Here is a 72,089-nt window from a genome sequence, read left to right on the forward strand (position 1 = left end):
GGAGACATATGCAAAAGAAATTTTTAAGAAATACAATATGACAAATTACAACCCGGTATCAACAGCAATGGAACCAAGTGAAAATTTCTCGAAGTTCGATGGAGGGGAACGTTTCGATGCAAGTAAATACTGGAGTTTGGTAGGAAGCATTCACTATCCCATATGTACAAGGCCGGATCTTTCGCTAAGTGTCAGCATTGTAAGTCGGTTCATGGAGGAGCCAGTTTATTCACATTGGAAGGTTTTGAAGAGAATCCTACGGTTCATCCAAGGAACGGTGTGAAGCAACCGACAGCGATTGGTTGGGTACTCCGAAAGCGATTGGTGCGGAGACATAGACGATTGGAAAAGAACATTGGGATATGTATTTTTTATGGGAGATATTGCGTTTACTTGGCTTTCAAAGAAGCAACCAATCGTGACGCTCTCGACGTGTGAAGCTGAATATATGGTAGCATCTTGGTGTGTATGTCATGCGATATGGCATAGAAATTTGTTGAGCAAGATAGAGCTAAAGCAACTAGGTGCAACCGTGATTCATGTTGACAACAAATCAACAATTGAGTTGGAAAAGAACCCTGTGAACCATGAAAGAAGCAAACACATCGATGCTCATTTTCACTTTATCTGAGATCATGTGAAGGAAGGAAGTGTGGAATTGGTGCATGTAGCAAGTCAGGATCAAGTGTGGATATTTTCACAAAACTGCTACCGAAAGTACTTCTCGACAAATGCAAGAAGATGACTGGCATGACGGATGGTAGAAACATTTAAGTTTATGGGGGAGTTTTGTTTAATAAACTTAAATGTGGTTTTTAGTGGGTTTCCTTTAAATTTAGAAGTTAATTGGAAAATAAAAGGTCAAGAGTTTTAGTAGGTGAAAGGCCAAGGGGTGATATAGGAGTTAATGGTCTTTTATGATTTTTAATAGAATTTATTTTTTGTTTTTGGTGGAGTAGTACCTAGTGGCTATATAAAGACCTTGTTGATTTCAATTGAAAACAACTCAAAGGAATAAAAAATCACTTGAAAATAGTATAGTAGTTGTGGGTTAATTTTATTTCTATTTTACAGAACCTACATTACACCGCAGCTTTACTTGGGCTCGTTATTACAATGATACTCCCGGGATCTCTAATTCTATTATTGATGCTTCCGTTACGCCTATTCAATGGTTGTCTCCAACCTCACAAGATTGTTGCTTGAATGCCAATGGGGTGTTGCTCCCACTAGAATGGCTTACATTAGAGGTTTTTTGCGAGATAAGAGTGGTAATTGGATTATAGGTTTTGATAAACATGTTGGCTTCGTTCAACCCCTTCAAGCTGAATCATGGGCATTTTATACCGGTTTACAACTCGCATAGGAGAATAGCATCACAAGTCTACAGGTTCAATTTGATAGTATGGAGGCTCTAAAGCTCGATTCCCCTGGTTCGCGCTATTGATACTCTATAGAAAAAAAAAAACTCAGTTGATAAGCTTCGAATGGGTGTCGTGCGAAGCTAACAGGCCGACAAACATGCTGACCAAACTCACTTATCACTCAAGGATCACAACTACCGTCCTTAATACAGCTCCACCTGCTTTGTTCTATTTGTTAGAAAGAGATGTTCTTGAACAACCATACTTTAAGCCTAAACTTTAGTTAGGCTGGTTCTCTTTCTTCATTTGAAAAAACGGTTAGAGGAAAGTTGTGCGCACAATTACCACTAAACCAAACCTCTCATTTGTGATTTGGTTTACACAATCTTATATATAACTTATATTGTGGTTACTACCAAAAAAAAAGAAAAGAAAAGAAAACTACTTATTTAGTGACTTGAACATAAGCAAACTATATGACTAGGCAATACCAATACCAATACCACTGAAGCAAAACTCATCTGATGGTTCTTATGTAAAAATATTATATATATATTTTAATATCAAATTATAAAAGATTAAAAATAAAATAAAATTTAAAATTTTTATATTTTTGAATTAAACTTAATATTTTCATAATTATAATTCAATGATTTTAACTTTTATATTTGAGTTGAAAATATTTTTCAAATGTATTTTTTATCCAACAATTATAAATTTATAAATTATAAAATAAACACTTCGCATGGTAAATAAATATTAAAAATATAATTTTGATTCTAAAAAGAATTTTCAAATGTAAAAGTTAAAAATTTTAAATTTTTTTTAATTAAAAAAACGTGTATAAAACATATTTTTTATTTTAAATATTATCGTTTAGCATTGCTTATATTTAAAAAAAATATTTTTTTTAATATGTAATGAGGAATAGAGAGAACAATATAGAGAGAATTGGGACTTCTTGTTCCATGCGATAATTTGGTGTCTATGTATCCAACAAAACCGACAAATCTTCGACCCAGACCACCAAGAGATAGGTAACATCATGGAGCGCGCCAAGAGGATGCATATGGCGACCTACGCATAAACTTCAGGGAGTCTTTCCTAAACCCGAGGACGAAAGGGGCTAACCGAGTAGGTTCATGGATCCCACCACCAATAGGTTACTTTAAAATCAACATAGATGGAGTACGGAATAACACATCGAGACTTGTAACGTGTGGAGTCCTACAAAACGAAGATGGCAACTGGATATTGGGGGTGTTAGTATATGCAAACTGCATGAAGATTGTTCATAAGGGAGCAAAGCTGGAAATGTGAACTGCATGGGGAATGTTAGTGTATAAACGTTAGTGTAAAGGTAGTTGTAACTAAAGTTGTTAAGAATTGGTTGAGTGTTGTTACTAGTTAGTTAAGGGAAGTTGTTAATCAGCTGGCATGGTTAATCAGCTGATATAAATGAGCTGCCAAGACTCCATTTTGTGATAGCAAGATTTGATAAAATGAAATGCAGAGTTTTCCTTATTCTTCTCTACTGTTTTCTTTATACGTAACAGTTGGGTTTTTATCATAACAGGGGGTTCTCCAAGGCAATTGGGAAATGGTGTACCTTGGTCGCAGAGCTATAAGGTATTTATGTTGGCCTTTGTATGGTTGTGGGAAAGTTAGAGTGTTCAAATTTGTATTTATTTTGTTAACGATTATTTTTCGTGTAATAGCCTATTTTTTAAAATCAACCGTAAATAGGGTGAATTTTGTATATATTTTTTATTTATTTTTGAAATCATAGTTGGAGACATGAACACGATTTGAGACACAACGTGGAAGAATCCAACAATCCAATTAACAACAGTTTCTAGAAGGTTTAGTCAAAATAGTGGACGAATAGAGTTATCTTAGGAAGAGTTATCTTAAGAACTTAAGTTTAAAATTGAAAATACTTTGAGATTTATCTTTTGATATAGAATATTTTTTGTTTTGACTATTCATTATATCTTTAGGAAAATTTAAGATTATAAATACCCTTAGGGTAAAGCATGAAGATGTATTTTTCTTTTCTTTTTCTTTGATTTATAAAACCCTATCGGGTTTTTATTAAAGTTCTTTTTATTTTCTTTTACCTTAGTTTTTACTTTATTTTCAAAAAAAAACTTAACGATGACTCAATTCCATTTGTGAGAATTGAAAAATACTTAACATTTTTCGATAACATTATTGATTTTTTGAAATCTTGATTTGACAATTAGTATTTTCTTTAAAAATCTTTATAGTTTCATTTCAAATAGTGCATGTTGGCTTGAATGTTGTTTGATTTATTGTTGAGAGGAAGAATCAGTTGGTTGTAATTTGTCTTCCTATGAACAAACATAGTGGCGATTTGCTAAGGTGAACTGAGATTTAGTTCAATTCTCATTGAGACACAATAACTCGAGTCAAGCTTTTCTAATGTTTAAAGTTATATTGGCGCTAACAACGATAGTCGTGCTTAGTCCAACAAGGATTGAATTTCGGAGATAGACTTGAGAATATCAATTTACTAGAGAGAAAAATAAGTTACAAGGGATGAGCTGGCATGTTTCCTAAAGTAAAATCTCTTAAAATCTTTTTTCGATGATCAATTGGAATTGAAGTAAAGCAAAGCCTAAGGTTATTTGTATCTATTTGATTTCTTTTGAAAAATTTACCTTAGTTCGGAATCGAAAACACCAAAGTTCTTGTAGATCGATCATACTTCTCTATACTATCTCTTTTCTGTTTAAGGTCAAAAAGGGGGCATCGAATTCGGTGGATTAGGCATCGAATTCGGTGCATTTAATTTTATTGAATTTTTTGGCATGGGATAATTACAAATTTAGTCCCTGTACTTTAAGATAATTACAAGATTAATCCTTAAGCTTCAACAATTAATACCCTAACCCATTTAACTTCAAAATCATCTCAAATCATTTCTTTCTCCCAATACTAAAGTGTTTAAAGAGTTTTCTTGTGAGTTGTGAGTGTTTTGTAAACAATTGTAAATTTTCTCTCTTTAGTAAAAGATCTGCAGCAGTCTGGAGACGTAGGCATAATTGGCCGAACTCCGTTATGAATTTTGGGTATTATTTTTTTGCTTTTATTTTATAATCTCACTAATCTGGTTATAGGGAAATTACTCGTTGAATTTCCCAACAACTGGTATCAAGAGCTTTTGGTGGTGATTTTTTTCAGTTTTTCCGTAAGATTACTATTCATGTGAATTTCGTAAATAGTAAAATTTGGTCGGCTATACGAATTTATCGACGGAAGTGTTCTAATACACAATGGTTCGCATGAATTGTCAGAAACGACCCAAAAGAATCCAGATTCGAGTGGGAGCGATGGCTGTAGACGAAGGGAATGTGAAAATTGAGAAGTTCGATGGTGCGGACTTTGGCTTTTGGAAGATGCAGATTGAAGATTTTCTGTACTAGAAAAAACTATATCAACCTCTCTCAGGAAAGCAACCAGAGGGCATGAAGGATGAAGATTGGGCCCTTCTCGATAGATAAGCCCTCGGAGTTATCCGACTGACGTTATCCTGTAATGTTGCTTTCAACATAGCAAAGGAAAAGACCACGGCGGGTCTTATGGTGGCTCTCTCCAGTATGTATGAGAAGCCATCGACCTCAAACAAAGTTCACTTGATGAGGCGATTATTCAATTTGTGGATAGTGGAAGGGGCATCAGTGGCTCAACAATCACAACCCAGTTGAGTTCTGTGGAAATTAAATTCGATGATGAAGTTCGAGCTTTAATTATCTTATCATCTCTACCAGATAGTTTGAATTCTAATGTTACAGCAGTCAGCAGCTCGTCAGGAAATAGTAAATTAAAATTCGACGATGTTTGGAATATGGTATTGGGTGAAGAAATTTGACGGAGAGAATCGGGTGAAGCATCAAGCTCCTCAACCTTGCAGAAGGAGGCGATAGGGAGAACTTCAGAAAGAAATCTAAATCGTGACAGATCGAAATCTAGAAGGGAAATCAAGACTGTGAAAGAAAGATTTTAGTTGTTATAATTTTGGCAAGAAGGGTCACTTTAAAAGAGACTGTCGAGCACTAAAGAAAGATATCGACGCATAAGAATCTGCCAACATGACAGAGGAAACATGTGATGCCTTGATTCTAAGCGTCAACAGTACGATTGAATCATGGATCTTGGATTCAGAGGCATCTTTCCACTCTACCTCATGCCAAGAAATCATGGAGAACTATGTCAGTGGTGATTTTGGGAAGGTTCATCTAGTTGATGATGAAACCTTGAAGATCGTCGGAAAAGAAGACATCCGATTAAAGTTGCCAAACCAGACCACCTGGAAGCTGAAAGGAGTGAGACATATTCCTAGCCTCAAAAGAAATTTGATTTATGTAGGACAGCTTGATGAAGAAGGATATAGTACAACCTTTTCAGGCTGTGAATGGAAGATTACTGATAACTCCGTAAAAAGACTTAATTCCTAGTCTTTTCACTTAAGTTATTGCTTGTCTAGACAAAGTATGCACTGCATTTTTAGTTGCATTTAGTTGCATATAGGTTAAATTAGATTGTGGTGGATAAGTTTTGCTTAGGCAAGATTTATTTGGTTTGACTGATACTGCTGAAGAGAAAGGGTTGTTTGGGTTGTGTTTGTGCAGGAATCCTACATAGGAAGAATAATTCAGTCGTGAAAATGTAAAAGTGCAGAGGCCAGCAGAACATATGAGAATGTGAGGAGTAGATTTATCTCGCCAAGGCAATATTTATTTGAGGAAGTATGAAGCAGATGTGGCTAAACCGCATATATCACACACCAGCTGGATGACCTACTTCACGTGCAAGCAAGCCTCAATTATTCTGATAGCCACCAGTCACCTTTACTTTTTAAGTCCGGGCAATTAATAACAGCTAGTTAAGGAAACTCCAAAAGTAGACAAAGCCCTGGGAGATTTGTCCTTATAAATAACCAGCCGCAGCCACCAAACAAAGGAGGCAAGGAAGAAGAGAAAAGAGCTTTACCTAAGGCATGAGCAAGCAACTGCAGTGCTTTCCTACTGTCTACCCACCAACCTTCCTTGGTGTCCTCCATAGCCAGACGATAGCAGAGCGGTGATCACGTCACGAAAGAGGGTGATCACCAAGGCAGGTGCGGTGCTGATCAGGATTATCGTGATAGAGCCCCGATTTGTGGAGTCGTTCTTCATTTGTTTTTAACTCTTTATCTATTTGGGGTTGTATTAAACGTTAAATCTTGGATGATCTTTGATAGTACCATGAATGTTTTTACTTGGTGTTAAACTTTCTTTTGCCTGAACAATATTTCTATGTTTATGAATGATGAAGTATGTTTCGCTTATGACTGTTTTGTTCATAGTTTAAATATTTTACCTTAGCACTGTAAGAGCATCGAGAGATGGCCTTGGGTTTTGGTAAAAAACGTCTTGGAATTGTAAGAGCATCGAGAGATAGCCTTCTGTCTAGATAAGTGATTCTTAAATTCGAGAGAATTAAGATAGATCAACGTGAGCAATGGAATGAATACAGGATGGTGAAGTTCTAACTTGTCTACCTTAGAGATAAAGAGTGAGTTTCAAACGACTAAAAGGGATATATGCTAGAGTAGGAGAGACTACATCTATAGTTAACGCCGAGAGGTATTGCCGTAGCAATCATCTAAGAATACCTAGTAATCCTGTCGGGCAGTTTTAGTGAGTCATAATAAGTCATTCTAAACTGAGAATATTTGTTGTCAAGATAACGGTTTAGCATAAGTGCTCTGTGACACATCTGAATATTCTTAGTTCATTAATATTAGTTCTTAGGATATTATTTAGTAGAACTTAGCCTGTGACATTAGTTCTAGTTGTGGTGAAAATATATTTCTAATTTAATCCTTATGGAGACGATACTCACTCACTACTATATTACTTGCATCGATTGTATATACTTGCACAGATTTGCTTGCCTTAGCATATACATTTACAAGCGATCAAGTTTTTGGCACCATTGCCGGGGATTGGCAACTGACAATATTTTTAGCCATAACATGTTCTCTTTGTCACATTATATCAGTCTAACGTAGTTTACTATTTTCTTTTGTAGGTTTTAATTATTGCTTGACCTAGAGATCTTCTGGTAAGCCTTTGGAACCATTCGACCCTGAAATTGAGCAATCATTTAGACAAAGGTTGCGTGCCCAAATAACCAGAGAACAATCAAACCAATTTCAAATGCAACACAACATGGGAGATTTAGGAGATCCAGATGCAACAATTAATCTTCAAGTTGCAAGACTAAAAGCGATACGAGATCATTTGAACCCTATTCTCGATGAGCTCAATCCAGGCATAGTGGCACCTGAGATCCAAGCCACTCACTTTAAACTCAAATCGGTGATGTTTAACATGTTAAACTCTATTAGACAATTTGGTAGTTCACCCAATGAAGATGTGAGACAGCATCTTCGTGCTTTCCTTGAAGTATGCGACTCATTTCAGCAACAAGGAGTACATGAGGATGTGCTAAAATGAAGCTTTTTCCTTACTCCATACGCAATAGAGCAAGAGCCTGGCTCAGCGGAGTTCCTTCCGGCTCAATGGAGTCATGGGCATACTTATGCAAGAGTTTCTTAGTACGATACAATCCGCCCAATATAAACACTCAGCTTCGCAACGACATTGCTAGTTTTCGCCAAGGAGATGATGAATCAATGTACGAATGCTGGGATAGGTATAAAAGTCTACTTCGCAAATGTGTTAACCATGGATTTCACGATTGGACGCAAGTGATAATGTTTTACAATGGAGTTAACGCACCAACTCGAATGATGCTAGATGCCTCAGCGAATGGCACCTTACTTTCGGACAGGATAGCGAATGACATCCTCGACAGGATAGCAAATAATGATTATCAATTTCCAAGTGCAAGATTGGGAACTGGAAGAAAAATCAGAAGCATATGAATTAGAATGTAAGGATTCAGTAGCAGCTCAACTTTTGGCCAGAACCAATATGTTGAAAATTTTGCAACGTCCTAATAAGGTAAGAGAAGTCAAGGTGACCAATAATGTATGCCTATTTTGTCACGGCAATCGTCATGAGAGTGAATGTCCTGAAAACCATGAGTCAACCAATTTTGTGGGTAACTACAATCGGAACAATAATAACCCCTATTCGAGTACGTACAATCCTGGTTGGAGACAACACCCAAATTTTCATGGAGTAATCAAGGGAACAATAACAATCAAGCCACAAACTACAGGCCACAGCAAAATAATTTTGACCATCAACATTTTCAGAATCAGTATCATCAGCAGCCCTGACAGAACAATAAAGGTATAGCTTCTTCCTATAACACCAATTTTAATACTAATTCCTTGGAGTTATCATTGCAGGAATTCATGGCCTCGACAAAAGATTTCATGTCTTACACAAAGACCTTGATTCACGAGCACTCTGCAATAATTAAAAATCAAGGAAAATTTCTACAAAGCCAAGCAACGCTTTTGCAAAGCCATAGTTCATCTCCCAGAGTGTTGGAGAATGTGGGACAAATTGCTACGATATTACATTCTCGCCCACATGGAAATATCCCTAGTGATACTGAAGTCACTAAGCATCATGGGAAGGAACAATGCAATGTACTTACACTAAAGGGTGGAAAACAAGTCAACCAAGATGAAAAGTTTGGGGGCGAACACCTGAACAATCCTCGCCAAGGCGTAACACAACTGGATGATCAATCTAAGAACGTTGAACGAGAGGAAGTGCCTGAAGAGAAGAAAAGAAGTGAAGGCTCCGAAGAGCATCGACCGGATAATAAAAAATTTATGGTCAAGGACAGCGATTACTCAACACCATCAGCAGTCGATGTGAGACCTCCACCACCGTTCCCTCAACGGTTGAAGAAGCATGATGACGAAATCCAGATCAAGAAATTTGTTGATGTTCTGGATCAATTGTACATTAACGTGCCCTTACTTGAAGCCATCGAGCAAATGCCTTCCTATGCCAAGTATCTTAAGGAAATTTTTACAAAGTAAAAGAAGGTAGAACGTGTCGCCACGGTAACAAAAATCTGTTCTACAGTAAGCAAACTCCCACCAAAACAAAAAGACCCTGGCAATTTTATAATACCATGTTCCATTAGTAATGACTTCATAAGACGAGCTCTTATTGATTTGGGATCAAGTGTAAACTTGATACCAAAGTCCATATTTATGGAGCTAGACGGGTATCACGCCTAGCCCACCTTGGTCATCCTACAGTTGGCTGATCGATTTTATGTGCGACCCGACGGCAGAATAGAAGACGTCATAGTAAAAGTGGATAAATTTGTATTTCCAGTAGATTTTCTCATCCTGGATTGCGAAGCCGATAAAAACGCACCAATCATTCTGGGACGCCCCTTCATAGCCATCAGGAGAATCCTCATAGATTATGAAAAGGGAGAATTCACCATGAGAGTAAGTGAGCAAAGCGTCACTATCAATGTATTCAATTCCATGAAATACGTGGACAATTCAAAGGAATACCAATGCATTAACAAGATTGAAGAAATGGTAATCCTTGGACAAGGTGAATCCTTAAGGCTCGATGAATACAGTACATTGTACCATGAACCTACAACCGAGATACATGAAGCAGAAAACTTTAGACCAGATGAACTATTTTCAGAAGATTATCCTAAAAATCATGGCCTCGACCACATAAATCTAAGCAATGAACACCCCAAAAACAATATCAATGCATGATGCGGAGGAAAGACAATGGACCAATCGAGACTTCTTCATAACAGATTAGGTATGAAATTTGAACCCTTAGATTATGATGAATTTAAATCTCATGATTCATCTTCACAACATGCACCGAAGTTAGAACTTAAAACTTTGCCATCACATTTGAAAAATGCTTATCTAGGAGTTGATGAAACCCTACCAGTGATAATTTTTGCCAACCTAACCTCTGAACAGGAGAATAGTTTGTTGAATGTATTGTCACAATACAGGAAAACTATAGGATGGACGATGGCATACTTGAAAGGAATCAGTCTGACCATATGCATGCATAAAATCAACCTTGAATATAACCATAGCACTTCGGTAGAACCCCAAAAATAGCTCAACCCGATCATGAAGAAGGTAGTCATGAAAGAAATTATAAAATGGTTGGATGCGGGAGTAATCTATCCTATATCTGAGAGTTCATGGGTCAGTCCAATACAATACGTACCAAAGAAAGGTGGTGTGACCGTGGTTAAAAGCGAGCATGACGAGCTACTCACCACAAGAACAGTCACAGGATGTCACATATGCATGGATTACAGGAAGCTTAACAAAGCCACAAAGAAAGACCATTTTCTCTTCCCTTTTATCGACCAAATGTTGGATAGACTATCAGGAAAAGCATTTTACTGCTTTCTTGATGGATACTCGGGGTATAACTAAATTGCCATAGCACCAGAGGACCAAGAAAAATAACTTTCACATGCCTATATGGTACCTATGTATTTAGACGAATGTAGTTTGGGCTATGTAACGCTCCAGCTACATTCCAAAGATGCATGATGGCAATCTTTTCGGATATGGTGAAAAGTGCATGGAAATGCTCCGTCTCGAGTGATGATTTTTGACTGATGTCTCGGCAATTTATCTAAGGTATTGAAACGCCGTGAAGAAACCAACCTAATACTGAACTGGGAAAACTGCCATTTTATGGTGACTGAAAGAATAGTGTTGGGACACAAAATTTCATGCCATGGCATCGAAGTCGACAAAGAAAAGGTGGATGCAATTTTAAATCTTCCCCCACCTACTAATGTGCGAGTAGTACGCAGTTTCCTTGGACATGCAGTCTTCTACAGGCGGTTCATAAGAGACTTTTCACAAATTTCTAAACCCTTATGTCTTTTGCTTCAACAAAATCATCCATTTGAATTCACTAATGATTGTTTGAATGCTTTCACAGATTTGAAGAAAAAGCTTTCGGCCGCACCAATTGTTATCCCACCAGATTGGAATGAACCATTTGAGCTCATGTGCGACGCTAGTGATTATGCAGTCGGGGCGGTGCTAGGGCAACGAAAAAGTAATTTTTTTTTGACGTTATATACTATGCGAGCCGAACTCTTAATGATGCACAAGTGAACTACACCACTACTGAAAAAGAACTCTTAGCATTATTATTTGCATTCGATAAGTTTAGGCTAATCTAATAGGCACTAAGGTAATTGTGCACACAGATCACTCTGCCATTGAATATCTGATTAATAAAAAAGATGCAAATCCTAGACTAATTTGGTGGATATTACTACTGTAAGAATTTGATTTAGAGATCAAGGATATAAAAGGTATAGAAAATCAAGTGGCAGACCATTTGTCTAGGCTAGATAACAAACCTGATTGTCCTGACATCACAGAAATTAAAGAGGATTTCCCAGATGAGAAAATATTATTTGTCACAGATGCGCTGTGGTATGCTGACATTGTTAACTTTCTTGTTAGTGGTATTGTTCCTCCTTATTTATCTAGGCAGAGCAGAAAGAAGTTTTGACATGATGTGCGACATTACTACTAGATGAACCATTTCTATTCAAGCAATGCAGAGACCAAATAATCCGAAGATGCATTCTATAAGAAGAGCAACAAGATATCCTACACCAATGCCACTCGTCACCATATGGAGGGCATTTTGGTATAATGAGAACATCAGCAAAAGTTCTTTAGTCCGGATTTTATTAGCCAACCCTATTCAAAGATGCGCATGAATTCTACAAGTCACGTGATAGATGTCAACGAATAGGAAACATGTCGAAACGACATGAGATGCCATTGCAAAATATTCTGGAAATCGAACTTTTCGACGTATGGGGAATAGATTTCATGGGACCTTTCCCATCATCATTCGGAGATTTGTATATTCTCCTAGCAGTGGATTATGTATCAAAATGGGTAGAAGCCATTGCAACACCTAAAAACGATTCCAATACGGTGCTAAAGTTTTTGCACAAAAACATATTCACCCGCTTTGGACACCACGAGCTATAATTAGCGATGAAGGCACACATTTTGACAACAAATTGATTGTCAAAGCACTGAAATGATATGGAGTACGACATATGATAGCTATGGCATATCACCCTCAAACGAATAGACAAGCCGGAGTATCTAACCGGGAGATTAAATAGATCCTTGAAAAAAGTGGTCAACCTGAATCGAAAAGACTGGTCGCCGAAGCTAGATAAAGCACTATGGGCTTATCGCATAGCATTCAAGACACCGCTGGGAATGTCCCCGTTCAAGCTGGTCAACGGAAAGGAATGTCATCTACCAGTTGAACTTGAACATAAAGCCTATTGGGTTATCAAAAAGATAAACATCGTTGCTCATCTTGCTGGAGAAAGAAGACTCTTGGAGCTGAATGAGATTGATGAATTTAGAGCACATGCATACGAGAATGCTCGCCTTTACAAGGAGAAAACAAAACGATGACATGACAAAAAATTATTGCCGAGGTAATTTTATCCTGGACAACATGTAATGCTCTACAATTCACGCCTTAAATTATTCCCAGGCAAGCTGAAATCAAGATGGTCAGGACCGTTAATCGTTCACCAAGTCTATGACAATGGAGCAGTTGAAATTCAAAACCAAAAGGATGGTTCCATATTCAAGGTGAATGGGCAGAGACTTAAGGAGTAAAAAGGAGCCCCAATAATGCGCGACAAACCGACATCATTGGCACATGATGCCCAAGAATCTTCTTTACTTAGTTGAGCAAATATTCGTTGCCTATGCAACAAAAATCTGAATTTTGTACATAAATAAGTTAAGTTATTTTCTATTTTAATCCGTTTTATTTTATTATTTTCTTCTTTCTTATTGTAGGCAAGCAAGGAACACGTGACAACATGGGGAGTTGAAGCATGCATGAAGAAAAAGCCATTGGGCACAAGGTTTTTGCGACAGATTAAAGAGATCATTTTCCCCACTTTACGTCCAATCAGATATTTCTCATTTAATGAGAAATCTTTTCCCCACCATGAAAGGACTAAATTACCCCGAAACCACCTATCACTTTCCCAAGAAAAACTACTCAACCTCTTCTTCTTCATCGTGTTTCCCTCTCTCTCTACAAACAAGAAAAAATTCCTTTTTCTCAACAATACCTCCCCATCACCACCACAAAAGTTATCCAAGTACAATGGTGAGAACAAGAAAAGCCCCAGCCCCAACATAAAGTTTCGAACGCTTTCAAACAGCCAAAGTAGAAGCACGCTTCAAGACCTTGCAGAAACGCCAAGTATATTTGGAAGATGGATTCATTTTTCTAGCCGAAGAAGAGGAGCCATTTGGACCGGAGGTGATGGATGTGAAAAAGAAGCATAACTGGGAGAAGTTTTCTCGCAATCCTAAAGTTGTAGCACCGACGAATGGTACGGGAATTCTATGCCCATCTCGAGGACCCGTCTAGCCACATAGTTTATGTTCGAGGAAAGCTCATACGATTTTCCCCTTCTGGACTCGACCGATATTTTAAGTTGGGGAAATTTGAATAGCAACACAAGAGATTTGTGGCAGAGGCCAATCAAGAAACATACAATGGCGTACTGTAGGATATTTGCTTCGGGTGGGCCAAGTTTGAAGGGAGTGCCCTAACTAGGAAAAAAGTTGATCGTCGAGCACTAAAACGGCACGTGAAACTGTGGAACCACTTTCTCAAAGGCAAGCTGATGCCAACGTCTCACAACACCACTGTCCTCATGAAGCGATTGACGTTAGAGAACTCATTTTTGAGTAGATCTATGACTGTGCCAAGAGGAACTGGGGTAACCTTCTATTTCCCAACTTGATAACCGCATTATTCAAGGAGAAAAAGGTTCCTAAGGATCACTTCGAATATTACATTAAACCAAAGGAGGCTATCACAAAGAAAAAGGTCCCCCAGTTAGTGAGTTTCAATGACGACGACCAAAAGGAAAGTTTGGAGCGAGGAGCAAAATCGATTGTCGTGGCTAGAATGACTGTTGTGGTCACGCACAATCGAGAAACACATGAAAAGATCGGTCACCTGGAGGACCACATGGAAATTTACTTTGAGTATGTCAAAGTTAGGGATATGTAAATCAATGCCTTCTTCAAAGAGTTGCTCCCGAACTCAAACATCATACTACCGACCTTCCCCGCTGTCATCCTCAAATACAATGCGGGCGGGAGCACATTCCATGCCTCGACATCGTATGCACCTCCATACGTTCCCCCAAAAGTACACATTGATGTGCCACCACTAGAAAATCAAGTACCACCTGTACCAAAGGAAGGCCAAGGCGACACAGAAAAATTCCTCAGCTCTTCCTCCTCCTTTTCAACCTCCGAAAGTAGTGATGATACTCCACCTCACTTCTTCTCCGATTAAGATCTTACTCCAGTACCTCCGCAACCTGAGCATGATCCTACTCAGTCTCCTGTCCGTCCAACACCGCAAGTCCCAGCAGCAGCTATTAGTCCAGCACCAATCCCAATACAACCAACTCCTATGACCGAGCAATCCACTCCAGCACGAGCCTCATCGAGCAAGAAGCGTTACAAGAGAACTGCAGGCCGTATACTTCAGTCATCTCCTTCTCAACCAGCAGCATTAGACTCTGGATCCGAGAGTCCCTCTCCTCCCAAATGACGCCAAACGAGGGCGTCTAGTCAAACCACCCACCACAGTGAGTCTTTACTTTAGTTTTTTCCTTTTTTGCATATGCATTTAGAATTATGTAGTTTAGTTTTCATGCATTGAGGATAATGCATCCCTCAAGTTTGGGGGAGGTATTGCACCATATTCTTCTATACTTTGATATAAAGCAATTGAGGTTAATTGGTTGAGAATTTTGGTTGTCATGACATAAGCATGTTGAGATTATTGTTAGGAATGAATTAGGGATGCCTAATGATGAATGCAAAATTTTATTGCCTAGGCCAGAATTATCGTTAAGACTGTCTGAAGAAGGAACCATCCCCAGGCTTGATTCCTTGAAATTTATAAACACGATTGTAGACTGTTTTTGCTCGAGGTAATCTGTAAAATTTTTAGGAAAGAACTTTATATTTGCCGAGACTACAAAAATATTCTAAGGGTAAAGTAGAAACTCTCTAGTGTATAAAACTTGAAAAAATCGAAAATACAAAGGGACATTCCTCTATGCAAAGGCATGAACAAGAAAAACTCCAAAACAAATTAAGAGTAGCCAAGGCATATGAGTGAATGAAAGTAGTCACAGGATGACTCTGCCCGACTAGCTTGGGGGAAGGTATGCTCCCTTTCACCTAGAGTGTGGAACGGTAGTTTTGATGAGCTGACTCCCCTGAAAAGAAAGAATAAAGAGAATAAAAGTTGATAAATAATTAGAAGCATAAACTAAGCATGATGAATAATTTGTTGCCTTTACAAACCAGGATTGCTTACTTTAAGTTTTCAAATTACCTCTATGCATAAACTAGATACAATCACGCACACACAATAGCAAGGGATCTTGACTAGGGAAAGGACTTGACTGATATGACTGTCAACATGTTGAGGCCAAACAATTTTTGTTGAGGGCTGAAATCTCAAACCAGATGATTTTCTTAATACTATTTTGCCATGACAATTTTAATTCTCCTCTAACTAGTATCCATTGCTTGCGTACAAGCAATAACTTAAGTTTGAGGGTGTGCTAACTCCGTAAAAAGACTTAATTCCTAGTCTTTTCACTTAAGTTATTGCTCGTCTAGACAAATTATACACTGCATTTTTAGTTGAATTTAGTTGCATATAGGTTAAATTAGATTGTGGTGGATAAGTTTTGCTTAGGCAAGATTTATTTGGATTGACTGATGCTGCTGAAGAGAAAGAGTTGTTTGGGTTGTGTTTGTACATGAATCCTACAGAGGAAGAACAATTCATTCGTGACAATGTAAAAGTGCAGAGGCCAACGGAATAGATAAGAACGTGAGGAGCAGATTTATCTCGCCAATGCAAGATTTATTTGAGGAAGTCTGAAGCATGTGTGGCTAACAGCCTATGTCACACGCCAGCTGGATAACCTACTTCACGTGCAAGCAAGCCTCAATTATTCTTATAGCCGCCAGCCGCCTTTCCTTTTTAAGTATGGGAAATTAATAACATCTAGTTAAGGAAACTCCAAAAGTAGACAAAGCCCTGGGAGATTTTTCCTTTTTAAGTGCTTTCCCACCGTCTACCCACCAACTTTCCTTGGTGTCCTCCATAGCCAGTCGATAGCATAGAAGTGATCAGTCCTTGAGAGAGGGTGATCACCAAGACAGGCGCGGTGCTGATCAGGATTGTCGCGACAGAGCCCCCAGTTTTGGGAGTTGTTCTACCTTTATTTTTAACTTTTTATCTATTTAGGGTTGTATTAAACGTTGAATCTTGGATGATCTTTGATAGCACCATGAATACTTTACTTGGTGTTAAAATTTGTTTTGCCTGAACAATATTTCTATGTTTATGAATGATGAAGTATGTTTCGCTTATGATTGTTTTTTTCATAGTTTAAATATTTTACCTTGGCACTGTAAGAGCATCGAGAGATAGCCTTGGGTTTTGGTAAAACACGTCTTGGCATTGTAAGAACATCAAGAGATAGCCTTTTATCTAGATAAGTGATTCTTAAATTCGAGAGAATTAAGATAGAGCAACGTGAGCAATGGAATGAATCCGGGATGGTGAAGTTCTAACTTGTCTACCTTAGAGATAAGGAGTGAGTTTTAAACGACTAAAAGGGATAAATGCTAGAGTAGGAGAGACTACGTCTATAGTTAACGCCGAGAGGTATTGCCGTAGCATCCGTCTAAGAATACCTAGTAATTCTGTCAGGCAGTTTTAGTGAGTCATAATAAGTAATTCTAAACTGAGAATATTTGTTGTCAAGACTACGGTTTAGCATAAGTTCTCTGTGACACATCTGAATATGTGAGGTTGTTTGCATTATATTTAAATCATTACTTGTTTTATTAGTCTACATATTTATTTTTCCTCAACCAAACCTTTCTGAAATCATTGAATCATTTTCTTAGTTCATTAATATTAGTTCTTAGGATATTATTTAGTAGAACTTATCCTGTGACATTAGTTCTAGTTGTGGTGAAAATATATTTCTAATTTAATCCTTGTGGAGAAGATACTCACTCACTACTATATTACTTGCATCGATTGTATATACTTGCACAGATTTGCTTGCCTTAGCATATACATTTACAAGCGATCAATTACCAAATGAGAAATCATCATTGCTCGTGGTAAGAAGACTAGTACTCTCTATAAAACCTCAAACTTGGAGAATATCATTGCAGTAGTAGATGTTGATGGAAAATCAAACCTATGACACCAAAGGCTTGGCCATATGAGCGAGAAAGGGATGAAGACACTTTTTTCAAAAGGGAAGTTGTCGGATCTAAAGAGTATATATGTCGGACTATGTGAGGATTGCATCTTTGGCAAACCAAATAAAGTCAATTTTACAAAGATTGGCAAGACACCCAAGGCTGAAAAGTTAGAGTTGGTTCACACTGATGTATGGGGACCATCTCTAGTGACATCTCTTGTAGGCTCACTATATTATGTCACCTTCATCGATGATTCTATAAGGAAGATGTGGGTTTATTTTTTGAAAAAGAAATCAGAAGTCTTTGATATCTTCAAAAAATGGAAGGCCATGGTGGAAAATGAGACTGGTTTAAAAGTCAAGCGATTGAGGTCTGATAATGGAGGAGAGTACAGAAATAGTAGATTCAGAGAATTATACGCAAATAATTGGATCAAGATGGAGACAACAATTCCCATGACACTGCAGCAGAATGTCGTAGAAGAGCGCATGAACAAAACTCTGAATGAATATTCCAGAAGCATGAGGATCATGCCGGATTGCCCAAATTGCTATGGGTTGAGGCTATCAACACTGCAGCTTACTTGATCAACCGTAGGCCCTCAGTTCCCTTGGATGGCGGAATACCAGAGAAAGTTTGGATCAAAAAAGAAATAAACCTTTCACACTTAAGAGTGTTTGGTTGTATTTCTTATATACACATAAATTCTGCTGAAAGATGTAAACTTGACGTTAAGTCCAACAAATGTGTCTTTGTTGGTTATGATGGTGAAGAGTTTGGTTACCTTTTTTAGGAGTATGAAAATCGAAAGATCATCAAAAGTAAAGATGTCATTTTCAATAAGAATGTGATGTAAAAAGACAAATCAACCATAGAATCAAGTAGCTCCAATACCAAAGCTGAAACAAAGGAATTTGCTGAGTTTGAGGAGATTTCTGGAAATGATGTTCAGATCAATCCTGAAGCAGTTCAAGAAGAACCAGGCACACCAGAACTGAGACGCTCCTCCAGAATTCCTAAACCAACCCAGCGTTATTCACCTTCTTTGCACTAATTATTGCTGACTGACTATGGTGAACCAGAGTGCTATGATGAAGCAATGCAGGTGGAGGATTCAGTCAAGTGAGAGTGTTCCATGAAAGATGAGTTGGACCGTTTATGTCAAATCAGACATGGAAATTAGCTGAATTACCACCAGGCAAGAAAACGCTCCATAACAAGTGGGTTTATAGGATCAAAGAAGAGCACGATGGGAGAAAACGCTACAAAGCAAGATTGGTTGTCAAAGGCTTTTAGCAAAAAGAAGGTATTGTCTACAATGAAATTTTCTCTCCAGTCGTGAAACTGTCTACAATCAGACTGGTGTTGAAAATTGAAACTGCAGAGAATCTACATCTTGAGCAGTTAGATGTGAAGACAACTTTCCTTCATGGTGATTTGGAGGAAGAAATCTATATGAGGCAGCCAGAAGGCTTAATAGAGGCAGAAAAGAAAAACCTGGTATGCAGGTTGAAGAAAAGCTTATATGGTTTAAAACAAGCTCATAGACAGTGGTACAAGAAGTTCGATAGTTTCATGAGTAGTAGTGGTTTTACCAGATGCCAATAGATCATTGTTGCTACATCAAGAAGTTTGACAACAACTTCATTATTTTATTATTGTACGTTGATGACATGTTCGTTGCAGGCTCAGGCATGCAAGAGATTATAAACTTGAAGAAAAAATTGTCGAAGCAGTTTGCAATGAAAGATATGGGCGTTGTAAAGCATATTCTTGGGATGAGGATCAAGAGAGACACAAAGTCGGGGAATTTGATGTCATCACAGGCTGAGTACATCAACAAAGTACTCTCCAGGTTAAACATGCAAGATGCTAAACCAGTAAGTACACCTTTAGGTGTTCATTTTAGACTCTCTAAAGAACACTCACCAAAGACAGAGGAAGAACGTGAACACATGGTGAAGGTGTCGTATGCCTCTGTAATTAGAAGTCTGATGTATTCCATGGTTTGTACTAGACCAAATATTCCTCAAGCAGTGGGAGCTGTTAGTAGGTACATGAATAATCCGGGCAAGGTACACTAAGAAGCAGTCAAATGGATCCTCATATATCTGCAGGGTACCACAAACGAAGCACTTTGTTTCAAAGGTGGAGATACGATACTGACAGGCTATGTAGATGTCGACTTAGCCGGAAATGTTGACATCAGAAGAAGCACTACAGGGTATGTCTATACTTTAGGAGGTACCGCAGTGAGTTGGGTTTCTCAACTATAGAAGATAGTTGCTCTCTCCACAACCGAAGCATAATATGTCGCTGTTACGGAAGCCAGCAAGGAGATGGTTTGGCTCTAAAGTTTCTTGGAAGAGTTAGGCAAGAAACAAGAAAACAATGTCTTGTATTACGACAATCAAAGTGCTATCCATCTAGCGAAGAATCCGTCTTTTCATTCCAGGACGAAGCACATACAATTGCGATATCATTTTATTTGGTCTCTTTTGGAAGATGAGATTTTGAAACTTGAAAAGATTAGTGAATCCGGCAGACATGTTAACAAAGACAATGACTACGGACAAACTGAAGTTGTGTTCAGCTTCAGTTGGGATGCTAGAGTAACAAGATCAGAAATGCTGCTACATTGATCGAGGTGTGAAGACAGATTAAAATCAGTCTTCAAGTGGGAGATTGTTGAAGGTCAAAAAGGGGCACCGAATTCGGTGCATTTACTTTTATTGAATATTTTGGCATGGGATAATTGCAACTTTAGTCCTTGTACTTTAGGGTATTTACAAGATTAATCCTTAAGCTTCAACTATAAATACCCTAATCCATGTAGCTTCAAAATCATCCCAAATCATTTCTTTCTCCCAATACTAAAGAGTTTAAAGAGTTTTCTTGTGAGTTGTGAGTGTTTTGTAAACACCTGTAAATTTTTTATCTTTAGTAAAAGATTTACAATAGTCTGGAGACGTAGGCATAATTGGCCGAACTCCATTATCAATTTCGGGTATTATTTTCCGCTTTTATTTCGTTATCTCACTAATCTGGTTATAGGGAATTACTCGTCGAATTTCCCAACATTTTCATTATTTATTTGAAACATCATTGTAGAGACAGAAAACAAAGAGACCTTATCAGCACTGAATAACGGGTGATTTTCGTCCATTATCCCTCACATTCTAAGACTGATGGACAGAGACTGGGAGCTAAGCATCATTTATGTACCACGTGAGCAGAATAAGGTAGCCAACGCAATGGCAAATATAGCTTGGAAGCTAACATTTGCACGCACACATTTATAAAATCGCAAGTCGAAGTGTTGACAGCACTACACGAGGATAACTGCAAATGCCAACAGTTGAGCAGCAGGGTCAAACCTTAGGTTAAGCTTGGAACACTAGATTTCTTTTGATTCTCAGTTTCATTAAAAAGATGTTAAAACTTGAAGATAATTTTATACGTTCTATTGGGATATTTTTATATTCAACAACACTGATAATTAAATGTTAAAATATATGATAAGTTGATAAGTATTTTATATAAAAAAAAGAAATTTTAATTTTAATTTAAAAATATAAATATCTTTAATTTATTTTTTTTAATCTTATATTAACTTAAATTTAAAGTATATATAAAATTTATCCACATTTGAACCAATGAACAAATTTATTTTAACGGTGTTAACTTTTAAAAAATATGTTTGAATAGATGTTCTGATTTCGTTAATCAGACTATCAAACTATTTAAATGTTTTAATCAAATCATTTATTGTTAACTTTTAACGGAAGAAGTGACATGACAGTTAAAAGTTTTGGTATAACTATATATTTCATCATCAATGTTTATATATTTTATCAATTTAATTATAATTTAATTTAATTCAAATAAAATAAATATAATCTTTAATTAGATTGTAACACGTATCACTATCTGGTTGTAAAGTATTTTATCATTTTTTATTTATTTTATTAGTTTATTTTTCCTCCAAAAGAGTGGACATGTGCACGCCTGAACTGCTCAGCTAAGACCCTCAATTGGTTTCAAATTACAACATAGTTTATATATCTTCCATACGTTGCTCCTCCAAAAAAGGTATTGGCCTACTGCAGTGCTCCGGTTGAGTTTGAATGACCCAGTCGTTAGGTTGAGGAGAAATGCATTTTATACTTTGAGCGGCCCGCTAGAATTGCTCAAGTGGCGACGAACGAGCAGCAGTGTAAAGTCATTGATTATAAATCCATTAATTAGAATAAGATATATAAAACATGTAATTTATAACCAAACTTACAACAATTTAATTCGGGATTTAATTGAATTAAATTATGATCAAATTGATAGAATATATAAATATTAAATACCAAATGTATAATTATATCAAGTTTTTTAACTGTCAAATCACCCTCCGTTAAAAGTTTAAGTGAATAATTTTGATCGTTGGGTAATTTGATTGAAGAAATCAAAACAATAGTAATTAAAATATAAAATGAAACAACAGTTAAGTGTTATCCGTATAGTTTACCAATCAATATAATAAGTTATATAGAACAATAGAATTTGATGTTTGAACTTTAAATTTATCTTATATCACATCTTAAGATAGTAATTCATTTTAGACTGATTGTATAAACAAAGGATAATTATTTGGTGAACTTTAAATAAAAAGTACTTTTATAAATATTATTAAAATGATGATAAGTGTATTATTTATTTATTTATTTTTCTAGAATGTTTTAAATATATTTTTAAACAGATTTGTCATTGACTTAACAGTATTTGTAGAATTATATGTTTGTAATGCAACAAATAATTATCCATTAAAACATAGATTAATTCCTTTAATTTATTAAAAAACATATATTGTTTATGAACGGAATTATTCATCTTATTTGGCAGATATTACATATTTAAAACATGGTTTTTGTAATTCGGAGAAGTTAAACATGAACAAGTACTTTTATTGAACTTTTTATTAATTATATTGTAAAAAAATGAATTATCTTTAGAATTTAGTTCAGCCCGGGTAAAAAAATTTAAGAAAATTCTATTCATGTTTCAAGCTGATTCGAACAAACCCATAAACACAAAATTGAGAACTTATGTAAGCTCCAATAACATGAAATACAATATTCATACACAAATTGTTGAATCCAAATTGAGTAATGAAAAAAATGGTAATGATTCATTCAAAAGAATATTTGTTTATCTATGAACCGCCATTGTATATTTGTACCTCTCGTTAATGAAGAAATGTGTGTTTCAATCTTCACCTATGTTACTTGGATTCGGGTGCGTGTCGGATAAGAATATATTTCTAACTTGAGTGCTCGGTTTTTAAAGCTATTTAAACTGTTCTCGAAATATCATATCCACGTAACTATGTTCGGATATGCATCTGAGACATGTGCTTCAACAAAAATATCGACTCAGAACAACATAAATCCTTACCTGGGATCTTACGAGCCATATGTGTAGTTCTTGTTTTGATCCTCAGCTTCTGAAAGGCACATGACTCGATTACTCGCGGACTCTTTCTTGGCTTACACCCATCGATTCTCTGATTTCTTGCAAAATTTTCATCCTTCCATCTTCCATTCCAAACCTCCATCTAATCACCTGTCTCTCTCTCGGACTCAAGCTTTCCAACACCTTCTCAATATCCTTCTTCATCAACTGTTTGATCGTATATCTTCCGGTGTATCTGCTTCAGGATCCGCAACTACTTCCTGGAAAATATATTAACATACTCCGATCAGAAACCAAAATTGGAATAGAAGTATTGTAATGTTTACAGGTTGAAAATGGAGAGGATAAGGATTTGAATTAGGACAGACAAAAGGTTTGAGATTTTGGTTCATCCGATTTCTGATCAAGAGATTGAGGAGCCTTCGGTGTGAGTAGAACAGTGGTGAGCCTCTTCATGGAAAGCCCTGTTGCCTCTGCAACTTCTTTATTGTTAGGCTGTGGTCCATTTTCTCTGTACAGCTGCTTTCTAGCTTCCTTCACTCTATAGGTTGCGTCAACCATGTGAAACTGCAAAGCCATGAAAGTCAGCAAAGTTAACCGATTCGATGCATTAATTTCAAGAATAACTACATATCAAGAAATATTGTTATAACAGTAATTGAAGTGTCTAATTTATCTTAGAGACTTCCATGGTGATGCATTTAGGACTGGAACACTATAGAACTTACCCGCAAGCGAATTGTCCTCGACTGTTCGGAGAGAAACTTCCGTACATACTGTTTAACACACCAGTGAGCGTAAGTTGAAAACTTGAAACCTCTGGAAGGATCGAACTTCTCAGTGCCTCTTATAAGGCCTCGGCATCCTTTCTGTGAGTGAACCAGAAAGAATAATACACTAAAACATAATCTGAAGCTGCTCTTTCTATTTCTTTTTCTTCTTCAGGAAGATCAGCTGCATGTGGGAGATTGCATACCTGAACAAGATCTTGGAAATTCATCCCTGTTCTCTGATAGTTTTTTGCAATTGAAATAACAAATTGTATGTTGTTTTTAATCATTTTGTCCTTGCAAAGTATGCCATAGTTTAAGCGCCTCCTCAGAGTCTTATGATCAACTCCAGCAGCAACAGCCCACTCTGCAAAGGATGGCAATCCTCCGGATCGCTCTGCAAGCTCCTCCTGGAGTTTTTCCAGTTTCAATAGGTCCTGAAGTCGACAATACAAGGAAAAATTAGTTTATCAATATGCCTGTGGACAGATTATGTGATTACAAGAGTCTTAGTTACCAAATGCTTGTCAAATTATCATACCTGTATTCCTTCTGATCATTCAAGTTCTTCACTAGCAGTGAGAAGCCTGGAAGTACCATTAGTCCCTCTCAAGTTACGCAATGGATCATAAGAGACATCTCACAAAGCACCATACCCTTTTTTATTGGTGGAACTGGACTTCACAGAAGCAACATTGACAGCAGCAGCCTTCTCTGTTGCTCTCGTTCTTCTGGCTTTTTGTTCGGGTTGGCACTTTGACCTGAATGCCACATTTCTGGATAATTGTTCCTCAAGAAGTTCAAGTTCGCCATTTGTTGGTTCTAGTTCATCAGATTCTCTCGTGGGATTTCTCTCCGAATGATCTTCTTCAAGTTTAAGGCCATCTCCAATAATTCCAGCCCTATCGGACTCAGTAAACAGGGCCCACTTGGATGTGGAAGTATCAGTTGAGGATTTAATTTCTGTTTTAGAAGAACCATAGCTCTTAAACATCAAGGCAACATCCTTAGAAACCTTAACAGCTGCTCGTGCAAGAGCTACGGCTTCAGCAGCAGCGGCAGCAATTACAGCCTCATCACTTGTAAGAAGAATCTTGGTTCCTAAAGTTGCAAGACCATCAATAAACTTGCTAACTGCAAGACCATCAGTAAACTTGCAACAATTGTGTTACTTAGGAGGAGAAAAGTATTATCCATTCTAGCAAAATCAATCAAACAACTAGCCCCAAAGGAAAGATTAAATGATATATGATTCTAAAGCCAAATTAAGCTAATTAGTCCATCAGGTGCTGAGGAGACAGTTTTCTCTTTGTCTCTTATGCAAGGCATTAAAAATCTACATGTAGGTAATGCTCAATGAAACCCATTAGGAATGAAAATGAAGCTGGTATTAGAATAATTTAAATTGCTATGTTCATTGGATTCGAATGTGAGTGTTGAACATAGGTGCATATCCGAAATGGGTATGCTCAATTTTTCATCAAGATTTTTGGACAATCCTTGGATGATCATATACCATACCTCAAGAAAATTGAAGAGTCAGAGCAAACAACAGAGGTCGTAAAAGCGACAAAGCTGCATAACTCTCTCTTATTCGAGATAAAGAAAGGTGCTATTGTATGAAAATACACAAAAGCAGCAAAAACTGGTCTGAATTATTGTAGAAATAAAAGGGATTTACAACCAGGCCAGAATTAAATCCATCTGATTAAGTATCATTCTGACATGGGATAGGGTTTGATCATCCAAAACTTAGTCAAAATTTAGCACAGTGATTGATATTTATGGCATTGAAATTACTACCGAAAATAAAGCAAACAAATTGAAATTCAGGTTGAAACAAATCCAAAGGGGGAGAATGATAATGCAACACAAAACTAGCAAAAAAAAAGGCCCTTTTCACTTTGGGTTAAATATCCTTAACTATCAGTCCAGTCTCAATTTTAACTGATGAAAAACAAATGCATTTATGAATAATAAGACTTCACTAAATTCAAAACTAGTAAAAAAATAAAATCACTCCAAGTTCAGTTAAGATTGAATAAAATTCATTTATACAGCAACAAACCATTTGAATATTTCTTTTTTTAAGAAAGGCGTTCTTTGGAGTGTGAAAACTTACAATGATGAGGCCTGAAATTGATAGAGAAAGTTTGGGGTTGGCAGCTGAACTGTGGCAATTTACAGGACATCCTTTTCCTTTCCTCTATCCTTCCCGATTCCTCGCTGAACAATTTAAAAACAAAAACTTTGTTTTCTTCTTTAAAACCCCATTGATAACAGTGGTTCATTTGAAGAAAAACAACAATGAGTGTTGTTTGATTGGTATAAGGCAGTGCCGAGTTTAGAGGAAACAATGAAGGGGAAGGAAAGGCGTGAATTTTTTTTCTATTTTTTTTTCCATTTGGATATATATAATATGGAAAAAAATATAGAAAGGGTCAACTTGAAGAGACAAGAATGACACAAATGACACCTTTTCCTTGTTTATTTTAGGGTAAACTACAAGTTTAGTATACAAATTACTGCTTTTGTTCAGTTTTAGTCATTCAACTATTGTTTTTTCAAAACTATTTCTAATATTACATTTTATTTTTATTTTTATTTTGATCACCCACCATTAAAAATTAACAAAATTATTGGATTGATATTTTTTAATGATGATGCGATATTATCTTATGATTACATATCAACATCAATGTTAATTTTATATTGACGAGTGGCTAAATGAAACCAAAACTAAATATTATGTACGAATTTAAAAAAAATAGTTGGGTAACCAAAATGAAACAAAAGTCACATTTAAGGTATTAAATGTATAATTTACTCTTTTTTTATTGGAACCAATTTGAAAATTTTTAGTCAAAAGATAATGGTAAATTTAGAGTAAAAATTTGTAAATGTTTATATAAATTGTATAATAATTTTTAAAAGTTGATATATGATAGGTTTAGGTTGGAGTTAAATAACAATTAGCACATTTCCAAACCATGTGATATAAAATAAAAATCCAAAGCTTTAATGCCACATAAACTAATAGGAATATGTTGTTTAAGATGAATCCGACTTTAAGGTCCACTAAGATTTAATTTCAATAAAAATCTTTTATTATTGTACTATAAATGCCCTTGACATGCCAAGTTGGTATAAGTAATTGAGATTCAAGAATTTGAGCTTGTAAGGTCAAGTTGAGTTTGTAAGGTCAAGTTTGAATCTACCACCGTCACTCTTGATGGACAATCTATAAATTCTTATGTAAATCCTAATTGGGTCTTAGGTATACCATAACTCTGAATTGGAGGAGCCACCCCGACCTAAACTTCTTAGTACCAAAACAAAAAAAATCTCTTCACACAAATTATTTATTAATTTGAATTATTAGATAAGTAATTTTTTAATTATTGATAAATCTCATGTGCTCATAAGTATTGAGTTCTTTTCTTTTGCATTAAAGTTTACTATTTTTAAGTAAATCTAATTCAGGAATGGACGTAAGAATAGACGGAAGTAGTTCCTTAAAAAATTTAAAATTTTATAAATTCACCACTCTTAAAATTTTATAACTATTCGGGCAAAATTTTTATAATACTATAACAAAAAATTGTTTTATATAATATATTAGAGAAATTGATCGTTTGAATAGGATGTTTGCTACAGTTAAAAGGAGAAATGCACTGTGCTCGATGCGTCTATGGTGTGTCGTCAGGACTACCATGTGTCTTCAGCCAAGAAGGAGACGCAAAAATTGCAATGTGTTTTTGGTTTGCTCCCCGCTCCCCGTCAGCTCTTATTCAAGTGAAACTACATGCATGCATGGCAGCAACAATGCTGCAAAGAAAAGAAAAATTGATACGAGAAGCAATAATGCATGCATGGTACCATTATTGGTAGACACTAATGTTATAATAATTATGTAAAGGGATGACATTTGAAATATATAGGATACAGGTGAACCGAAAATCAAGTGAAGAGAAGAGACTTGGAGAGGAGAAGAAAGAAAGAAAGAAAGAAAGAAATAAATAAAGAAGAATAAAAGGTAATGTTTTTTGTTTCGATTGATTATTTTATTTATAAATTAGTATAGATGGTTTGATGTTGTTGTTTATATTAGTTAGTTAGTTTAGATTATTTTTAGATTGAATTATTTTGTTTAAATTAGTGTTTAGATTAATTTACTATTGTTAAAGAATTTTTTCTACAAATTTGTTCAAATTGCATAAAAAAATCAGTTACTGAAACTTGATCATCAACATATTTCTAGTCATTTAGTAATGATGGTGTTATTATTATTTAATATAATAATATATTTTATTTGAGAAGAAATTATTATTATTAAATGTTAGAAGTTTATTTTATGGTTAATTGATTAATTTCATGGGATTTAATTAATTGTAGGAAGACACGAGTCTTCTATCATTGAGTAAATATTCCCAAGAAGTCACACAATTTGATTGAAGATAAATTGCAAGAGGCTGGATTTTACTATGTAACATTTCGAGAGTCTAAGTTGGTCTCGGGTTTGATTAGTACGTTGATTGAACGTTTGAGACAAGAAACACATATGTTTTATTTTCCGCGTGGAGAATGCATGATAACTCTAGAGGATGTGACCATGCAACTCGAGGTCTCACCAAATGGGATGTTAGTGGTACGGATAAATGATTACAAGGTGGATCAACATTGCAATGTTTTACTTGGGAAGACAATAGTAAAAGCATAATTAAAAGGCTGACATTTTAGGCTATCATGGTTGGAGAAGCAATTTCCGCTCGATATCCAACAAGAATTTTATATGTAACTCGAGCATATATATTGTAGTTGATTGCAGGAGTTTTGATGTCAGATAAATCTTATAATTTAGTTCACACATGGTATCTCTCTTTTTTGCAAAATTTTGAGAATAGTTGTTAATATTATTGGGGATCGGTGATATTGACGTTCTTGTACCATTAAATGTCCAAGGCATTGTTAATCATAAATGGTATTAATACAATAGAAATCAGTGGATGTCTAATGTTACTACAATCATAGGCTTGGCACAAACTCCCATTTTTACCACTGATTAGTCGAACTGCGCTTAATTAAAATCTTAATTAGAATTTTATTTATTTTGATTAAAAATGATTAATGAATATTTTTTAATTGATAAATAGACAGAGGCATAAAATAGAAATAATGGGCTTGATGCATAATAATATTAAAGAGTTTAGGTTGAACATCGAAATTAGAAGAAAAAAAAGAAGTATATATATAGTTTGATGAATTGAATTTTAAAGTAACTTATTTGCCTATTTCTATTATGCTTACCTTAAATTTTAATTATATGTTCATTTATTTATTATTTTATAAGGCAAAATTAATTTATATAATTTTTAAATTTATTTTACAATTTATTTGGAGATCGTACGTAGGTGATGAAATTATTTTGTGTGTGTCGCAAGATATTTAGGATGATTTTCAATGTTGGTGTGCTATCACACCGTTGATCCATTTTGCTTTTCTTGAGTTCCAGTCTTCGGATAGAGTGTTGAGGCATTTTGTCTTCCACTAGTCTATTCCATATCTTCCATACAATCATGAGGACTTTAACAAATTAGATGCACGGGGTAAGCATAAAGAGAATTAGGTTCAGAAGCATGCACACTTCTTAATATTTGGAACAACAGAGGTTCATAGTTGCTAACTCTTACTCCCATTGAAGATGATGACTTTTGTTGTAACGTCTTTTTTGACGAAAGAAAAAGTCTTCGATGAAAATCCTAAATTATGACTTATTTAGCCTTTGCACTAGATTGGCCGAATAACTAAAAACGTCTTTTAAAACATTTTTAAGAAAAATCGTTTTTTAAGACAAAAATTGGTCTGCGTTATCAAAGATTCATTTGAAAGATTTAGGAGTCGATTACACGTGGGGAAGGGTTAGCATCCCTAAAATGCCCAAAAATTGTTACCTAATCGCTTGTATGTTGTCGTGGTGGAAATTAAAAAAATTCGAATCAATATTTAAAGTGTGATCCTTTTATTGAATATCAATTAATTAATTTCAAATTATTTAATATAGAACATTCCTTATTTTGAGAAGAAACCACAGGATTTTCACATCATCCATTGGGAAGGCTATCTTATCTATTTCTCCTTTATACGAGAAATATCCCTCCCCAATATTATCAAAAAACGCAAATTGAATATAAATTGAATATCAATAATGACATAAAATAATTTACTATTTAAAGAAACATGCATTGCATAGATTGAATTAAAATAAAAAAGAATTAATTGTCATTTTTATAAAAAAATCGATTTATTTCAAGTTCACTTTTCTTTCGAATATCGTATCGAATCGCACTACTTCGATCAAGCAGTGCTTTTCACGCCCATTCTATGATATAGTTTTCTTAAAAGCATACGAGTATAACTGATAAATGCATCACAAGGCTCACGTCAAAGGAAGAAGTAATAACTCTTTCAAATGATCCACTCTTCCAAGCCTTGGAAAAGAAGACCATAACAATAACAAACTTACGACGACTTTTTGATTGAGATACTGATCTTATTTGGTCAACATCTCTTTTAGAGATATGACTGGATGTCTCTTATCTTTCCAACTGTTCTTGAATTGCATCAAACTAATATTAGGAACTCAAGATATGACCATTTTAGTGAAGACATTGCATGCAGAAAATCTATACGGGATTAATACGAGATTTTGTAAATATTACGAATTTTCAGTATTTTGATTGATTATTTGTAATATAATTTAACATAGGATGATTCATTATCTTTTCGGATTAGATTTATTATTTTATTAGGGATTAATATTGAGTTAAAACATTATTTTAGTTATTATTTTTTTATTAGGAATTAGAGTTAAGACATGTTTAGTTTGTTATTATTTTATTCATTAGTTATTTAGGACCTTTAGAACTCATCCCCTATATAAAGGAGGCTTCATTCAACTTTGTAAAACATATTTCTTTGATTAATAATACAACGAAAGTTCGTTTATGCAAGTGTTGTTTGCCTTGTGCCTTCGAAGCTTCTTCTCATGGAGTTCTTTCAAGTTCTTGTGAGGGAGATTAATCCTCACACTCCAATTTGCCTTTTCATCGTGACTAGGAGGGTTGGTTAGAGCCATATTATCAATTTTACCTCTTCATTGCGACTAGGAGGGTTTGATAGGACACTTATGCATCTATTTTCCACAAATTCATCCTCACCATCATCATCTTTACCGTTCACCTTCATAAGGGAGATCTTTTGATTTCTTGGTTATCATACTTTATTCTCAATTTCTTTATCTTCTATTTATCTCATTCTAATCTTGTTTCTTACTTTGTTTCCAGAACTTAAAAGAAACTCTAAAAGACCCTAGTCACTCCTGCCACCTTCCCCTATTCATCCCCTTTGTTCTTCATCAAGTCTAGAGCTTTCTAGGTTTGATTCTTCAACAAGAGCAACGTTCATTAACCCACCACCGCTTCCCTATCAATGATGAAATCTTACCAAGTATTAATATTGAATATAATAGTAGTTGCAACCTTAATAAACGGTGATTTAAAAACATGGGTTATATATATAAAGAACCACTATATTTAAAATAAAAAAAAAAACAAATAAGTGACCATATTATAACAAAATAAAAAAGTAACCAAATCAGAAATAATCAATGATTAAAATGAATGAATTATAACTAAAACATCAAATTTATAAAAAATAAATAAAAGGGACAAAACCAAATAGAATCATACAGTGACCAAAATGAAACAATGTGAAAGTTAGTGACAAATTCCAAACATATAGTATAACAGTAGTGACTAAATTATAAAAAAATATAATGATATAAATTAGAACAAGATAGAAAATAAAGCTCCTAGTGACTAAGATGTAAAAAAATGACAAGCCTAGGGGAACTAAATAGCGATTGCCCATAAACTTTGTGACTAAAATGTAAGATCATGAAAAAACTAGGAGGACTTGCATATGAATAACCTAAAAGCTTCCTTATATAACCTAATTTATTAATATAAAAAACCTAAAACTAACCTAAACTAAAATAAAAAGAAAACAAACCTCTCCCCTCTCTCACTCTTCTATGCGTGCGGAGCCATCCCAAACTAGACCCAACGTCTAATCGGCCGACCACCATATTTTGGTGACCCTTCTCACCCCAAACACCATCTAAATTGACCGATGAGGGCCACGAGAAAATCTATTTGACCAAAGTAAGCCCATCTCCCCTCTTAAACCCCAGAATCAACGTTCGTTCTCTCAAAGACCAAGTCCTCTTCATCGACCAGACACCGGCCATCGAAAATGACGGCCTCCTAATATTGTCGCCTCTCCCCAAAAGGAAAAAAAAGACTGTTCGGCTCTATGCTACCCAAAACTGACACTTAACCGAACCAAAAACCCCTTTTTACTCCAAACTCCTAAGACTAATTCAAGACTTACATGCAAGGATCCACGACTCTGGCAAAGCTATGATCCCGCGAGGCTCCAATCCGCTAAGGCTAAAGCTAAGAAAACTATCTCTTCCCTTTGTTTTACTACTACTTTAGTTCAAAAAAATAAAAGGAAAACAAAATGTTACAAATAAAAGAACCAAAAAAGAACCTTGGAAATGTGTTTTGTTGTATTTATTTCTTAAAAAAGTGTCAAGAAGATGAGCCTCCTTATAATATGATTTTTGGGGTTTTTATATCCCATTACATGAAAAAGTTTATTTCTTTTTTTTTTGTTTGGTGACCTGTTGAGGATTGGTGAGGCATGGACAGTAGGGGGTGGCAGCAGCAGCTGATGGCAGGGCATGGTGGGAAGCTGTTGGCGTGGAGTAGGGATGGCATAGGGTGAGTTGGTATGCAGGGCATGGTGTGGTGACAGGACAAAAAATGGTGATTATAGTTACCCCTCTTTGCTCATCGCTATAGAATAGGAATAGAGAAAAGAATTAAAGCACCATTTTTGGCTAGAACTTCTTAAATTAATTAGCCACAAGTTCTTCTCATTATGACCTTTCCATTGGAAATGTTGATCCTTTTTCTTTTGTGATTGATTTGAAATGAAATATTCTTCTTAAACATGGGTTTGTGAAATGAAATTCTCTGCTAACTCTTCGAATTCTTGTTAAATATTCGACATTTGAGTGAAAACAAATGAGTGAAAAGAAATTTGTTTCAAGAGAAGTTATCTCTGGTGAGATGAAACTTTGTTTCGTGTGAAAGAATCTAAAAGGTTTATATTTCAAGAGAATCTTTCTCAAGTGAGATAAAACTTTGTTTCAAGAAAACCAGTCCCAAATGTTTGTGTTTTAATAGAATATGTCTTAAGCGAGACAAAATTTGTTTCAAAATAAGCATTATCAAAGGTTTATGTTTTAAGAGAAACTATCTTAAGTGAGACAAAACTTTGTTTCGAGAAAAATAGTCTCAAATGAGATCAATTTTGTTTCAAGAGAAACAATTTCAAAATTTATGTTTTGAGGGAAAATTATCTCAAGTGAGATGAGATTTGTTTTTAGGAAAACAATCTCAAATGAGTTCAATTTCTATTTTCAAGTAAAACAACTTCGAAATTTGGGCTTCAAGGGAATCTGTCTCAAGCAAGACGAAACTTTGTTTCGAGAGAAACAATCTCAAGGAAGACAGACATTCTGCTCCTTCACATTGAAAAGATCTAGTTGCCTTTAGAAGATCTGGTCATTCACTTCAGGATGTCAAATGTGTGAACGATGTTGTTCCTTCATGATGAGGATGTCTAGTCATCACCTAACTTTTCTTTCCTGAAAGATCTATAAAAAATGATGCATTTATGAGTGACTATCTTAGGTGTTTTTATGGATGTCAAAATTAAGTTTATTTCATGTATTGATTTGATTTTTATTTTAATAAAAATGACTTTATGAATTTTTCCTCATGAGAGGATAAAATTATCTTAAGAAATGAAAATTATATGATGTCCTCATGAGAGGATAAAATAGACTTTAAGAAAAATGAAATAAGGATTTCAAGGAAAAACAATCTTAAGAAAGACTAGATTGATGTTCTTAGATGAACAATCTTGAGAAAGACGAAATTAGTTTCTCAAAAGTGATCATAAAGGCATCATTACTAGAGGGGAAACAAAGTTTATTATTGCATGCGATGATAAATGTATGATGCAAAGATGCAAATTCATGTGACGTGTATGTTTATGTTGATGCATGTTTTCTTGATCAATGGACCCACAAGCAGTTTTCATTATCTTCCTGATTTGGTTGTCTTCATTTTCCACCAGAGTGAACTCTTGCAATCTTTGACCTGCGACATTTTGTTCTTCTTGCCCTATCAAATTCCCCCCCCCCAAAAAAAAGTTCGGTTTCCCTTGCCCCAACTTCGATCATGAATTTCTGTGTCTGAGAGATATTTGTTGAATTCCAAGATATACTTCCAGAGAGATTATCTTGTTTGAAAATGTTTTTCTTCCTTTGAAAAAAATTCGATGAAGAAATTAAAAAAATGTAAATTTTTTATTGTTGAAGAAACTAAAATGATGCCCCATCTTTAGGCTCACAATTGAAACAAATCACAAAACATGAGTTCATTGAATATTAAAAGATTCAACTGCTCTTCTAATCTTTCATAGTTATAATTCTTTGACAAGTGTCAGGATTGACAGGTTGGTTTTGAGGTTAGCTACCTAAATTTTGAGGTTTGTTTCATTGATTTGTCCTTATTTTTTTCTCTGTCCTTGTAAACCTTATGACATGCCCCTCTTTCGTAGCTTGGCATTTTGATAAGATGCGAACAAAATGATGCTATTAGCATAGTCAATTTCTAGATTTTTTAGAATGTTTTTATTTCGGTTCTTTGAAATCTTCCATTTGTTCAAGCTTCATAGACTCCTTTAGTAGAGGCAGTGCAGAAATATCGGTCTAAAACATAATTTCTAAGTGCTTGTGTGAAGTTGACTATAATAGATGTCTCTCAACTCCCTTAGTCCATCGTCCACTGTCCACCGACACTCCTTATTAATTTGAACCTTGAAATTTTTTCGTTTCCTTGAATTTTATTGCTTTGATTTAGTTTGCCATTATTTTGGCATATCTGAGGGATTCATCTTGTCACAAAGTCTTTGACTTGACAGCCATAGTTGAGCAAACACCAAACTGCTAGGTATCCGATGAATGTCACGATTTGAATAAAATCTATTCATAAAGCCAAGGATTTTGAGTTATCTCTTTAACCAATTGCTTTAGCAGAATAGGTCTAGCTTTATTGCATCTACCTTATAAAAACATTTCATTATTTTCTGGGTATCAGGATTCAAGATTTCTTAAGCTCGTTAAGAAGAATATATTATAGTCTGGTTGTCATTTAAAGTCAGAGAACTTTATCTTTAGAGTTCAATTTCCAAGCAATTGACCTAAACTAAATTCATCTACTCAACTATTCATCTGTGAAGATCATGATCATCATCGAACATCATCTTTGCAAGATCATACAGATGAGATGCCGCATTTTGTCCGCTCCTAACACATATCTGAATGACAAGCCCTTTGATTGTCTCTTCGTAGTAGTAGATGGTTATCTTGGTCCCAATAAGATAAGAGTGTAATATTCGATGTAGCTTCTAGATTATAATCAAGGGTCCTTGTTTTGCAAGGGTTCAATCTTGTTATTTGTCAAATATTTATAACCTTAATTATTAAAGAACTTTAATTGAGTTGATATTCAAAGAATTTCAAGATTAAGATTTGTTCATTGCTCATAAAGTCAGAAGGTAACATTTTATTTTGTAGGGCTTTTTCCATCTCATCAAGATCGGACATGTTGTGATCAGTAAGGTTATCCTGAGGATCTAACACAGTTGCTTGAGTCTTAGTGGCAGAGAAGCCTACTTGGTGGCTTGGAAGCCTCTCAGGTGAAATGAGTAGTTATGGTTAGCCTGTGTCATCACATACTCATAGGTTTCCATGGTCGAGGAAATCTTCACTTTGCCTCTTTCTTGGTTGAGCCCAATCAATTTTGTTACAATTTGGTCAACTAGGTTGTCTTGGTTTTACAAGATGTGATCCATAGTGGCTTTTGCGCTTGCTCCATTTAAGCTTCCCAATCTGTTTGCATCCTTTGCAAATTCTCTTCCAGTTCTTTCTTATTTTTCTCAAATTTTGCTTCCATTCTTAGTACTATTTGAATGAAGTTGCATAATTAGAAATACCTCCTCAGAGTCCTCCATAAAATAAATCCATGTATTTATGATTATTGCATCTAAAAATGCCTAAATAAATGTCATGCATAATGCAAAGATGCAAATACAAATGCAAAAAGTGTTGATACCAAAGATGAATATCATAAAACAAGTTTCATTAGAGACAAAAGTCTTCACTATTACAATATAGTCCATCTTTACAAGCATGATCTTGCTTGGTCTAAAGTATATTGATGCTTTATCTTTTTTCTCTCTAGACTTCCTTTAGCCATCAGTGCACGTTTGTATATGCGACTATTTAATTGAAAAACTTTTTTCCTTTATGAAACATTTCTATTTGGTAGTCAATTTAGGATCAACACCTTTTCATTATGTCATGATTATGCAATGCAAAAAGGCAATAAATGACACAAAAATGAGAATAAATGAGTTAGTATACATGAGATAATCGATAAAGATAAAAAATGCAATTTAAAGATAAATTAACACTTACTCAGTCATGATACTACCCAAACATGTTTTCTTTATTAAATAGAAATCCTACTCGGACATGTTTTCTACCCAAAATGATTTACTTCAAGAAATTAATCCTATTCACATGGTATCTAGTTAACAACTTTCATTCAAAAAGAAATATATTCTATAAGTTAAAGCAAAATGTAAAGGTTTAGAGTCGTTCCTCCTTCATGTACACTTATTTCGGTACCTACTGACGGACAGAGGTTATGTATGGCTCTACTTAGGTTGACCATTCTATGGTTCACTACATGCATAGCTTCGGCTCTAATAGGGAAAGGATACTCGAATTTTCCTTGTTGTTGGTGCTCCCTTGGGCTACCAAACCCTTAATCCTCACCCATTATAGGCTTTAATGGATCGAGTTCAATTCGAGGGGATTTACTTACCTATACCCACATGAGGAATAAATCCCTATGGAGATATAAGATATGTGTACCCTAGAGGTTATTTTCGAAAGCTCATATGAAGAACAAATTCTTACGAGAGCAAAACGATCACCCCTACTTACTTGGGACGAAGCTCGGGTATAAAGCTTATGTCATGCAAATGCATGTGAAGTGTGTGAGGAGGAACACATAAACCTTCGACCGAATAAAATAACAAAAATAAAAGAAAAACTTTCGAGAGAAAATTTGGTGAAGCTGAAACATGAATTTAAACATTAGTACAACTATTTACATAAAGAATGTATAGTAATGAAAATTTTCAATATAATGATCATAAGCTAACTATAGACTCGAAATCATAGTTTCTACCACTATGAAAATGTATTAGCAACTAATAGCCTGACTCTCTAAAGATCCCTAGCGGAGTCGCTGCCGTAACATCTTTTTTAACGAACGAATAAATTTTTGATGAAAACCCTAAATTATGACTTATTTAGAAAAAAATAAATTTTTGTGTTTATTTTGATTAAATTGATTTGGGAGTCGCCATCGACCCTTGGGCTAGGTACGCTGAATACCTAAAAACGCCTTTTAAAACAATTTTAAGAAAAATCATTTTTAAGACAAAAATTGGTTTGCGTTATCAAAGATTCATTTTGAAAGATTCGAGAGTCGATTACGCGTGTGGAAGGGTTACACCCCTACAACGCCCAAAAATTGGTACCTAATCGCTTATGTTGTTGTGGTGGAAATTAAAAATTCGAATCAATATTTCAAGTGTGATCCTTTTATTGAACATTAATTAATTACTTTCGAATTATTTAATAAAGAAAATTCCTAATTTTGAGAAGAAACCACGGGATTTGCACATCCTCCAATGAGAAGGCTATCTCATCTATTTCTCCTTTATACGAGAAATATCCCCCTCCTCAACATTATCAAAAAGCGCAGATCGAATATAAATTGAATATCAATAATGGCATAAAATAATTTACTATTTAAAGAAACATGCATAGCATCAATTGAATTAAAATAAAAACGAATTAATTATCATTTTTTATAAAAATAAATTCAATTTATTTCAAGTTCATTTTTCGTTCGAATATTGTATAGAATCTCACTACTTCGATCAAGTAGTGCTTTTCATGCCCATTCTATGATAGAGTGTTCTTGAAAGCATGCGAGTATAACGAAATCTTACCAAGTATTAATATTGAATATAAGAGTAGTTGCAACCTTAACAAATGGTGATTAAAAAACATGTGTTATATATATATATATATATAAAGAACCACTATATTTAAAATAAAAAACAAATAAATGACCATATTATAACAAAATAAAAAAGTAACTGAATCAGAATTAATCTATAACACCCATGGACCGATGCTGGTGACCAGATCTAATCCGAGGTGTCACATTAGGACCATCGGAGGCACCCACAATTAAAAATCCAAGAAAAATTAATTTTTTTGTTAAAACATGTAAAATCGTAAAACAATTTATAAATAAAAAGTAGAATTTAACAAAATTCATAAATAAAACAGATTTTAGACTCGGATATAAAAAAAATACAACCTACATGTTCCCTAATCACATGCACCATACTTTGCAAGCAACGGCAGTGGAACTCCTTACTAAAGGGTAAGCTTTGGGAAGCTCAATAATACAAAACTACCAAGAGATGTTGAAGGACATGCAGATAATAGGCAAACATAAAACTTTCCTTATCTACTTAGACGTCTATATGTTTATCGGATGAGCTGAGGTTCCACTGATATTTCTTAGAGTAAAAGCCATGAAGATTTCAGTTCATATGAAACATTCAAAGGACCAAGTTTTCAAGAGATCAAAATAGGATGTCTAGTGTGTTCCAACCATAAATCAATGAAAATGGTACATATCTTTTTAAAACAGTAACATTTTAAAACATAATTTTTTAAAACATAGTAAAACCCTCGAACCGAACACCTTTATGCATTTTTCCCAGAACTGTATCCATAAGGAGTTACCCTAAGCACACAACAAATAAGCAACCCTAAGGGAGTGCCTTGGGGCCTGAGAGCATTCTCGAGAAAGTTTCTCAGGGCCTCGGAGCCTACCCAAGGGTCACCTTAGGTCCATAAGGAATTACCAGCTCGATTGGTTTAAACTTGTATAAGGAATTACCAGTTTAACCGAGCTGAACATGTATACTCTAGCCTACCCATACAATACCCAGTAGAAACCAGATTTAGTAGTAACATTAATATCAAAATAATGATTCATTAGTATAAAGTAAAAATGATAGTGTAGTTACTTAAATCACATAAATGCCCTCCACCCATACACTATATGCAGTCCCATGATTTACCCAAGGGAGTACCTTGGGGCCTAAGAGCCAACCAAAGAAAGTTTCTCTGGGCCTCGGAGCCTACCCAAGGGTCACCTTAAGTCTGAAGGAATTACCATCTTGATCGGTATGAACCTATATAGGAATTACCAATTTGACCGCTGAACCTCCATTCTCCAGTATCCTACCCAGGTAATGTCCCAATAAAACAATTCAAGTAGTAACCAATAAATTCCATGATCCATAAATCAGGAAATATTATATAAAAAAGAAACCAGATAACACATTTCAGGTAACCATAGTTCATAAACCAGTAAATCAACGATTTCAAAAAATCACATTTTAAAACAGATAAAATATTTACATGTCACATAAGGAACACACTAAAGGATCCAAATATTATTCGGAAATACTTGGTATTTATTAGGTAGGGAACCATGAAACTTTTGTAATTTGATAGGTTTTCAAAACACGATCCCCATAAAAGGGGATTTAATAGCTAACTGATTCACCATTCATTCGGAAATTGATTTATCAAGATCATATAATATTCAGATATTTTTCAGAGGCAGTTGAATATCAGGAATGCATTCAGAATCTTTTACCACAGAGTTATGGAAGATTTAAACATAACATAAGTGTTCTCATTATTCAGGCAAATAGGGGTATTCCGAACATTTTAATGTCTAATGGATTCTTAGTAACTTAATCCAATAAGGGTAAAATGGTAACTTTTAGAATCGCACTAACCGATCTCCACCATGTAAAACTTGTCAATATTCTGGACTGATATACTTCACGAATAATCATTTCTTAATATTGATTACACTTGTTGAACTGGTAACTTTAAGAATCGCCACCGAACAGAGACGATCTTGCATTTGATGGTATTATACATTTCTGGGATGTATCATTATCAAGAATACACAGCACACTTAAGTTATGCTCCATAACCTTTAGGGATGATACAACATAAGTTTGTTGGTGTTTCTATAATTTATCCAAAGACATTCACTTCAAGCCGTTAGGATATTTAGGTTACTTCAGCACTCAAGGTTACTTATGTCATCTTGAAGTTTAAGGTATTTTAATCCTTTTGGGGTTTAGGGGTATTTTGGTCATTTGAGTATCAGAGTTATTTTAATATTCCACAGCTCGATGATATTTTGATAAATTCATTTCAATCCAAACATATATACATTTTTGGGTAATTTTCCATATATATCCGTTCAAAGTAATTTACGATTTCAAGATTATATAAATATTGAATTATTAGGATTCCGAGTCCGATTAAACTAAAGATCCTAACACTATGATACTTGTCAATCATTTGTACTGTGATCCTTCACTATTATTCATTTCTTAACACTGATTGCACTAGTTGAACTGATCAAAATTAAGATCGTCATTGAATGGATCTTAGGGAGATGAATATGTACTCCAACGGTATTTATTTCTTTTATATGTTGCAACAATAACGCAAAATGTCAACGTGATGGATTTGTAGCTCAAAACCCTTATGAACGGTACATCATATAAGTTCATTATCATTTCCAGACTTATCTAATTTATTAGCTTAATTCTAGGTCTTTGAGGATACTTAGGTAATTTTGTATTCAAGTTTACCCCTGTCACTTCAGAGTTTCCAGATTAATTCAATCTTTTCCACAGTTCAGATACATACAATATTTTCATTCAGTTCAATTTGGTAGTTTTTACCTCATAAAGGTATTTTCATAATTTCATAGTCACGTATTCCCCGCATTTAACCTTTAAAGAAATAAATCAGAATTTTGGATTATGAGTTTAATTTATTATTACATAATTCATGGACTTAAAATTATTTCTGATCGATCTACCAATTTCTTTTGCGAGTAGTCTGAGTCATCTACAGTGTTCTTCTGTTATTCCATATTCAGTTTAATTCCAATGATAATTAAATACTCCTCATGGACCAATTGTTTCAATTTATGCATTTACCAACTATCAATGTGTTCCAGAAAGCATACAAAATGTAGTAGAGTATTACCTCGATTTTTGTGCTTCACCGATCAAACATTTAAACTCCATTTGTTCGCCCTTGAACTTGAATTCGAAGATAAAACACTGAAAAATGGCTAACTGGGTGCGAATTGGCAAAACATATATTGAATTCGAACTAAGGACGCCAAAAACATAAAATAAGGCTTTTCAGAAATTTTGACTTTTTCGATGAAAGTCAACGGGTTGACTCGGACAAGTTGACTTAGTCCGTGTTAACTCGGTCGGGTCAAATAGAATTAGCTCAGACTGGTTTGAATGGACTAGTTCAAGAAGCTTCTTGGCCTGACTGGAGAGCCCCATGCGCACTGCTGGCACGTGCGGCGGTGACGGGGTTCATTTACACTGGTCGATTACTCCCCTATCTTTTACACACTTTGTATTAAGCAATACTCAACCAATTTCACAACAACATAAGCAAAAAATACCAGAATCTTTAATCAAAACTTAGCCCCAATGACGGTCAGTGATGGTTCATCGACAAAGAGCAAAATCGACCGGGTTTCGCTCGTACGACACCGATGAATGCAATGGAGGTGGCTGTGAGGCGTGATAATCACCGGGTTGACAGAAATCGATGAAATTCACGGTGGTGGGGTTTGAAAATGTGAAAAATCCTTCGACTAAATGTGAGTCAATCGGTGGTCGTTTTTTGTGGGGGATATGGGGTTTTGATCGGCGTGAGGTGCCGATCACGATGGGGGTGACGGTGCCTCGGATGGAGGTCAGACGGTGGAGTAATTTCAGTTGATATGGTCGGCGAAGAGGTTGTTTAATTGGGGGAATTTTTCATGTATAACATCGAGGGTGTTTATTTTTCATTATCCATAAAATGGTAAAATCCAAGGTTAAGTCCCTGAACTTCCCATAAGTTCCAAAACCAATCTATAACTTTTAAAAATTATAATTTGGTCCTTATATTTTCCCTTGTTACGACTTTAATTCGATACTTTATATTAATAAATTTTAGCCCCTAAATTAGGATGTGACATAATCATTGATTAAAATGAATGAATTATAACTAAAGCATTATATTTATAAATAAAATAAAAGAGACGAAACCAAATAGAATCACATAGTGACCAAAATGAAACAATGTGAAAGTTAGTGACAAATTCCAAACATATAGCATAAAAGTAGTGACTAAATTATAACAAAATAAAAAATAATGGTAAAATAAAAAAAAAGAAAATAAAGCTCCTAATGACTAAAATATAAAAAAGGAAAACCTAGGGGGTCTAAAGATCGATTTGCCCATAAACTTTATGACTAAAATTTCAAATCATGTGGATAACCCAAAAACTTCCTAATATAATTTAATTTATTAATCTAAAAAACTTAAAACTAATCTAAACTAAAACAAAAAGAAAACAAAGCTCTCTTCTCTCTCACTCTTCCATGCGTGCAACGCCATCCCAAACCAGACCCAACACCTAATCGGCCAACCACCATGTTTTGGTGGCCCTTATCACCCTAAACACCATCTAAATCGAACGGTGATGGCCACAAGAATGTCTATTCGACCAAGGGAAACCCCATCTCCCCTCTTAACTCCAAAATAGGTAATGGTTCTCTCAAATACCAAGCCCTCTTCGTCGGGTGGACACCGACCTTTTTACTCCTAACCAAAAATCGATACCTAACCAAACCAAAACCCCCTTTTTACTCCTAACTCCTAAGACTAAATCAATACCAACATGCAAGGATCCACGACTCCAACGAAGCTCTAATCCGGCGAGGCTCCAATCGGCAAAGGCTAAAGGAAATAAACCCCTCTCTTCCCTTTGTTTTGCTACTACTTTAGTTCAAGAAAATAGAAGGAAAACAAAAGGTTACAAATAAAAGAACAAAAAAACCTTGGAAATGTGTTTTGTTGTATTTATTTCTTGAAAATGTCAGAAAGAGGATCCCCCTTACAATATGATTTTTGGGGGTTTATAACCTATTACATGAAAAAGTTCATTTCTCTTTTCTTTTGGTGACCTGTTGAGGATGGGTGAGGCATGGGCAATAGGGGGTGCCAACAGCAGCTAATTCCAGGGCATGGTGGAAAGATGCTAGTGTGGTGCAGGGATGGCTTGGGGTATGGGGTTGAGTTGGTGTGCAGGGCATGTGTAGTGCCAGGACAAAAAATGGTGATTGCAACTTTGATTTCCATAATTTGGCTTACCTTAACTATCAATGGAATAATGAAAAGTTGTATTTGACAACGTACAGTAAAATATGACAATTTAAAAAATATAATAAAACATATGGCAAAATTAAAAAATCTATACCGAGTGGGAGTGAGAGTTTTTCTCACTATGAAGCGAGATTGTTTCATCAAGCATTTGATGATTCTACTGCTCCTAAATATACTCGAGTTTATGCATCCTCATCGCCCAAGTTAATACATCCTCAGGTACTCATCTACTCTCTCATGTTTGAATTAACGTATGATTTTGAGCACATGACATCTATGATGTCAAATATAACTATTTGTTAGTATATGTTTCCAACAAAGATGGGAGAGTCGAGTGGTGGGTATATATTTACAACAACTAATCATATGCCCTTAGTGAATGATGAGGATGATTACCAGACTCCTGAGCAACTGTAACGACTACAACATAATTGACATCTGCCTTGACATTATTATTCCACAACACCTCGGTACCAACAAAATTATAAACAATCCATTTTTATTTGTAGCCCAATTTTAAATAAAATATTTTTATTCTTCAAATAAGGTGGTTTAATTTCATTTAATTTATCACACTTATTTAAATAAAATGTGAAACTTCATCACACTGATTCAAAAATAAATAGGACAAATCAAACATTCATTCAAAAAAAAACAAGGAAATTCATCCATCAAACTCATTTAAATTGAAATAAAAAGAATTTCAAATATTTTTTCAAATACAAATACATATATGAGTACTAATGAGATTTATATCTTGGTAGATTTGAACATTGTTTTAATGACATTGTAAAACCCCCAACCCATATCTAACCCGGATACGAGTCTGAGGTGTCACATTAACTTTTCAAACGTTTTTCTTTACAAATAACTAAAATTTAAATTCATAATTCAAGAATAAAAAAATAATTACTTCTCATTTATTTGAAATCAATTGGTTTACCAAACATATCAGAGCATAATCAACTTAATTCTATAGTACATACCAGCTATATTCAATATAACAAAATATATAATCATATCCATTTCTTTTCTGAACTGAACTTCGTAAAGGAGATGCTGACCTGTCTTGCTCCTCTTAGTTTCTCTTCTCGTTTTCCGGAACCTACGTGTGAAACATTCACACGCTAAGTCTATGACTTAATGAGGCGAATAAACATATAATGTAAACTCTAACTTGTAATCATGCATGAACATTTACTGCTATCATATCATACACAAGTATATATCCGTTCATACATCAAATTCACACATACATATATTTATCTTTATTCCTATCATTATCATATTATTATCATTAATTTCTTTTATCGTATAATCCTATACATATCATTTACACACATCATATCATATCATATCATATCACCAAACAAACACATAACATCACATAAAATTTACTCATGTAATATCTTTTAGATAGCCCATGTACACATGTGAGAACTAAAGATATGTGAGTACATTGAGGTTAGCACATATGTTGTCACCACAGCTTGTATAAGTCCCACTGTGTGGCATGTGAAATATGTCCTGAAGGAACACTATCCATATGTTCCGAAGAACATAGGTAACTGTCCATATGTCCCAAGGACATAGGTAACCCTCGACTCTTAGCATGCAAACTATAACTCTAGCTCTCATTACAAATCACATGGGCATTATTTTTTATATTTATCACATAGTCACTTACTCATATCATATAATACTTTCACATAGCTCTTTATACCATTCTCATATGATACAATAATCATGTAGTTCACTTCCATATAATTCAAATATCACATATACATGTAATCACATAGTTTATTTTTTGTGTAATTCATGTCACTTCTCATATGATTTCATATTCATATCATTCATTATGTCAATATCATATAACTTATGTAAACACACACACACACACACACACACACACACATATATATATATATCACTTATATCGGTTCCTATGTCTTGTCACACTAACATATATTCATATAAATCATATCACACATACAATTAACATATAACTCATACACTTATAACAAACACAACATGAATTCATGCATAATACTATAGGAAATAGACTTGTCACAAGTCTTATTTCCATTAAACATCATATACTATTTAATATGCACTCACCTATAACTCTTGGCCTTTCCCTCAATTGCTCTTACTTGCAAATGATTCCGGACTCGTGTAGGCTCAGTATCTACATAAATATAATTTCCAAGATATTATCATAAATCTAAACATTATAATTCGATTCTAATAACTTAAGCTACTTAAAGAACAAAATTCACATTTTCCCCTCAAGAGGTATCGGTACCCCTAAGTACAGTACTGATACTTCCCTTCAGAAGGGTATCGATACACTATTAGGGTATCGGTACCCAATTTTAATTCAATATTTATAGGTATCGATACATGCCTGATGGTATTGGTACCTATGGTATCGATACCTCCCCTTTGGGTATCGGTACCTGATGAAGATGATCATCAAAATTGGTCTTAGGGTATCGGCACCCCTTGCCCATAAATCATATTTTAAACTCGAAAATTCACTCAATTCAGCTCAAATACTTCATGTTTGAACCCCTTTCACCCACTTAACTCAAGTATACATATATAAACTAATTTCTATTTATGTTCTAAACCTCAAAATCTTATTCTCCATATATTAATCAAGAATTACACCAAATTTTCAACATGTTCTAATTCCAATTCTATTGCTTCTAACTTCTTAATTAGACCCTTGACAAGTCAAATTCAACTTCTAAATCTATTAACTCTTTCTATTTCAATAAGTCACTTAAAAACTCTTTTTACTTAATCTCTCATAACTTGTTCATCTTGGAGTTTTAAACCATTTAAAACTTCTCTTAAGTTTTCTTATCACTCTAGGAATCAAAAGAAATCTTAAAATTAAAGAAACAATTAAGTTGAACCCCACTCACCTTACCATTTAAGCCACGGGAAGAGAATAAGAATAATAAGACCAACCAAGACTCCAGAGCTTTTTTCCTTTCTCCCCATCTCCACGTGGTCCACTCCCTTAGAAAGAGAAAATAAAAATCTTTCCTTGCCAAATGACCATTTTACCCTTTACTTCATTTAATAATTATCAACAATCTCTCACAAAATATTTCCAAATGAGTCCCTAAACTTTACAATGTTTTAAAGTCATACCTCAAAGTTTCAAAAAATTTATTTTAGTCACTAACCCTGATTTTGGGATATTACAAATCTCCCCTCCTTTTAAGAAAATTCGTCCTTGAATTTTCATTGCAGTAATAGATGAAGATTCTGCTACACATATCGTATTCATATTCTCATGTTACCTTCTCAATTTAATCTTTCTTGTCACCGTCAGAAACTTCCATTTCCTTTCTTTAGTTATTCAACTATATTTCTCTTTGATACCTCCTCTATTGTCACTTATCATGTAGACAATAGCATCAATTATTATTACTCAAACTCATAAATCGATCAAGTTCCTTATCATTCTTCAATTGTCTTGCAATAATAACCAAGCTTTTTGTTCCATCATCACTTGACTACCTCTAAAACTTCCTTAATACATATAACTCATTCTTCATTTCTCTGATATCATCTTCTAATCCTTTAATTTCAATACACTTACTATCATATAACTCTGTTAGTCAGCACCAGTTCTTTTAATCTAAATCATAAACCTTCATCAAACCATTCATATATATTCTTTCCAGTAGGAATTAACCTATCAATAATTTACTTAATTTATCAAATCCACATTTATTCTAATACACCATGTAGTTTCCGTTGTTCAAACTCAACATTTTAACTTCCTTTGTCTTATAAACTGATCATCGATATACCCATTCTTAACTCTTCTTATTAATCCTTAGCTTGTATCCAGATTCATTTCATATTTGGTTATCTTAACCTGACAATATCTTAAATTCTGATAACTCCAATACATCCTTTTCTTTTCATCAAATAATCCTATTAGCCAAAGCTAACTCTTTCCATTTAGAATGTCAATCCTTATCATATCCACACTCTTGCTTATACACAATATTATTCATTTGTTTCAAATTCATGACTCTGATTTTATTTATCTTATAAACTTATCACCGAATACTTATTCTCAAACTCTTTTAAACTAATAACCACATCCTCAAATCTTCTATCATTCTTATGTTAACATTTGTTCACTATACTTAAACTCCTCCACATAGTAACTAAATTGCTTCATCTAACTTCTTCACTTCAAAACAGTGGAGACTCTTTAACGTTCTTATGGTGACACTAATTCTATTAGCAAGACAGCACACTCATTACACTATCAGATCAGAAATTTTCACTTTGAGTTGGCATGTACACATTTTTAAAAATCTTTTACCTTCGGTTTAAGCCTATAATCGGCTAAACCTTGGCTCTGATACCATTAAATGTAACACCCCCAAACTGTATCTAACCCGGATCTGAGTCTGAGGTGTCACATTGACTTTTCAAACATTTTTCTTTACAAATAACTAAAATTTAAATTCATAATTTAAAAAGAAAAATAATTACTTTTCATTTATTTGAAATTAATTGGTTTTACAAAACATATCAGAGCGTATTCAACTCAATTCTATAGTACATGCCAACTATATTCAATATAACAAAATATATAATCATATCCATTTCTTTTATGATCTGAACTTCGTAAAGGAGATGCTGACATGTCTTGCTCCTTTTAGCTTCTCTTTTCGTTTTCCGAAACCTACGTGTTAAACATTCACACGATAAGTCTATGATTTATTGAGGCGAATAAACATATAATGTAAACTTTAACTTGTAATCTTGCATGAACATTTACTGTTATCATATCATACACAAACATATATCCGTTTATACATCAAATCCACACATGCATATAATTACCTTTATTCCTATCATTATCATTAATTCGTTTTATCGTATAATCATATACTTAACATTTATATACATAATATCATATCATATCACCAAACAAACACATAACATCACATAAAATTTACTCATGTAATATCTTTTAGATAGCCCATGTACACATGTGAGAACTAAAGATATGTGAGTACATTGAGGTTGTGCACATATGCTGTCACCACAGCTCGTATAAGTCCCACTGAGTGGTATATGAAATATGTCCCGAAGAACTTGTGTATATGTCCAGAAGGACCACTATCCATATGTTCTGAAGAACATAGGTAATTGTCCATATGTCCCGAATGACATAGGTAACCCTCGACTCTTGGCATGCAAACTATACCTCTAGCTCTCATTACAAATCACATGGAATTATTTTTTATACTTATCACATAGTCACTTATTCATATCACATAATACTTTCACATACCTCTTTATCCCATTCTCATATGATCACATAATCATGTAGTTCATTTCCATATATTTCACATATCACATATACATGTAATCACATAGTTTATTTTTCGTGTAATTCATGTCACTTCTAATATGATTTCATATTATATCATTCATTATGTCAATATCATATAACTTATGTAAACACATATATATCACTTATATCGGTTCCTATGTCTTATCACACTGACATATATTCATAGAAATCATATCACGCATATAATTAACATATAACTCATACACTTATAACAAACACATGCTCATGTTCATGAATTCATGCATAATTCTATAGGAAATAGACTTGTCACAAGTCTTATTTCCATTAAACATCATATACTATTTAATATGCACTCACCTATAACTCTTTGCCTATCCCTCAATCGCTCTTACTTGCAAATGGTTCCGGACTCATGTAGGCTCAGTATCTACATAAATATAATTTCCAAGATATTATCAGAAACCTAAACATTATAATTCGATTATAATAACTTAAGCTACTTAAGGAACAAAATTCATATTATCCCTTCAAGAGGTATCAGTACCCCTAAGTACGGTACCGATACTTCCCTTCAGAAGGGTATCAATACACTACTATGGTATCGGTACCCAATTTTAATTTGATATTTACAGGTATTGATACATGCCTGATGGTATCGGTACCTATGGTATCGATACCTCTTCTTTGGGTATCGGTACCTGATGAAGATGTTCATCAAAATCGGTCTTAGGGTATCAGAACCCCTTGCCCAAAAATCACGTTTTAAACTCGAAAATTCACTTAACCCCTTTCACCCACTTAACTCAAGTATACATATATAAACCAATTTCTATTCATTCAATATGTCATTAACCTCAAAATCCTATTCTCCATATATAAATCAAGAATTACACCAAATTTTCAACATGTTCTAATTCCAACTCTATTGCTTTTAACTTCTTAATTAGACCCTTGACAAGTAAAATTCAACTTCTAAATCTATTAACTCCTTCTATTTCAATAATTCAGTTAAAAACTCATTCTACTTAATCTCTCATAACTTGTTCATCTTGATGTTTTAAACCATTTAAAACTTCTCTTAAGTTTTCTTATCACTCTAGGAATCAAAAGAAATCTTAAAATAAAAGAAACAATTAAGTTGAGTCCCACTCACCTTACCATTGAAGCCACGGGAAGAGAAGAAGAAGAAGAAGACCAACCAAGACTGCAGAGTTTTTTTCCTTTCTCCCCATCTCCACGTGGTCCACTCCCTTAAAAAGGGAAAATAAAAACCTTTCCTTGCCAAATGACCATTTTACCCTTTACTTCATTTAATAATTACCAACAATCCCTCACAAAATATTTCCAAATAAGTCCCTGAACTTTACAATCTTTTGAAATTATACCTCAAAGTTTCAAAAATTCTATTTTAGTTACTAACCCTAATTTTAAGATATTATAGACATAAACCCCAAAATAATTTATATCTATTCGATTGACATTTGTCTCTACTATGGAATTAAGTACTGGTATGAATATGAGTGGACTCAAGTCAACCCTTTAGACTTCTACGAAACATTGGATTTGTTTGTCATTCATCATGAGCCTTTTTTGGTTTTTATGATTTATTTGAGATCCGTCTGAACGCATAGTCATAGCGATTTAATATTTCTGTAGGTGAAAGCACTCATCAATATAAGTGTATGCAATTATACCAACATACATTCCTACAATGATTATATGAGCACACAGATATCTTAATGCTTGAAAGTGCCCACAGTTACATCATTTGTGTCGTAAATCAACTCTAAATGTTTAACCTTCTCCTCATTCGTTGTGACTTGTGCATGACATAACAAAAGTATGACCAATTCAGTCAAAGTTATGAACAAGCATTGAAGTTTCCAATCGCTCGTTTACTTCCACTGCTTCCACAACTATAGGAGCCCAAGTTTGGCCTCTATTTTTTAGACACTCAATCTCTCTCCCTTTATCGAACCAAACCTTAGCCAACCTAAAGTACATCTCTTTCATCACACTCATTATTGGGAAATGATATGTACCTTTTAGTACTGAATTAATGGTCTCATCAAGGTTTATTGTCATGTGTCCGTATCACCAACCACCATCGTATGCGGAGTCCTCTTCCGAGAATCAGATCTACCCCTCGATCTGAGCTCTGTCTAACGGTTGGAAGTCTCCCTAAACCTTGACTAGCTTTGGCCCTCTTGGCCAGAGTGTGTGTTGATTTAGCTATCTCAATAACCCTTCTGATTTGTGCCTCGGTCCCCCTAGCATGTATGGCTCTCCTACTTAAAACCCTCTCGACCACCTTATCCTAGCAATATAACTCAGTGAAAACTTCGGGGAGGGTCGGTTGCAAGGTGTGATAGGAACTTACGACAACGATACTCCTCTGTGGAGATCAACTTGGGTGTATACCTACTAAGTCAGAGAAACTCGCACTCGTACTCCATCATTGTCCAATCACCTTGGACCAAATGTAGAAACTGCTCCCTCATATCATCAATGTGAGCCTCACCAATATACTTTTGTCGGAACTCGAAAAGGAAAATCTCTCATGTCGGCCTCTCTGGCTCTAGTGCCAACTCGATGGTGTGTCCCACCAATCTATAGCATCACCTTTGAGTACGGCGGTGGCGCACTCAAGTATACCCTCAGGGGTGAGATGTAACTGTCTGAGGGTGTCAAGGGTCTCTCTAAGCCACTGGTCAGTTGCTATGGGGTCGTCATCCCCTATACTAAAGCATGCTCCATTCTTGCATTTCATCTTCAATAATTGAAACTTCATCCTCAATAATTGAAACTTAAATTAAGGTATAACAATCATACTAGACAAGAATAAACATATATGTTACTAAAGAAGCTTAAAGGGGAATCTAAAACGTTTATAGGGACTAAAATTTCCCAAAAATGGATTAGTTTTCCATGGTTTTCTAAACCCCCCACTAAACTCACTCTTGGTTTTCTATGATGAAAAGAAGGGATTTAAAGCTTGAATTAAAGCTTGAGATGAGTGTGATATGATTCTTACCTTTAGAAATCTCAACTAGAGATAATGGACTATCAAGTTACCATCTTTTTTAGTTACCAAATGAGGAAGATGAAGGGATGAAGAAGGACGAAGAAGAAACAAAGGGAAGTTGAGAAAAAGATGAAGAAATAGACGTGATATCATCCATTTTTAATGGTTTTTAACTTTTTTTTTTGAAAAAAATAGAATATTTACCCTTTTGGTCACTCTACTTTTGGTTAACTCTCTTAATCCTCCTTTTTACCAACTATTAGCTCAAACCCAAGCCCAACTCTACTCAAATTGGGTCAAGCCCTTCCATAGGCTAAGAAATTTATTCAAGGACCAACTCGGGTTAGCCCGAATCTACCAACCCGGGTTTCAGGGGGTTAAAGCTCCCACGTATAGATCCTGCTGGCATATGGGAGACACATGGTGGTCTATATGGCTCACTATGGAAGCACCGAGCACAATGCGTCTCCCAATTTTCTTATAGCAATCATCCAATTCAAGCAAACAATCTCATCTACGCATTATTTGAGGCATTTTTTTTCAATAACAATATTAAAATTTTTTTACCAACTTCGCTCCTAATATAAAATCTTACATCCATCTCTAACCTAATTAATTATTATGGTCGTTAATTTAAGAGTAAATTATTAATCTTTTAATATCTCATCCTTTTTATATCTTTGTTTGATGAACTACTTCTTTTCTAATGATCAATGTTTTATAAATTTATTTTACATATTTAGGATTTAATTTCTAAATTTGAAATTTAAGTTTTATTCTTTTCCTATAAAAAAAGATTTTGAATTATTCCGTACAAATTTTTATCTCCTTAATAGAAATTTTACTTTTGTTGTTATAAATATTTTTTGAGTGAATTTGTAGTTTCCTTTTTGTTGAATTGATGTTCACTTCTCTTATTAATATATTTTTTGCTTTTTGATCTTTGAGTTTTGGTCTTTGAGTTGATTCTTTTATCTTGATAAGTGTTCGCAATTACTTCAAAATAATGGCAGAACTACCTTTAGACTAGTGGGGGCCATACCCCTAAAATATTTTAATATATATATATATATATATATATATATATATATATATATATATTAGTTTTTTTTTAAAAATATGTATAATAAATTATTAAAGTTGAAAACTACTTAAATAATATTTAAAAGAGTCAAAATTTATTTTTTATTTTCAAATGAATGAAATCTTTTTTTTTGTCATTTTTAATTTGAAAATAAAAAATATTTTACATTTTTTCTATTTGGTTGTTCATCTTCTTTTGAGTTTAATACTTTAATCAAGTTATTAAATATTTTATTTCATTTGAAGGTAATTTTTTTAAAAAGGTACTTTTAAATTCAATTTGTATTTATCATTTTTATTTCAAATATCTATATTTATTATGTGAGTTAATGATTTTTTTTCAAATGTCTATATTTTAAAATGCCTCTACATATCTTGATTATATAATTATAAATATAATTTTCTAAATATATTAATTAAATTTGTATTTTATGTAAATTTATTATAAAATTAAATTAGTAGATTTTTCTGATTATAAGTTACATGTTGTGTGAAATCATAGGCAAATAATAAAGATTAGATTCTCTTTTAAGAAAAAATATAGATTATATAGAAATTAATATGACATTGGAAACTTCAATACTTGAGAATTAAAGTTGTAGTAAATCTTCTCCTTAAGTCCTTATGGCGTGGCTTTCTAAAAGCACTTGTATCTAATAAGCTCGTTTTGACCGCAAAATTAATGTCAAATGGGTAAAAATGAAAAACAATTGCAATAATGGTGATTTCAAACCAACCGCAAAAGCTATGACTTATAACTTTTTCATTTTTAACTTTGCGTTTGAGAGCAAATTATAATTTTACCCTTACTAATCATAGACTCCACTAAATTATGTATTTATATTTTATTTTAATAATTTAATATTAACCAGCTTAAGAAATAATTGATTACTTAATAATTTATTTTAATTACTTAAGTAAATAAAATTCAATGGTTTATATATTAAAATTTTAATAGTGGGTTATTATAAAATATATTTTTATTATAATATATTTTTTGTATATTTTATTATAATTTAAATTAAAATATTTCATATATAATAATAATTTTGTTTGAATTTGTCTAAAATGTATATTTTATTATAATTGTTTAAGTTAATTTATTTTATATATCATAGTAATAAATGTAAATATAATTTAAATTCAATATTTTTAGTTTACAACATAATGTCTATAACAAACATTTTATCTTTTCAAACTCACTTTTTAGTAACAATTCTAAATAGTTAAATTTTAAACTGCACTTTTTTAAACACTATTTTAAAAAGTTATTTTTTCTACAATATTTTTAAAAGTTATTTTTTCTATAATATTTTTAAAAGTTGTTTTTCAAAGGTCCTGCCAAACTGACCCTAAGTCTCCGATTGTTGAGGTTGAAGACAAATCTTCCATTTATAAAATGCGATATTAGATTGTGTAAGCCAATGTGAGAATATTAATTAATCAATAAGATAAAATTTGACGAGCGTACTTAAAAATATTATAGACATTTTCAATATTATTAGTTTACTCATTTTTTTAAATGACCCCCAAAACCTAATGTCAAGTTTCTCCACTATTTCAAACTATCACATGTTGAATTGTGATAAAATCAATTACTAACCTCTTCTAACATATTATTATTATTATTATTATTATTACTAAAGTTGAAATCTTTGTTAGTGTTTACGTTATTTATTATTAATTATTGAATGTGGTATTTATTGTAATTTTTTTTTTCATATTATTCGTTTGAATTTATTTATTTTTATACTTCTATTTTATGAAGTAAATGAAATTAATTTATTTAATTTATCTTTGTATTCTTACGATATAAGTCATTAAAGGTAACTTAAATAATATAACAAAATTATTTTTAGAATTTCAAAAATTTTAATAATAATACATGAAGAAGAAATTGGTTTAGTTAGACTATAATAAGACTAGAAACTTAAAATAAATCAATATTTAAATGTGAATTAATGAAAAATAAAGTAAAATATGTAAATAGTCCATCGATCATAAAATATTTTTTATTGAGTTTTTTTTAATTATGAAAAACTATAAAATGATTATTTGATTAAAAAAGTAACATATTTGTTATTTTTTAATAAATTGAAATAATAATAATTTTAGCCCTCAAAATTTATATTATATTTTAATTTGGTCATATTTCTAAAGAAATTAACTCTCAAAATTTTAATATTATCCAATTCAACCCATATTTAACACATTCTATGTTTCTTCTTCGATCGAAATTGAGTCACCTTTCCATGTTGGATTTTTCGAGGAGAGATTTTATAATCCTCTAAACCTGACCTAGACGTTACAATCGAATCAAAGAGATCACATTAGTCACAAAAATGACCATGGAAGGAAAAACATAATTAAAATTCATTCTTTTAAAGTCCTTATCAAATAAACTAACAAAAATATATGTACGTTTTTTATACGAGTGTGATTCAAGTCTCACCCAAAATATATATGTTAGTGGACTAGAGGGGTGTGAGTCTTTTGATACGTACATGGCCCTAGACTACACCATGATATTTGTGTGTATGTTACGAATGAAGGTTTGATGCATATGTGACTCGGGTCCTGTTTTTGGTATTGTATTGTGTTTTGGATGAGTGTTTGAGTTTCGTAACTTGAGTTTAATCCTTGATGTTGTATTGTTGATCAAAATTGTGATTGTGGATATACATTTGATAGATGGCTTAATAGCATTAATGACATTAATGACATTTTTTCTCTGACTATACTTGATTGCATACTTATGCTCTGAATATATGTAATATAGTGGAGTTATTGTGTGGCAATAAGCTTGTTAGTTCAACATTTGAAATGTGTTTTTTTTCTTAAATTACAAGTTTTGTGGAGCAAGATGTGATAATGATATCATTGGAGGAGTCTTAAGGGATTACTAAAGTAAAATGATGACTTAGTGAACATGTAGAGGTTATGATTTGTAAATAGGTCAATTTATAATATTTAATATATGTATTAGATTTTTAACAATGGACCCTTGCTTTGTAAATTTTTATATTCTCATATATCATGTCAATATTTTTAAAAGTTGAATAATGATTTCCAAAAAAAAAGTTAATCACTTTAATGATTTTGTATGACATTTAAATCCTTGAGATATTACAAAAATTATATTTTCTTATCATTTCGACAGAATATTACAATTACTAAAGAAAAGATGAGAGGAATAAAGAGAATGATGAAACATAAGCTGAGATGTTGAGGTGAAGGGTGATGTCATTAATTAGTTGAGTTGTTAAGAGAGGATGTTAAGTTGATGCAAGCTTATCGTTAGGACTGTTAGTAGCTTATATCAGCAATTCATGTTTAAGTTGTGTAAGGTGAGCTATAAAAGTTAACCACTTGAATTCATCACGTGATCTCAATAGTTAAAAGGATAATATTCTTCTTAGAGATCTTGAATTTGAGCATATCCATTTACAAGGTGTGTGTTGTTAATAATAACAATTTTAAATGTATATTACTTTATAATCACCCTTGACTATTTAAAAAAGAAACTAACCTCTTTGTAAATTGAAGAAAGACAGTTTATTAAAACAGTGTACCGTCTTTATTTCAAGTTAATCGCTAAGGTCATCTCCAGCCCTCGTCTCTACTCTACAACATCTCTATCTCTACTCTAAAGATGAAATAGTAATTCATCTCCAGCACTATATTTACATTACCACCAACTCTACTTTATTCACAATATTTAACTATTATAATATTGATTTTGCAAATATAAAATAAAACATATACATTTCTAATAAATATCAAGATAAAAAGCATAAATCAAACATTCATAAATAACATTGCGAAAATATAGAGAAAATTGGAGAATTAAGATCTCTTCCTACTACAATTGGAGAATTAAGATCTTACAATTTAATCTTCTTTAATTTATTATATTATGTTTAATTTTTATTTTATTGTGTAGAAATTACAATAAAAAAACATAAAAGATAGAATAAAGAGAAAATAATGTAACAAAGAAAAGAAAAGTAAAAAAAATAACAAAAACCAAAAATCAAAAAAATAATAAACAAACAAAAATGTTGCGAAATAACAGTGCAACGCTAGTTGTAGCGTTGCACTGTAGCTGGAGCACTATTTCTACTCCAAAGTGGCGATGGGCTAGAGCACTATCTCTACTTTAAAGTGGAGATTTTCTTTACTCCAACGATGCACTGGAGATGGCCTAATAAACATAATAAACATAAATTGTAGTTGAGTAGAAAAGTTAACATTAGGAAAATGATTTATCGAAATAGATATGATAAGTTGTTTTACAGGTTTAACATGTAAAATTTCATTGATTTGTAATTGTTTTTTCATTGATCAATTATTTTAGGTTTAATGTAAAAATAAGTTCTAAAAGTATATTAAAGTCAATTTTATGTGTTTAAAGAATTTTTTTTTTATTAAAAATAGGTGCTTAACATTTTCACGTTACATCATTAAGTGCTTAGAATGTAACAACAATTAAATTTAGTCGTTAATTTCTTTGGGTCGTAGTGTCCAATGATAAAGAGCCTTTAATCCCTTGATAAAAAATGCTTAAGATGTAACATATTTCTTATCCAATTCAATATAAGGGTATCAATATTGACCTTAAAGTATCGATACTTCTATATAAGGGTATCAATACTATCCTGAGTATCGATACAAAAAATAGCTTCGATGCTTGAAAAATTAGCTAAGTATCAATATCGTTATTTAGGGTATCGACCTCACCATATTATCGATACTCCCTTGAATATCGATACCAGAATAGGCTATTGGAATCCTAAATCTAAAAATACTATTGGTACTACCCTATGAGTATCGAAACCCGAATTTGAGTATCGAAACCCGAATCGTAGTATTGATACTTTGTGGATGAGTATCGATACTCACATTACCAAAACTCCCTCATAACAAGCTAAATGATGAACAATATTGGTATTGTTATTTTAGTATTGATACTCGAACCCCAAAATATCATGTTTGGGCACTAAAGTACAACCTCATCCCATCCAAATATCTCATCAAGACCAATAAAGATGTTTAAGTCTTATATAAGTTATTAGGGGTCATAAAAAAACATTTTTCATGCTTACAACATCATAAAGTAGGATTTACCATAAACATCGTCATATGTTTCATATCTAATGCAAGCTAAGCAAGGGCATTTGTCCGCGTGTGTGAGTACTATAAAATTATACGCAGATAATGTGCAAGTATACACAATCATTCAAGTAATATACTGATGAGTGAGTATCGTCTCCACAGGGATTGGGCAAAATTACAAAAGTCTAACCAAAGCTAAGTATTAATCTATCTATGTATAGTTAGTCTTTATATATACAAGTGTCAAGGCAAATGAAAATGTGTATGAAGGTGGATGTAGATGAATGGTCTGATGGTGTAGCAGATGGAAATGTAGTGGAAAGATAATATGTTTAGTGTTGAAAATGGTGCAATGTCGAGGCAATGGAAGATGGTAAATAAACAATAAATAGACAGCAAATGCAATGAAAAGAAGATAATCCTCACGTGACAAGCTTCCAATGGAATTAATGGTTGGGATTGATCTAAGGATGTTAAACTTATCTCTCAGGCATATTTAAGCTATCTAATCTTTACTTGCTCGACAGGGCTTTCCTAAAATGTTCTCAAAGGAACCTAACAAAATAGGATGCCAAGGCATCTGCTCTCACTCAACGATGTTGGCCAGCCTACCCTATTGATAAAGACACTCTTTTTAGTCGTTGAAATCCTATCCTAGTCTCTCTCGAGATCTAAGGGATTAGATCATAATATTCCTAGGTCGGTTCAAAGCCCCTTGAAAATACTATAACTCATTGCTTATGAGGATCTTGTCTTACGGTTCTCTCAAATACTTACAAGTATTTTTAGCTTAGGTTTCTCCCGAATACTTAACCTTTATCTAAGAAATGGACATTTCCATGCCTCTTACAAGTCTAGATGGTGAAGCATTCATAAGCAAAGAAAATAAAGAACCACAATAAACTTAAATATACCATTAAAATAAAGTCTAAACATCCATTAAACCAACCACCACCAAATAAGTTTGTTCATGGTGGGGTTCCAAACACAAAGTCGTGCAAATATTCGTTCCAACAACCCACAAATAAATAAATAAAATAGTAGCAAAAAGGGAAGTGAGAAGAGCCTTAGATGCGCCACCGGAGGTCTCCTCAGCCACCACGAACCACCTTAGCTCGCTAGCTCCTCTCGGCACCTAGCTCGCCACTCCTTGGAGCTTAATCAATGGAGGAAAACCCAAGGAAGAAGAAGGAAAAGAAAATAAAAAATATGATTTTTTTTCTGCTCTATGCGTGTGCCTCTTCACGTGTTGTTTATTATCTCCCTTGAGGTGTAATATATAATAAAAATATCTAGGGGTAATGATGAGGTTGTTGGGTGCAAAATACCCCTCATACCCCTAGAATCACACGTAGTGCGTGAACCTTATCCTCCAGGTGGCAGTGGTCCCATAGCAGCTCTGGCAGGCGATTACAACAATCATTTCACGTGTAGAGCCAGCTGTCCTTGTACAGCTGTATCTTTTTGTCGTTTTCTACGCCAGAAATGCCAAGGCATTTCAATCTGCTTCAGCAACGTGTGATGCCACGGCATTACTTCCTATGTAGTCCTTTTTGCTTGCTATTCTCTGCTCACCACAGACAAACTGCACCTTTCCTTCAAGCAACATCATTAAGAAATAAAATAGCACTACCACCACAAATGCAACTATATGCAACTACATGATCCTAAAATGCCTAAAATGAGCTTTTAAACAAACAATAACTTAAGTGAAAAAGGCCTTAAAAGTAGTCTTTTTAGGAAGTTAACAACATTAAATGACACACAAATGGTATAGGGAGGTTAGAAATATATTTCCTTGATCTTTAAGCTGATGAAAACGTCCACAACTCAACCAAGAGCTAACTTCTCCTTGCCCTTGATTTTAAACCTTCTTCAACTTCTCTCACTAATATATCATGGAAAATGAGTTACTAACTTGTTTATGGAACTAAAATAAGTCTAAAAACACTTTCTTAAACTCATTTTACCCAAAAATGAGTTAAATTCCCTAGATTCTTAAACCCCATTTAAGGTTATTATGGCCAAACTATGAGATTGTGAGCTCAAATGAAAGCTTGGGTTGAGGAGATCATGATTCTTACCTTGAAGTTTCGTACTAAGCTTGAAAAGCTACCAAATTCTAACCTTTGTTAGTTTTTTTTTAAAGGAGAAAACATGGAGAATAAGAAGAAAGATAGTGGACAAAGAAAATGATGAAAATGAGGGAAGTAAAGGGAGCGAGTAGGCAAATTACATCATCATCATAACAGAAATTAGCCTTTGTGTAAAGAAAATGCCCTAAAACCCTTTTTGGTCTTCAACTCCCACTTAGATATTAAACTTGTCCCAATTCCTAATGTTTGGGCTTAATACAAGCCAACTTCTATTCTTAACTTGGTCCAATCTATTCTATAGGTCTATTGGGCTCGTTTTATAATTCCCGAGTTAGTCCGAAACTATTAACCTAAAATTTAGGGTGTTACATAACATGTGTCACTAAATGATCATTATTGTTCAAACATCTAAAAGTATAACATTAGAAACGTTAGATACCTACTTTTAACAAAAACAATTAACACCTAAAATTAACTTTGATAATAATTTAAGAATTTATTTTTCCATTAAGATATTATTTTAATTGAACAAAAAAAGTAATTAATTTTCTAAAAAACCAATTATAACAAAACAAACATATCCTTATCTCAATTTTGTCATTAAACCAAACACATTACGAATTCTAAAGATATATCATGTCACTGGTGACTAGGGCCGTAAACTAGGTGAGACGAGCTCGAGTATTGCTGAGTTTGGCTCGAATTGAAAACTCTAAAATGGAGCTCGACTCATATAAAAATTTCCAAACCTAAAATTTTCAAGTTTGACTCGAACTCGAAAACATAAATTGAAGCTCGAAAAAGCTCGCCAAAGCTTGGAATAAAAAATATCTTGAATTTAACTCGGGTGAAGCTCAAGCTCAAACTCGAACATGAACCTTAAGTACATAAAAATTTTCTACTACATTTTTTAAAAAAACAAACACATAAATATTATTAATAATTTATTTTTTTAAAAAAATAAAATTTTAATATATATTTTTTCGAGTTGCTCACAAGCTTTTTGAGTCGATTATCAAGTAGCTGATTTTTGTTCGTTAATAACTCGAGTCGAGTCCATTCGAGTCGAGTATTTATTGAGTCAATCTCGAGTAGCTCACAATCTGTCTCGTCTCATATACAACCTTGTTGGTGACCCGTTACAGATTAAAATAAATAATTTTTCTTTCGTTAATTTTTAGGGTAAAATACACAAATGATCATTAATGTTTGAGTTAATTTTTTTCCCATTAAAATTTTAAAAGTAACAAATTGATTACTAACGTTGTCGATTTATAACAAATCGATTACTTACAGTTAGCAGTCATTACTACAATAATTAAATACCAATGTAACATTTTAATTAACTTATGTGACACTATTTGATCATACCAGTTGACTTATCTTAATAACTCATTCATTTTTCCTTATTTTCTTACCAACCAAATAATAATTTTCTTCCCTGAACTAATTCAAACAAATCTCTATAAAACATTAAAACTCCAATCTTTCTTCCCCCAGAACCATCGAGTTGTAGCCAACTTTTTATCAAGTAAAGTGATACATTTGCTAGCTTTGATCATTTATATTTCTTATGGTTTAGTTTCTAGTTGATCTGAAAATGGCGGAGCATATCAAATTTGATTGTGAGCAAGGAAGTAGAGGAGAGCAAGGTCAGAGAGATGTTTGATTTGTTGGGGAAGAAAGAGGAGGCTGAAACTCAATAGGAAGTGGTGGTCACTGGGTTTGATAAAGTTAAGATAAAAGAAAAAGGATAAAGGAGGAACACAAGGGAGATAAGAAGAAGCCCAATCATCGATCGGCTAGTAGCTTCAACTCTGTAATTATTTTCACTGTCCTTAATGTTCAAGAAGTTTCCTCTATTTGCATATAACATATCTTGTGTTTGTTTTGTAAATGTGCAGTTCACTGACTATGAAGAATGTGAAGATTAGAAGAAGAAGAAAAATAAATGATTGAAGGAGAAGATCAAAAAAAATATTGATGGCGAAAAGAAAAAAATATGGCATTGTCGTCCCAATGAAGAAGTGCACCATGAAGAAGAGTCAAAGGAGAATAAGAGACTTTTGGAGAAAATCAAGGAGAATATTCCTGGTTATCACTCCAAAACTGAGGATGATAAAGTGAAGGAGAAAGAGACGCTACTTTCCATTGAAGAGTCGATTCTCTTTATAATTAAAAGTTGTCTATGGGGTTGTCTGTTCTTTTTTATTTTAGTTGCATATTTTATGTTTATCTTTTTTTTCTTTCATGTTTCTTGAAATGCTTGTACTCTAATGACACATTTGAAAAAGTTGTGAAAGAGGAATTGAAGAAAATCATCTCTTGATGGAATAAAGATTTGATTTAGAGAAGAAAATAATTGTTTGGTTGCCAAAAATAAAGAAAATGAATAAGTTATCAAGATAAGTAACTAGTATGGTCAAATAGTGTCACATGAGCATTTTATTATTGTAGTAACGATTATTAATGGTGAGGGATCGATTTGTTATAAATCGATAGTAATGATTATTAACGGTGAGGGATCGATTTGTTATAAATCGATAGTAACGATTATTAATGGTGAGGAATCGATTTGTTATAAATCGATAATGTTAATGATCAAATTATTACTTTTAAAAGTTTTAGTAAAAAAATGAAAACTTATTAGTGACCATTTATATAATTTAATCTTATTTATGGTTCAAATGAATTGCTTGTTGGCGAAATGGATGGGATTGAATAATTGAATCCGATCTCCACGAGCCGGATCCCTATTTGTTCGAAAGTCCGGCCCGGTCTTCTCGATTTCCCCATATATAAGACGCCAAAAGGTCAAAGGAGGACAGTCTCTAACAGCCAAACTTGTTGAGGGTTTACAAAGGCTTCAGGGCGCTGTTAGCTTCACCAGCGGCGGCGGCGGCGCCGTCTTCAGCAGCTACAGCAGTCAAGTTTTCTTCTTCTGCTGCGAAATCAGCTTCTTCAAAAGTGATTCAGAAAGCCCCGAAAAAGCCAACCACTTCAAAACCCCACACTAAAAAAATCACCTGCTGCGCCAAACGAGACTCGACCCACTGGGATTCTTATAGAAACTGTCGTAACCGATTTCTGGCGATGTAATGAGTCTCGACTTATTTTGTGAAAATTCAATTTTGTAAAAGAAATATTTTAGAGTTGTCATCGACCTTTTGAGTTAGGTATGTCGAATACCCAAAATTATTATTTTAAAAGAGTTTTTAGAAAAACGTCATTTAAAAGATTTATCGATCTACGTATAACTAGAAATTTATTTTTTAAAAATAAAATAGGTTCGGGTCGATTACGTGTGTGGAAGGATAAACATCCTCACAACGTCCAAAATTAGTACTTATCGATTATATATGGTCTCTAAACAGTAAAAATCTAAGAATTTAAATACATATTTAAATCACGATTCTATTATTTCGAGTTCAACAATATAATTTGATAGAACAAAAAATTCTATGGAAAAATAGAAAATATTCTCCTATTTCCAATTAAATAGAAAATACTCCCTAAAATACTTTTGGACAAATATTTTTCTTTCCAACTGAAATAAAAGGAATATAATAATTTTCCTAAGAATTCATTATTAAAATAATTTATATTCTACCAAAGAAAGAAATTAAATCCATTAATCCTAATTATATTATTAGAAAGATAAGAGATATTCAATTATTTAAAAATACCGAGACTTAAAAACTAATAAAATTAGAAGAATTGTATCGATAAGTTTAAAATAGTGAATATTTCTTTTTCCCTTCAAAATTAATTAATTTTAAATGCAATCAATTTTTTTAAGTTTTTCTAGTGAGATATTTATTTATTTTAAAATATCAGATAAGGACATCTAGTTGTCTTAAGATTATCCCTTCTTAACATTTAAAAATAAATATTACCCTTAATCTAACTATGTAATAAGTTGGGTTATGCTAATGAAGCTCTTAAACAAAAATAAAATATGGTTCATTATGGCATTTAAAGAAAAATAAATAAATACACATATGGATAAGAGAAACAATTTAAGATTATTTTTAACTTTATCTTACTTTATAAATAGATACATATTTTCTAAATGTGATATTAAACATAGAACCAAATATTTATTCTAAAATATAATGAAAATAAAAAAAATGTAAAATTTATACCATGCCTTACATACAATCTTATGTACATAACAAAGTAATATAAAACAAGTAAAATAAATATTTAAAACATAAAACACTTTAATGATACAAATAAACAATATACATATGAATCACTCATAACATAATGACAAAATAATTATAAAGTAATATGGGTATTATAAACATAAATAAAACGAATATTATAACATGAAACAAGATAACATCACAAAAGGAGCACCATAATCGTAATTAAACCATAAATACGGGACTAAAATAGAATAACATAAATATCAGTAGCCAAACTAAAATGGACAAAATAATAAAATTGGTGATCAAAATAAAATGAAAGAAAACAATGCGTTAAAATTGAAACAAATAAAAAAATTAATTGGTGATCATTATGTAAAAATGCGCTTAAATTTAGGGGGCCTAATTAGTAAATAGTTCATTAAGTAATAACACATGTACAAAAACGGTAAAATGACAGAAATGATCCCTCCCTTGGGACTGGAATGCAAAACACGGAAAGCACTAAGGGGACCAAAAGCGAGATAACCCATTAATTACCCCTATATAACACACTTTAACCTCTTTTTATTTCATTTTAAACCCTAATCCCTAAAAAAATCAAAACATTCTCAACCTCTCCCTCTTCTTCTCGGGAGAAAAGCTTGCCGAACCAATCGCTGTCACTGCCGCCGTCGCTCCGGCCACCACATGCGGTGGTCGAAGCCCCTTAACCAAACATAAAACACTCATCTCTCTCCTATCTACCCTCTCAAACCGGATCTCACACCGAAAAAGCCCAAAAATAAACTCGTATCTAACTCAAAAATGACCCGACCCTTCGAATGCCTTGTGCTCCGGCGAGACACCTCATTTTTTTAGGTAACTGCTAGACTCCTCTTTATTTACTTATTTTCGTTGTTTGCTGGTTATTTAATTGATTAGAACGAAATAAGCTTGTTTATTTTTTTATTTGTTATTTCGAACACATATTAGCGTTACCATACTTAAAAAAAAGAAAAAGAAAAACATATTATATATATATTCGAACATGTCTGGGTTTTAGAAAAATTATCACAGTAAAAGAAAACAATATATAATATATCTTATATTCGAAATAAAAAGTAAATAAAATACATTCAAACAATAAAAGATAGTGAGTAATAGGTAACCTTCGAAATCTTATTCCTTGAAGATGAGTTTACAGTGTGTTGTTTGCCATGATTTTTTGGAATCCCTTTTTACAGACTGTTTGTTTGGGTTAAATACCCAGTTACAACAGAATAAAAAAACCCTCCACTTTCTTGTGTTCTGTCTTTGCAGGTAAGTGGGGTGTTGGTGACCGTGTTGGAGCAGCAATGTATGGGCGTGGGTAACAATGTAGCATAGGCATGGGAGACAGTGGAGCATGGTGAGGAAATGGCCTTTCACAAAAGGTGCATGTGGGAGGCAACTTGGTAGAGTCTTCACGTGGGCATGGGTTTTAATTAATGCTCACAGCTGCCCCTCTTTGCTCATTGTTGTGAAACGGGAATGAAGCAAAGATAATAGAGCACCATTTTTAACTCAATTTCTTCTCTTCAAGTCGCGGATTCTTTTGGAAATGTTGATCCAAGGTTGAACAAGTTATTCTTATTATGAACTTATTCTCCCTTGTTGGATGAGTTCATCTCATTATGAACTTTCTACTGGGGATATCAATCCACTATCTTATTCTGTGACGAAATCGAACGACATGTTGGTGATGCTCCAACTCCATATGACAAGTTAAGGTTAAACAAGTTCTTCTTATTATGAACTTCTTCTCCCTCATCAGATGAGTTCTACTCATTATGAACTTTCTACTGAAAATGTTGATCCCTCGAGTGAGGTGTTGCCGATTCAACTCCATATGTGATGAATCGAGCGAAGGTTGAACAAGTTCTTCTCATTATGAACTTATTCTCCCTCACTGGATGAGTTTTTCTCATTATGAACTCTCCACTGGAAATGTTGATCCCTCGAGTGAGGTGTTGCTGATTCAACTTCATATGTGACGAATCGAGCGTAGGTTGAACAAGTGCTTCTCATTATGAACTTTTTCTCCCTCATTGGATGAGTTCTTCTCATTATGAACTCTCCACTGGAAATGTTGATCCCTCGAGTGAGGTGTTGCTGATTCAACTCCATATGTGATTAATGGAGCTAAGATTGAACAAGTTCTTCTCATTATGAACTTCTTCTCCCTCGGCGGATGAGTTATTCTCATTATGAACTCTCCACTAGAAATGTTGATCCCTCGAGTGAGGTGTTGCTGATTCAACTCCATATGTGATGAATCGAGCTAAGGTTGAACAAGTTCTTCTCATTATGAACTTCTTCTCCCTCATCTGGTGAGTTCTTCTCATTATGAACTCTCCACTGTAAATGTTGATCCCTCGAGTGAGGTGTTGCTGATTCAACTCTATAAGTGATGAATCGAGCTAAGGTTGAACAAGTTCTTCTCATTATGAACTTTTTCTCCCTCGTTGGATGAGTTCTTCTCATTATGAACTCTCCATTGGAAATAATGAACCAAGGTTGAACAAGTTCTTCGCATTATGAACTTCTTCTCCCTCGTTGGATGAGTTCTTCTCATTATGAACTCTCCACTGGAAATGCTGAGCCAAGGTTAAACAAGTTCTTCTCATTATGAACTTTTTCTCCCTCGTTGGATGAGTTCTTCTCATTATGAACTCTCCGTTGGAAATGTTGATCGATTCTCTTTGAAGATCTTCCAACCTGCAAAAGATTATCACGTGTCAGTAATAATTGTGTTTGAAGTACCCGAAGGTATTGACCTGAAGGTTCTCAAATCCTCGTTGAGATCCATTTTTTCAAAAAATGAAAACGTGAATCGATTCTTTGCTGAAATCTTCTTCTTCAATTGTGAAATAAAACCTCTGTTAACTTTGGAATTCCTGTCAAATATTCAATATCTGGATGAAAATAAATAAGAAAATTATTTTAAGAGAAACTCTCTTGAGTGAGATAAAATTTCTTGTTTCGAGGGAAACAAATTCAAAGATTGATGTTTCAAGGGAAACTGTCTCAAGGGAGAAAAATATGTTTCAAGAGAAACGATCTCAAAATTTTGTGTTTCAAGGGAAATTGTCTAAAGAGAGACAAAATTTGCTTAAAGAGAAACTGCCTCAAGGGAGACAAAATTTGTTTCAAGGGAAACTGTCTCAAGGGAGGCAAAATTTTGTTTCAAGAGAAATTTACTCAAGGGAGATGAAATTTTGTTTCAAGTGAAATTGTCTCAAAGGAGACAAAACTTTGTTTCAAGGGAGACAAAACTTGTTTTAAGTAAAAATTGTCTCAAGTGAAACAAAATTCGTGTTTTTTTAGTGAAAACAATCTCAAGTGAGATTGATTTTGGTTTAAGGAAAATCGTCTCCAGCGAAACAAAATTTGTTCTTAAGAAAAATATCTCATGATCCGTCTACTGGAAATGTTCGCCCATAAGTGAGGCGTTTGATTCGAAATGTAATGCTTTGTGCAAAAGGAAATATTGAAAACACTCTGGCCGAAGGTCTTATGGATGGCTTGAACGACTTTTCATCTTGCTCAAAAGACTTAGAGATGGCCCGAAGAACTTACACATCCTTCCCGAAGGTCTTATGGATGGCCCGAAGGACTTACAAATCAAGAAACCCCTAAAGGCTTAGTTTCTAAAATCTCATTTAAATGCATCCTGCACTGAAGGTCTTATGGATGGCCTGAAGGACTTACAAATCAAGAAATCCCCGAATACATAGTTTCTTAAATCTCATTTGAAAACATCCAGCACTGAAGGTCTTATGGATGGCCCGAAGAACTTGCGCATCATGCTTGAAAGACTTACTGATGACCCGAAGGACTTACTCATCAAGAAACTCTTGAAAATCAAGCTCAGTTTCTTAGTTATCACCAAGGAACCCCTACATATCACGTTGGTCCCTCAAGTGTTCATCAAGGAACCCCTACATATCACGATGGTCCTTCAAGCTTGTCCTCAAGAAACCCCTACATATCACGATGGTCCCTCAAGCTTTTCCTCAAGGAACCCCTACATATAACGATGGTCCCTCAAACTTGTCCTCAAGAAACCCCTACATATCACGATGATCTCTCAAGCTTTTCTTCAAGGAACCCCTACATATCACGATGATCCCTCAAACTTGTCCTCAATGAACCCCTACATATCACGATGGTCCCTCAAGCTTGTTATCAATGAACCCCTACATATCACGATGATCCCTCAAACTTGGTTTCTTATAAAAATTCATTGAAAATTTTCATCAAGAAACCCCTGAAAATCAAGCTTAGTTTCTTAAAAAATCTTTTGAAAATATCATGTTGTTTGGGTAACGTGACCCCACATCAAAGTAATGATTCTTCTTGGATTGGGCTCCTCAATTCTTGAGGTTCTTCAAATCAAAATATAATTCCCTTCATTCAAGGCTTGAGTTATGTCTTTTTCTTCTCTTCTTTTCTTGGATAATCTGTAAAAAAAATATGCTTTGATGCATGAAATATGAATGCAACATGTAATGCATGGCTTTCTTATGTGTAGAAATATCTATAGGTAATCATCTTTTGACTTCAAAATGGAGATCTCGGTCTTCCTTCACTCTTGTATGAAGTTTGCCCGCTAACATCAGCATGGTCAAACTAATCCTCTGGAACAATCATATCCCTATCATCTTCTATCTTTTATCTTGCTTCTTCAACATGATTTTAGAAGAAGTATTTCCTCTTTTGGATTCTCGTTGCGATCAGGTAGATGATTGGGCACCTTACATGTCTTTCACTCGAATTTTCAATCAAAATTGTTTTTCTAGATTCCTTGTCTAACTACAGCATGAAAGACTCATTTCTCTAGGTAAATTCTGCTTGTATTCATCTTTCGACCCTGGCACTCCAAGCGACGGGGGTTATTCACCATGTATGTTTGGTTTCAATCTTGTGATCTTAACGATATCTTGTTTTGGAAATGCTTCAATATGGGTTCTCATGGCTATCTCTGTGCCAAAATCTTCATCTTGAAGCGTCTTGCTCTTGTATCGCTAACCACTAATGTTAACGAATAGATTCAGGGCTTCTCTTCACGATGCCACAACCAGATGGACACTTAAGAAATTATCATAACTGTCTTTTATTTTTTCATGAGTTGGGATATGTGTCCTTTTTAATTAACGTGATCATCTGTTTCTGATAATGTCACAATGAAATATTAGAAGTTCCATATTCTAGTCCTTATGATCTTTTAGACCATCTTCTTTCAATAAACGCTTCATTGTTCTAGCATCGTTTGCTATTTTCTTCGCTAGAGGCAGAATGAGCCTCATCAACTTCAAGGGCCTTTTTCACTTGAGACTATCATTCTTGAAAATGTTTCTCTTTCTTTTATTTTAAAAATATGAAAAAATTTTGAATAAAAGAATGTTGTCATTTTCTTCCGGCTCAGAATCAAAACAAATTGTAAAACAAGAATTCATTGAATATCAAATAAACCAAATTTTCTTTTAATCCTTCAAAAATTATGTACATTTGAAAAGTGTAAAGATTAATGTTGATAAAAGGCTCAGGTTGACTTGGCAAGGTAATGTGTTTCAGGTTGGTTTCTTGTGTTCTCGATTCTGGTGTTCATTGATCTGATGAAGCAACAGTCATGCTTCTCTTCTAGAAATGTTCACTGGTTCCCAACCCTCGCGAGTGCCTTTGGACTGTGCAATGTTTTATCAAGAGATGTATAAGATTGTTCTTCTGTATAGTGGTTGACCATCTTTGTGTTCGAGTTACCTTTTCAGGTTTTCAACTCGAATCCTCCTTTGGTTTCAAGACGTCATCTAAAATTATGCGTCTTGAACTCTCCTTTTATTATTTTTCCCTATCATGCGTAAAAGTTTTAGAAAACTAATTTTGCAAATAAAATTAACCCTGAGGGGTGGAATGAAATCTGAAGATAGTCTCTCTACTTAGAAATTCATGTATGAGTAGAAGGAACTTTTTCAGGCACGTAATGTAGGCTAGGGCTCATAGTTATGAAAGAAAAGGATAAATAGGCCCAAACAAGTGTTTAAGGGTTAGTAAACCAAGGATCAATTTGTCTTGTTGTCTTCAATTTTATCTTGCTCGATTTGAATCCGCTTGTGCGTCTTTCATTCTCTTTTCTTTTGGTGTTTTCTGATCTTCTGGTGAATTGATTCTAGATCTTTGAACTGATCATCTTGAAGTGTTGGATATGTATATTTTTTTCTTTTTTTGTTTTTCTAGTTTTCTTATGTTTTCCCTTTCTTTTTTCTTTTTTTCTTTTTTCTCTTTTTTCTTTTTTCTTTTTGTGTTTTTCCTATATCTCTTTCTTTTCTCTCTATGTTGTTAACTCGATTGATCTTTGAGCGCTTCGTATTTGATCCACCTTGTGATATCTTGTTATTTCTTCCTATGACTTGCCTCTGTAGTGAAATCCAGATTGATGATGTTCACTCATGCGAGTAGGTGTCCTTTATCTTTGCCCCCCAGTATGGAGGGTGATCTTTGGTTAGGGTTGAATTAGAAGAAGTAATATTATAGGCTCAAAAGGGGACAACAAGGGGTATATATACATATAAAAGGATAAATGAAACAAAGTCGTTCATTATCTCATACACGGAAGTCTTTGTAAAAGAGGTATCCCCAGGAGGACGAGTATTCGGGATTAATCGTATTTACATGAAAATAATGTAATTAATGCATGATAGAATTATTTCAATGATCTCCTTTATTTTTTTTTCTTCTATTTGCTCATAGTATTCCCTAATTATTCGAATTCTCTTGCAAAAACTTGATATGAAACACTCCATATTATCTTTCTTACAAGAAAGGACCTTGTTATGCCTCCAAGATTTATTGAGGTTGGGAAAATGAATGTTGGTTCAGTGTATAAGAAGGGAAATGCAAGACTTTAAAGTCGTACTTCTGAAAAATGTAATGTTATGGAAAGATTATTTTTGTCTGGGAAGGTAAAAATACATATTTTGGTGCCTCGGGGAGGATAAGGGCACGACTTTATTGTTTCGAAGGGAAGTGATATCAAAGTTTGGTCTTTTGGGAGTAAATGTGTGTTATTTCGGGTAAGGAACCCAACAATGGTTATTTCGGCTTTGTATTGGGTATAAAAGGTCTAATCTTGCCACTTTTCAAAAGCATATAATTAATAAAGTAGTAAAAGAATCTTTAATTCATTTGATATTCAAAGAACTTCAACATTTAAAACTTGATTTATTGCTCATAACCTTAGAAAATGACATAAGTTCAATCAACAAATACAAAGAAAAATAAAAACACGTTCAAACAGGATAATGTCAATGCAATATGGTTTCACTGTGAACGAAAGAGCTTTTTCCTAATCGGCATCAGAATGTCTCATGACACATTAAAATTCAATACCCTTGGGTCAAACAAATTTTGGACCTTTCCCTTTGGTGCCCCACATGCCTCAAACTTCAGAATGTGCTAATATCACGTCTTTAGCTCTCATTTATTTTCTAAGTATGAAAGGGGTGACTTCAATTTACCTCAAAAGATTTCGTGAGTTACTCCCAATAACTGTTAATGTATGTTGAGATGCAATGTATATCCTGTAATATACGATGTATGGATGCTAATGCAAAGATGTGAAA

The 72,089-nt window shown here is 33.8% G+C and overlaps 1 pseudogene; it reads right to left on the minus strand.

Annotated features, from left to right (window-relative positions):
- Positions 1–23,553: 23,553 nt before the first annotated feature.
- LOC120144677 lies at positions 23,554–51,746 on the minus strand (annotated as a pseudogene).
- Between the last annotated feature and the right edge of the window lie 20,343 nt (positions 51,747–72,089).

Source organism: Hibiscus syriacus, unplaced genomic scaffold, assembly GCF_006381635.1.
Source record: "Hibiscus syriacus cultivar Baekdansim isolate YM2019G1 unplaced genomic scaffold, ASM638163v2 tig00110890_pilon, whole genome shotgun sequence".
NCBI lineage: Eukaryota > Viridiplantae > Streptophyta > Magnoliopsida > Malvales > Malvaceae > Hibiscus > Hibiscus syriacus.